At 37.1% G+C, this 72089-nt stretch overlaps 3 protein-coding genes and 1 long non-coding RNA gene across 4 annotated transcripts; 3 read left to right on the top strand and 1 right to left on the bottom strand.

Moving 5' to 3' along the window:
- Nucleotides 1-15012: 15012 nt before the first annotated feature.
- On the bottom strand, nt 15013-18074 carry LOC141592261 (uncharacterized). Its single transcript, XM_074412865.1, has 12 exons — nt 17890-18074; nt 17526-17786; nt 17232-17423; nt 17087-17137; nt 16962-16985; nt 16650-16712; nt 16339-16560; nt 16048-16255; nt 15828-15941; nt 15597-15676; nt 15461-15500; nt 15013-15364 (listed from the first exon to the last, which is right to left on the bottom strand). Exons 1-12 carry the CDS (start codon nt 17971-17973, stop codon nt 15186-15188), a joined length of 1518 nt encoding a protein of 505 aa, XP_074268966.1. The 5' UTR covers nt 17974-18074; the 3' UTR covers nt 15013-15185.
- Nucleotides 18075-23300: 5226 nt separating this feature from the next.
- On the top strand, nt 23301-31243 carry LOC141592259 (auxin-binding protein T85). The gene is made up of 5 exons (XM_074412864.1): nt 23301-23564; nt 24255-24361; nt 25409-25612; nt 30208-30275; nt 30873-31243. Exons 1-5 carry the CDS (start codon nt 23471-23473, stop codon nt 30976-30978), a joined length of 579 nt encoding a protein of 192 aa, XP_074268965.1. The 5' UTR covers nt 23301-23470; the 3' UTR covers nt 30979-31243.
- A 1742-nt stretch (nt 31244-32985) lies between these two features.
- LOC141591122 (putative cyclic nucleotide-gated ion channel 16) lies at nt 32986-39260 on the top strand. Its single transcript, XM_074411541.1, has 7 exons — nt 32986-33523; nt 33962-34174; nt 34748-35052; nt 36215-36326; nt 37243-37479; nt 37967-38361; nt 38573-39260. Exons 1-7 carry the CDS (start codon nt 33065-33067, stop codon nt 38964-38966), a joined length of 2115 nt encoding a protein of 704 aa, XP_074267642.1. The 5' UTR covers nt 32986-33064; the 3' UTR covers nt 38967-39260.
- A 20670-nt stretch (nt 39261-59930) lies between these two features.
- Nucleotides 59931-61746, top strand: LOC141591121 (uncharacterized). The gene is made up of 2 exons (XR_012520671.1): nt 59931-60013; nt 61447-61746. It is a non-coding gene; the product is annotated as an uncharacterized LOC141591121 (long non-coding RNA).
- Nucleotides 61747-72089: the final 10343 nt, after the last annotated feature.

Here is a 72089-nt window from a genome sequence, read left to right as displayed (position 1 = left end):
GATATGTTGGTAGGATACCTAATCAAGGTAACAAAATAAAGTGCATGAAATGGTGTACGACAATTTAGTAATTTTAAAAAAATTGTTAATTAATATATATTCTAAGGGTTAGGATATATAATGTAATATGTCACCAATAATTAGAGATTCATAGTACAATTTGATATTACGATACATCATAATAATAATTAAAAAAATGAAAAACCCAACAAAAAAATAAATATTCAAGTTAAAAGAAAATTGCAAAGAAGTTCCATAACCATTATTTCCCGATTTCATGCAATGTGATTGATATGTGAGTATGTCATCCTACAGCAATTTCAATACAAACACAAAAATAATAACTAAATAAAATTATAACTATTAATTAATTTAAAACATAATAAGAATAAAAAAGTTAAATAACCCATTTGGTTATATATGCATATTTTACCTACCAACTTTTTGGATAAAAATGAAAAATATAATTGTTGTAATATTTATATAACGAAATTTTTGTAATAAATTATCTAATTAATTTCAAGAATTTATTTGAGATAAGAAGAATGGATTGTGAACTAAGGGGGATATACAAAATTATGGTAAAATAAATACAAAGTATAATAATTGTGAGGAAAAACAAAAAGACAATCTATTAAATAAATGAAATAAAAGTTAAATAAATATAGTAGGTAGATTGATAAAAAATTTATGAGAGGAAAATAAAGAGTTTATATTTTTTTTTTTTTTGTGTTTGCAACTAATATTTTTTATTTTGTTTTTATTTATAAGCATGTAACACATTGTATTTAGAGATTACCTCTAGTTAGATAATCAAGTAATTAATATAAGTGAATTATTATTAACCAATAGCAAAATTACACTTGGATTAAAATTAAATGCTTTAAGTTGCCTTTTAACTATATTTCATAATAATAATTAAAAAATGAAAAACCCAACAAAAATAAAATAAATATTCAAGTTAAAAGAAAATTTCAAAGAAGTTTCATAACCATTATTTCCAGATTTCATGCAATGTGATTGATATGTGAGTATGTCATCCTCCTGCAATTTCAATACAAACACAAAAATAATAACTAAATAAAATTATAACTATTAATTAATTTAAAACATAATAAAAATAAAAAAGTTAAATAACTCATTTGGTTATATATGCATACTTTACCTACCAATTTTTTGGATAAAAATGAAAAATAGAATTGTTGTAATATTTATATAAGGAAATTTTTGTAATAAATTATCTAATTAATTTCAAGCATTTATTTGAGAGAAAGAATGGATTGTGAACTAAGGGGGAGAAACAAAATTATGGTAAAATAAATACAAAGTATAATATAATTGTGAGAAAAAACAAAAAGACAATCTATTAAATAAATGAAATAAAAGTTAAATAAATACGGTAGGTAGATTCATAGAAAATTTATGAGAGGAAAATAAAGAGTTTATATTAATTTATTTTTTGTGTTTGCAAATAATATTTTTTATTTTGTTTTTATTTATAAGCATGTAACACATTGTATTTAGAGATTACCTCTAGTTAGATAATCAAGTACTTAATATAAGTGAATTATTATTAACCAATAACAAAATTACACGTGGATTAAAATTAAATACTTTAAGTTGCCTTTTAACTATATTTCATAATAATAATAAAAAATGAAAAACCCAACAAAAAAATAAATATTCAAGTTAAAAGAAAATTTCAAAGAAGTTCCATAACCATTATTTCTAGATTTCATGCAATGTGATTGATATATGAGTATGTCATCCTCCTGCAATTTCAATACAAACACAAAAATAATAACTAAATAAAATTATAACTATTAATTAATTTAAAACATAATAAGAATAAAAAAGTTAAATAACTCATTTGGTTATATACGTATACTTTACCTACCAACTTTTTGGATAAAAATGAAAAATAGAATTGTTGTAATATTTATATAAGGAAATTTTTGTAATAAATTATCTAATTAATTTCAAGAATTTATTTGAGATAAGAAGAATGGATTGTGAACCAAGGGGGATATACAAAATTATGGTAAAATAAATACAAAGTATAATAATTGTGAGGAAAAACAAAAAGTCAATCTATTAAATAAATGAAATAAAAGTTAAATAAATACAGTAGGTAGATTGTTAGAAAATTTATGAGAGGAAAATAAAGAGTTTATATTAATTTATTTTTTGTGTTTGCAACTAAAATTTTTTATTTTGTTTTTATTTATAAGCATGTTACACATTGTATTTTGAGATTACCTAGTTAGATAATCAAGTAATTAATATAAGTGAATTATTATTAACCAATAGCAAAATTACACGTGGATTAAAATTAAATGCTTTAAGTTGTCTTTTAACTATATTGTATAGAAATAAATACAAAGTATAATAATTGTGAGGAAAAACAAAAAGACAAACTATTAAATAAATGAAATAAAAGTTAAATAAATACAGTAGGTAGATTGATAGCAAATTTATGAGAGGAAAATAAAGAGTTTATATTAATTTATTTTTTGTGTTTGCAACTAATATTTTTTTATTTTGTTTTTATTTATAAGCATGTAACACATTGTGTTTAGAGATTACTTTTAGTTAGATAATCAAGTAATTAATATAAGTAAATTATTATTAACCAATAGCAAAATTACACGTGGATTAAAATTTAATGCTTTAAGTTTCCTTTTAACTATATTGTATAGATATAGATAGAAGTGGAATGGAGAAGGTCTCATTTAAATTCACCATGAACACAAAATTATAACAAAATTATAAATATAAATATTTTAGTTTTCTTACTAAATATATTGCTAAACAATGTAATTTTTTTTTAATTTTTTTTTTACAAAACCTTATCCTTTACATGAAATAATTTAATGAACTAAATACATGGTATTACTACCCTTTTAAAATTTTATTATTAGTGTTTAATTTACTTAAGTATTTACAGAATTTATTTGTAAATTACTTAAATTAAATAAATATTTTCTTTTCCATATATTTTATATTTTCCAAAACCTTATCCTTTACGTGAAATAATTTAATGAACTAAATACACGGTATTATCACCCTTTTAAAATTCTATTATTAGTGTTTAATTTCACTTAAGTATTTACAGAATTTGTTTGTAAATTACTTAAATTAAATAAATATTTTCTTTTCCATATATTTTATATTTTCCTAAGAAAATATTTTATATGATCTTTAATACTCATTTGTCGATTAATTAGTTCTGTAAAACATCTTCTATATACAACAAAGTTATAATAACAACAATAGTGAATTAGTGCCTTTCAAAAAAAAATAGTGAATTATTGACAATACAATTTTTTTTTTTTCAACTTCATTTATTCTTCTTCATTCTTAATTTTTTATGTATTCAGGTTTTTTTATTTCGAATACATATAATACTACTCCATATGAAATATCTTGAAATTATTAACTTATATTTAATGCGTATTTTTTTATTGTAGTTTTTTTCTGAGTTAATTAAGTTTAAAGCTAATGGAATATGGATGGATTTTTAAAGGAAATAAGTTAATTAAATTAATATAATATAATAATAAATTGATAATCCATGTCATATTAGTTTGCCAAGTCACATTGTTATTGTCTACGTGGCTTTTTTTCATCTCATGTGGCATTGTCTACGTGGCATTTTTAGGCTTAGCCTTTTAATAATGTTTTATAGATTAAATAATTAACCCCCTTCTAATCAACCTAGATCCCCTTTACCCTAGATAATGTAATTAGCTACTCATATTAATGGAATTAATAACGACAACATAATTAAAAGGCATAATTAAGAGCATATGAGATGAACAAATAAGCAATTGAATAACTATAACTAGAATGATTAATAATTGAAGAATGATTAACAAAGTACCATAGTAATTATGAAGAACAAACTTGTAGATCCGAAATAATGAAAGTAGCCGACTAACTTAAGAGTTTTAGGAGTTCTAATGGTAATAGAAGCGTAACCTAATAACATAACACGAGTCTTATATTTATATTACAAGATAACGTGTTTTAGATAATATCCGAAAAACCTTCAGTAAACGGTATACTCGATCGAGTACGCAGCCACTTGATCGAGTATCCACATTCTTCAGCTCTTTCTCGTGTGGATTTATTCATTTCTCTTCTTTCATTATTCTAGATTTCCATGCCTTGCTCCGTGTATCCCGTCATGCCAATCCCGCGATGCTCAATTTCATCTTTTGCTCCATAAATGCACTATTTCTACATTAAACACCAAATAGCGGCAGTATCGACATTCTAATATAATTGACATATAAATAATGCAATTAGCACAAAAATCGTATCAAAAATAACTTAAACGAAGTCATACAAGTATATATAAATATGATTCATCAAACTCCCCCAAACCAACTCTTTACTTGTCCCTAAGCAAAGCAAACACACAATACAAAATGGTAATCATACAAATGGTAAATCAATAACTCAAAACTAATGTTGATGCACATACAAATCCCAAACTATACATATCTATAACAAAGCAGTGACCAAAATTGTGCCAATAAAACAAATTTAAAGGCGCGGGTATAGAAAAACGCAGCTCAAGTCTCAAGATGTAACATGATACAGTAATATAGACAATAACCAAATACCTTTCGATCTTGCAAGACAAATTAGTCGGATTCTCGCGGATTCACTCATGCACTCATAAGTATCGGTGATTTATGTGTAAGTTAGAAAGAAATAAGAACACTCACTCAACTTATGAAACATGCATGCAATCAAATGTGATAGAAATTTCTCCAACAAAAACGCATTCACAATAAAGACAAAAGTACATGTATCAAGGACAATAAAGGTGGCTAATAGGTGAAGGTATAGAAATGGAATGTGCCAAGGCACGTATGGATATGTGAGGCTAAGACGGTAGTCGCAACTACACTTGCTAACCAAAACCAAATCTACAACTTTAAGCATAAATTAAACCCACTAGAGAAACCACCTTGTCTTTGACAACATATGAGAGACAAAAGAACTGCTCTCCAACAATGCATTAGACTCTAGTGCCATCTTCTTGTTCCCTTAATACAAATAAATGAAGCGTATATTTCTTTATTCTCCTTCTTTTTCTCGTTTTTCATTTCTCTCCAACCACTCGAGTATTGGGTTTGTGAAATTAGAGGGGAATGAAGGTTTAAATTTAGAGAAAATACATTAGAGAGAAGTTAGAGAGGGAAAATGGGAGGAGATATGAAAGAGGTATAATTGTCAACATTGCATTGCTGATACGAATTGCGGAAGTTTAACGGACTTTTAACGACCTTTAGGATATCAAGTGTTTGGCGTGACAAACAAACAGAAAATAACGAACATAAAAAGAGGATATTTGCTCAAGTTAAAACCTATAACTTGAACAATGGTGATTGATATCCAAGATCTATTGAATAACAATCGAGTTAATGTCTGAAAACGCGTCAAACAATAACCAAGTTTGAAACGAGACTCGTCGATCCGAATTCAACAATTACAATGCAAAAGTTTCTGTTTATCGTATTAAACTTGACTCAGAAAAAAGTAACGTACAACATCGTACTTAAATCGCTACGTTCTTCCTAACTGACAAGACTCTTATATGAATTTAATAAAATACATAAAATACTAAATTTAATCATAATCTAGCAACTAACTAAATCTAATCTTATGACTAGTTTTATTTTAGCTGTACTACTGACCGGTATCCAGAATCGCATCAACTGCGATGAGTAAATCCCCAAATAATGGCTACGCCTATTAACATGTTTAGTCCAATTGGTGAAAGTCATAACCCTTTTAGTCACCGCAATCTTATCCTCGTAAATTCACGTAAGCCATCGGACGAGGTCTCATGCTCGAGTCCTAAGATGACTAATGTTAACATGTCTCCAAAGATTTTTTTCAGTGACAAATATGGGGAGAAAAAGCGGTAAAGAACGTAAGAAGAAATCGGATGTTGTCAAGGGCCAATGGACTATTGAAGAAGATAGGTATGTAAAAAAACTTGATTATTTCATTAACTGTACTATCATAAACCTCAATTTTAATGTCATTTCAATAAAATCTTAATTAAATTTTAGTTTAATATTTATTCATGTCAATGCAGACTCTTTGATTCAATTAGTTGGACGTTATGGAATAAGGAAATAGTCTCAGATTGCTCTGTTGCTTAATGGTAGAATTAGTGTGTATCCCGTGTGAATGCACGGTTTTTTAGATTGTCATGTATAAAGAATTGATAACACTTAGAGTTAATAGTATTTAAATATACTTTAAATTAAAATTTTAAAATCTATAATCGTTAGTTTGTAATATTAAGAGTTAGAATAGATTTTTTTTTACATTTTTACTTTGAATAAATTGACTGTGTAACTGAAACTATTTTTTTTCAAATAAGTTATTTACTCCCTCATATCCACTATTTTCTTTCCCTTTCCTTTTTGCACAAGAAATAAGGAAATGAATTTGGACCACACAAAACACACTAACCCACATGCAAATGAATTTGAAACACACAAATCTTCCAGAAAGGGAAATAGAGAAGAAAATCTGAATAATCCGTTTTAGGAAATTGGGAAGAAAATAGAGGATATGAGGAAGTATTAAAAAATAAAATTTATACTTTAAGTGAAAAAACTTATGATTGTTTACACATGTTTAAAGCCTCCGATGAAGCATATAGCTATTTTTGTAATTTTGTTATAATATAGTACAAAGTAACAAATATAAAGGAAAAATGTGAAAACCGCACACTAATTTAATAATATGAGTAAATTTTGCTATAAAAACGGTGGTTTTTAAATATAATATTTGTGATATTTAATATACATTTATTGAAAAAATGAGATAATAATGAATAAAATACAAAAGACCCAATTATGAAAAGTTAAGATATTTGATAAGATATTGTGACACATATAAAGATTATATATTATATGTTGATTATATATTAAGCCCAATATATGTTTAGAATATCCACCAAAAAGTAGGCCCAATTTCTAACTAAGAATGTTTAAGCGGGGAAATTTATAATTTTCTTATTCTTTTAGTAGATATGAGATTGGGAAGCAATGTAGGGAAAGATGGCACAACCATTCAAGGGCAAATATTAAGGTAAATTAAATTTCCATGTTTCAATTTCTCTTCACTAAAATTGGATAGTGGTTATTGCGTGCAATAGTCGTATGAGTGATGCAAATTGATCACTTTATGATAAACAGAAACCACGTTATGTTAAAAAATTATCATTTTTTTTTTTTATATAAAATGGTTATTTTTAAAACGGTTGTATCATATGACAGTCTTATAATATATTTGCAGAAATTGGAATTTTATCCATCCTAATTTTTTTTCCTTCTATCTTATTCCGTACATGTCATGTACAATTATACAAGTGTCTAATATGTAATAATCAGAGGAAGTAGCTAACTTGCTTCTAAGAAGCAAAATAAGGGAAAATGGAATCATTTCTATGAATTTCATGCATGCAAAGGCGTTTTGTTCCCCCTCAGATGTAACAGTCTCCGTGACTGTTGCTTGCTGGTAAGAGGATGGCTCCATATCAGTGTTTGAGGATTCTTCTGGAGTAACAGTGTCTTGGACTGTTATTCTGGAAGTTGAAGCAACAGCTTTTGGAACCGTTGTTTCACTGCTTGTTCCCCCTGAATTGTTGCTTGCATCAGTAGGTAACAGTCTCTGTGACTGTTGCATGGCGTCATTATTTTGAGCTTCCACATCCTCACACACAAAGTCTTTTCTCATAAGACCTATCTCATCATCTTCATCATCTTCTCCATCATTTTGTATCTATCCAAGAATGCTAGATTAATCAAATATGACATGGACACTTTCTTCAATTAGCATGGTTCGTTTGTTATAAACTTTATAGTTTGCTATGGTCGGAATAACCAATAAAAACCGCTTCATCACTACGTGGATCGAATTTTCCCAAGTTGTCTTTATCATTGTTGTGAACAAAACATTTGCTCCCAAAGCATCTAAAATATGAAATATTGGGTTTTCTACCACGTAAAATTTCATAGGGGTTTTATTGATTATGCTTCTTATCATGACTCGATTATGAATATAACAAGCGGTGTTTACCGCTTCGGCCCAAAAGTTTTTTTGGCAATTTACTACACAACAACATGGTTCTAGCCATACTCTCAAAGGTCCTATTCATTCGTTCGACCACTCCGTTTTGTTGTGATGTTCTAGGAGACGAAAAATTATGGTCTACACTATTGTCATTACAATAAGCACTAAATGATGAGTTTTCGAATTCGGTTCCATGATCCGTTCTTATGGAAGCAAGTTTGAAATCAAGTTTATTTTGAATCTTTTTCAACCAAATTAAAAACTCATCAAATGCCTCGCTCTTGGAGCTTAAGAAAAGTGCCCAAACAAACCTAGAATAATCATCAACAATGACACACACATAACGACTACCACCTCTACTTCTAGTTCTCATTGGTCCACATAAGTCGATATGCAAGAGTTGTAATGGACGAAGAGTACTCACAATTCTTTTGGGTTTAAAAGAACTTCTAACATGTTTACATCTAACACATTCATCACATATTTTAAGTCAAATTTCATGTTAGGAAATCCTTCAACCAAGTCAAGTCTTCTAAGAGTATTAAGAGTTTTAGCACTAACATGTCCAAACCTTTTGTGCCACAACCAATGATCGTTTTTCATTACACTCATGCATGACATGGTATAACCGGATAACGTGTTTAAGTCGGTTAAATAAACATCTTTGACACGTCTCCCTTCGAGAATAATTTCATGAGTTGTGGCATCAATTATTCGACACAAATTAGCACTAAAATCCACAATATTACTTTTATCACATAGTTGAGAAATGCTAAGGAGATTATGTTTCAAACCTTTGACAAGCCGCACATTGTCGACAAAAAGTAACGATGACTTACCAACCTTTCCCATGCCTATTATTTCACCTTTCTTATCGTCGCCAAACGTTACCTTGCCACCATCATAAGCTTCTAGTGAGAGGAGTTGGCTTCTATCTCCCGTCATGTGACGATAACATCCACTATCCAAGTACCAATTGCGGCCGCCTCTCCCCAAGCCCTACACAAGATTAGACTTTGAGTTTAGGAGCCCAAATGAATTTGGGTCCCTTCTTATCCTTCACATTTCTTAACATATCTTTTCTAATCCATATTTGTTTTACAACTTTGATGTTCTTGTTAATATCATTATGTCTCTTCTTGCAAGCATTAAGACATGACCGGTTTTACCACAATAGTTGCAAATGATATATTCTGGAAGACCAACATATTTTCTTCTTCGAAAGTCGGTTTGAGTTGGATCCGGTTTTTGAAAGCAACAGTCTGTCCGACTGTTCCATTTGAAACCAAGACCGGCGACTTTATCACACCTCTTGGATTGATTAGTGAGGAAATTTAAGACATTTTGACTTCCTTCCCAATTTTTAGAAACGTTCTTAGCCTCAACAAGTTCTTTGTTTAGTTCCTCGACTTTAAAGGTGAGATACTTGTTCCTTTCTTTAGAGTTTTCTAACTCCTTCATTAAGACATACTCAGATTTTAAATCCATAAAAGTTTCAGTTTTTTGTTGAACATTGAGCTTAAGACTCGAGATGCATCTATCTAAGTGAACAATCTTGTATCTAGACGAACTACATTCGGGAGATTCATTTTGAAATTTGATAAATTTTTCATGAAGCATTCTAATCTATCTTTTGTAGGCATCTATGTTGACTTTAAAACATTCATTCTCTTTAGCTAGGTTGGTGATTAGTTCATTTGAGACTTCTATGGTACTGTTAGAAGCAACGGTTGGAGACACTTTTGTTTTGAGTTCTTCTACCTCATCAACTAAATCATCAATTACACCCTTAAACATGGATTGTTCCTTTAAAAGCTCATCACGTTTTTTTGTTATTATGGACATTTGCATGATTAGAGTAGTATTGACATTCTCAAGATCAGAAACATCATCGGGGTTTGACTTAAGACACTCTAGTTCATTTGACAACTCTTTGTTCAACTTGTTTACTCTTTTCACCTCATTGTATGCCTCAGAAGTAACAGTCACACTGTCTGTTGCTTTAAGTTCATTTTTAAGGTGAAAATTTTCTTGAGCAATTTCCTCTATCTCATCTTGCATGAGATCCAACTTTTTAGTTTGTGAACGACACTTATCAAAGAGTTTATCAAGAAGCTTACATACTTTTTCTTTGGAGTAAGTCCTAGCCTTGGCCTTTAGAAGTTTTACCTCATTGTCGGAATCTGAGTCGGAATCATCGGGGTGAGCCATAAGACATCTAAGATGTTCAGATTTAGAGGGTTTGGAGACTTTGTCCTTGAGACGATTTGTAAGACACATTTTAGCCTCTAGTTCCTCCTCGATGATTTCATCGTCCTCGGAGTCGGACATTCCCCATATGACGGACATGACCATATTCTTGTAGTCCTTTTTAGCCTTATCTCGCTTATCCTTAGACTTGATCTCATCCCACTTAGGACATTATTTAATTTAGTGTGATTTCTCACCACACTTAAAGCATCCAATAGTAGTAGAAGATCTTTTCTTTGGAAAGCGCTTTTTCGTGTAATTATTGTTGAACTTTTTATGTCCATGACCATTCACCATTCCAACTAAGTTCCTAGAGAACAAAGCAAACTCATATTCCTCTTCATCCTCATCATCAATTGAAGAGGATGCTAGAGCAAGACTCTATCCCTTTGAAGATTCATTAGAGTGCTTATCGAGATTGAACTCGTGAGCCATTAGTGATCTCATTAGTTCATGAAGAGATAGAGTGGATAAATCTTTGGCCTCCTCTTTGGCGGTTACTTTAGGTTACCATTTAGAGGTAAGACTACGAAGAATTTTTCGAATGGTGTCCTCGACTTGAAATTTCTCCCTAGACTTTTTAGTTCATTGATAATACATGAAAAGCGAGATGAAAAACTATTTATGGAGTCATCCTTTGACATGTGAAACATCTCATATTGTTGCATGAGAAGGTCAATACGGTATTTTCTAACTTGAGACGTCCCTTCATAGGCAAGAACAAGGGAGTCCCAAATTAATTTACCCGTAGGACATCCGGAAATCCGACTCACCTCGGCCTCTCCAACACACCGTTGAAGAATCGACATCGCTTTCGAATTTTTCTCGGCCAATTTAAAATCATTTTCATTGTAATCTTTTTCGTCTTTGACCTTAGTAAAAGGATCTCGGTTTACTCAATAGCAAGAGGTCCGTTCTCGATGATTTTCCAACATTGATAATCAATACTTTTGATATAGTGCTCCATCTTGAGCTTCCACAATCCAAACTTCTCACCGGTAAAGACCGGGATCTTGGAGTGTTTTGAGGAATCCATGTCCCAAGAGTCAAACTCTAAGGCAATTAGCCTCGATCAAGAGCACGAGGCTCTGATACCAATTGAAGAGTTTAGGATTCCTAGTACCTAAGAGGGGGGAGGGGGTGAATTATGTACTATTTAAAAAAAATTCAACTTGATCTTTATTGAATTAAAGCAAGTTGATTGATGATATGAGGAACAAGTGGATACATCAAATAAATGGAGTAATTAGAAGTGTATCACGTTTGTTGAAGAAGGTTGCCGAAATGAAAAACAACGGTTGTTCTGATTGTTGCGTGTTTGTCTTATCACATAAGATTGAGGCTACAGACCAAAGCAACAGTATTCAGGACAGTTGCTAAAGAAATAAAAATACGAAAGAAACACAAGAAAATTAAATGCAGCGGAATAAAGTAACGAGAGATCAACACAATGTTTTTGAATTGGTTCGGCCAACTCTCTAAGGGCGTACGTCCAATCTTCTTTTTATTGATTATTTAAGTGATCTACTCCGGCTACTTAAACCCTTACAATAAAAATTACCAACAACCTACTCCGGTTGCGACAAGAGTTCAAAGACTACTCCGTCTAAGAACTCGACACTCTACCTTGGAATGTTTTTTTTGGGGAATATGTAAGTTCTCATTGATATCAAATTGTCCCATACATACAATTTTCACACACATCCATCAAACAAGAATAAAAACTAGACTCAATGACATCGAAGGGACTCTACCCAAGCCAAGGCAGAGTTACTACGACTTTTGATATCACATTGAGCTAATCTCATTCTAACATCAGAAATAACCTTTCCTACTAGACACTTTGGCTGAGGGACATACCCCTCAAGCCTACAACAGTTCCTACAAAGCCATAAATGATACAGCAGGCACGCCAAAATCACTGCCAGTACCTTCTTTTTACAAGCAGCAGCTTGTCTATAATTTATCCACCACCTGATGCAGTCCTGCATTGGCAACTGGACCTTGCACCAGTCAACAACCAGGGAGCGACAAAGAGCACTGTAAGGGCATAAGAAAAATAGATGATCAATGCTCTCTTCCTGCAACCCACAAAGGAAACACGTATTGCCCTGCACAATGTTCATTTTCAGTAACCTGTCAAGAGTCAAGAGTCAAGAGCCTCCTATGAGCTATCAACCAACAACAAAAGGAATGTTTTGGTATAATCCAATCATTCAGCATACCTTGGAATGTTTACACGATCAAGTTTCCTCAAATTGATTCAAACGAATTGATAAGGACAACTTATTGATCAAATGATTCTTAGGTGAGATAATATGATACTTAAAACAACGATAGTACAGACTATTGCACTTGAAGAATTAGAATATTTTGCAAACAAGAAAAGGCTTTTAAGTTCTTTAACACACTTTGCAAAACTCTTTGAAATTCTCAGAAAAAGTCTTGAGAAATGAATGAGAAGAGTGTTCCTTTTATAGAGGGATCAATTAGGGTTTCATGGTCAAGACAATTGAAAGAAAACAAATATAGTTGACCTTTCCAAGTTTTCACAAGAAAGAGTATTCTTCCAAAGGAGGAAGATGAAAAGAGGTTTTGTAACCATCCAAAAGGGTCCTTGTAAATCAGTCAAAACAAAGACGACAATCAAAACAAGACATTTCTAGAAAACCAGTTTTGGAATGAAACAAGTCAATTTTCAAAAGTTATGAGAAAAGAAATTGCCAATTTGAGTAAACCCCTTTTGAAAGATGCCTTTGGAATATTCTTTTCTTCATAAAACCCTTTCTTTATATTTGATAAATCAAGGATGAAAACTTCTCGGATAAAAGAGAACTTTTTGAAAGTAGAAGTATTTTGAAAACAAAGACTTCTTATTTCTTCAAGTAACACGGACTTTGAGCAACAGTCTCGTTTACTGTGCTTACTGTTGCATGCATCAATAAACAGACGGTTGCTTATGACTGTTGTTTAGTACCATACTCTATCACCCTTACATTAATGACTCGATTACAACACAAGTCTTGGGTAGACTTTATCAACACTTTGCCTTCAACATTGATTAATTCTTGTTTAGGGTCTTAGGGAGATGGCCTTAAACCTGAAATGGAACACTTGAGATACAATTAAAATAGGCATGTCATCATCAACAAATAGGTTCTAACACAAACAGAAAAACGCCATCAAGATATGAGCTATACTCATCAACCAGACCAACGACCTTTCAAGGACACGGGATCTTACCAGGGGTGGGGAAAGGGGCGAGGGAGAGGGGAAACACCCTTGAGTTGCATGCAACGCTTTCGATGACAGGACAGGGAACGACGGAACAGAACGACCTCAGAGCGATCACACGAAACACCAACCCAGCCCACCGGACGATCGGGACGGAAAAAAGTTCCGCTATGGTCTGATCTTGCTTCTTTGTTATATGCTAGCCTAACAACGATATAGATTATGCCATCACAAACCACAGATGTAGAAAATAGGCCAAATGATCAAAGGCAAGACAATGGAGATGGCACGGCTACTCACAAACCAAAAGTCTAGCAGAAAATGGAGATTGCCAAGTTTACACCCAAGTACAATCAATAGTTCACACTTACACACTTTAGGCCATTGAGAAAAACAAATCAATAGGTCACACTAAAACTGGTGGAAAGGGAAAATAAGCAAGCAACATGAAAACTTCAAAACAGGATGACAGGGTTGGAAGTATGTAAAAGTTATTAAGGAGCACTAAACCGTGAATAATTGTTAACATATGTGAACCGATGGAAGATGAGAGGAGGTGCAGGAATATAGCAAGAGAATAACAGTGGATAGTGGATACACAAAGATGGATCGGTTAGATGTGACAGCGGAGGAAGTATAAGAGACATGAGAGTTGCAAAGTGTGCTATACTTGTCGAAAGATACACCAATGTCCTGGATATGTGTTTTCATTTAGAGGCCGCAAAAATAAATAAATGAAAGAACATAATGCTTCTACACAGTGATACTCCTATCCGACACGATATCATATCCGACACATGTCAGAGTGTCGTGTCGTGTCGGGCAAGAGCTCCACCTTTCTATTTGTTCATGGATGAAACTAGGTGTGATAAGGAGACGAGACAGTTCGCGAGCAACTCGAGCTCGACTTGGTCAAAGCTCGGCCCGGTTCGAGAACTTAACTAGTCAAGCCGAGCTAACGTTGGCTCGACTCGAAAAGCTCATGAGCAGTTCAAAAAGCTCGTGTAATTAGATAAGATAATGCTTATATTTTATAAAGATAATTTGTCATAATTATATCTTTGTATCACACGTTTCAAATGTCCTATCAATTTTCCAAATATATTTGTATATATACCTTCGAGCCTTGTTATTGAGAATATAAAAAAAAAAACAAAATTCAATAATTATATACAGGCTGGAGTTGAGCTCGAGTTTGGCTCATGTTAATGCTCGCGAGCTTAATATTGAGCACAATTTTTTCATAAGCTCGAGAACGGTTCAGGCTCGGGCTCGAGCTCGAGTTTTGCTTTCTAAGCACAAGCCGAACGAGGCTAAGCTCGTGCTTGGCTTGTTATCACCCCTAGATGAAACAGGTTATCACTTATAATATGCCACCAAAAGCAATGTAAACGATAAACAATTCTAAATCAATGCATCTGATAAAAGCAAAGTAACAATAAAACCAAGTAATTCACAATACTATGCACCAGATAAGACTATGAGTGACGAAAACCAATTGTATTCGCAATTTCAAACAATGCGAACTATGGAAATATCCTCCTGATAACCATAACATTAAGCAAATCCTGAACAAAGGCAGGAGTGTATATCTAGGCAATCATGGAATCAGCAATGCGAACCAAGCTTTCCAGCTTGCCTGACTTGAGTGTTTTCTTCAAATCCTCAACACCTGTGGGGTTCTTAAGACCACATGAATCAAAACATGAATAATGCTCCTTGGATTCAAATTGGCTCCTTAGGACTTTAGGCCTCTCGATGCTTTTTAAATCTACGACAAATAAGATGAAAAACATTACCAAGTGCGGCCTGCTTAATGGCTATTACCGATAAACATACTTATACCTAGATGTGTGAAGGCCATTACCTTTCAGGAAATTTTTGAAGCGATTCTGCATTTTTATCACCTAAACAATGATAAAATAGCCACACTCAAGATTAGTGGTCAAAACATGTTTAACTTTGAAGTTAAAAAAAAAAAAAGGATGTTTAAACAATCTCACCTGCATCTCATCATCAATGTCAACATCCTTCATGTAAAGGATCACAAATACAAAATGCTCAAGTAGCAATTTCTTTTCTTCTGCAGTTCAGAAATGAGAACATATCACAGGATGTACAAACTCATTAAGCTTTTTCATTCTCTATAAAAAGAGTTTTTTTTCATCAAACACTACCGAACATTTACAATATGAAACAACGGGAGGGGAAACAACAGAGCATCGATAGCATACCAAATGATTCCGCCAGCTTGATAGAAGTCATATATATGTGATAAGGAGGATGATCTTCATCGTCATCATGATCAGTGTTTAGATTTATGGATTTTCTGATTTTAGGAGGAAGACCTGTCACCAAAACAGGAAATGATTACTATAGAGCAGTGGCGAATGTAAGATTCCAATAATACATTAATACTGTTATTGTATGTTTACATAAAACAAGATTTATTACCATATCCACACTCATAAAAAGCCCACATAAGATGATTTCGGCTAATAAAACGACTTCCCACAGCTTTACGCCGAAGCTCAGCAACTTCGATCAACTCATATACATTAGCCGATATAAACAAATAATTTCCTGGCTCGTCCACTGCATTTATAATAGGTCTGAGCAATGCATGTAAAGGCGTCAACACACCGCTTACCCACTCATTGACCTGTAATGCAAGACCTCAATGTATTTTAGACTATAGTTGAACAACTTCCAAAATATTTAAAAAAAAAACACAGTACGACATACATCGCTTTTCAAATCTTGGATCAAGTACTCGATGAAATACATCAACTTCACATCCAAGTCTTTGAGTGGAGACTCAGACTCTTCCTCGGGACATGAGTCGGGATAGTGGTTGTGGAGGGCTTCAGTATCAACTAGCTCCACAGCTCTGGTTAATAATATTTCTTCATACTTGATGCCATCTCTTCTAGCAAACTTGATTAGCATACGCGTATAGTCATCAACCTTCACTCGAAACACACAACATGATATGTATGTATGAAAGCAGGATGATTTAAGTCGATGGATGAAGTATTAGTTTCCAAAAGTTATACCTTGAAAGTTGGAGGATACTTCATTTGAGTGACTATCTTTTTAATGTAATCAAACGTGGGAGTCTACATGTACACCAATATAAACTCGTAAAGATGGAACAGATGGCAGGCATCAGAAAGATCGACTAATCCCGTCACAAGCTTATGACCTCTCACAAAAAGGGAGAGGGGACAAGGTGGGACACCCCTCATGTGTTTCCCACTCACATCTCAATGGGTATTTTGTGAAAGGAAACAGTATCCGTCACAAGCTTGTGACGGATCGCCTGTCTTCAATGAGATTTTGTGCAGAAAGATAGAGGCTGAATTTACCTTTCTTAGTATAAGATGGTAGGACTACACACAAAAAAAAACGAGTAAGGTCAGGTGAACTAATTTCTTAAACAAAGGTGAGAGAATAAAGAGAGAGAGCAGTTGAGTGTTTTATGAACACAAACCATAGCAGGCTCATCAAACATAGGCGGGATAGTAAGTCCAGTTGCATAAGACTGCGCATAAAATGAAGCATACTAAGACGATACTCGTTATCTGCAATGAAATAACAACATAACTGCATAAGGTAGCAAGAAGTAAGAAATGTACGCTACTCAATTGATCAAGCCAGTACTCGGTCACATAGAAAAATTTGTCCTTGGGGATCTTGTCACGGAGAAGAGATTTGAAAACGTCATCAATACGGCATTTTTGTTTCCCCGCCCTTGCAAAATAATGTTCCCATAAGATATTCAGCTGCTTAAAGCTTGAGCGCATACGACCACACTCATACAAATAATCCTGTGAACAAGGAAAAGGCATAATTTGGGTTAAGCACTAATTCATTGTCGTATTTGAATCCCGTGCCCCTATATAACGAGTTGAAAAGAGAGAAGACCTTACCTTTGTATAAAGCAAGTAGACCAAAGTAGCGGAGGCCCTTATGGCACTGTCGAAATATTGATATTGGTTAGATTGTTTAGCCAATACGTGGAGGGATTTCCAGAGATGACTGTTTTCCAAAAGTTTCCAAACAACCTGATTCTCCACAACTTTGTTAAATTTTTTAACATTAATATTGTTGTTGTGGTGGTAGTTAATGTGCTTCAGTTCATTGTAGACGATTTGTTGCAGAAATATATCATCCTCCACATCTCTTTCTACCTATCATTTCAATTTACATAAACATGAAACAATCAACAATAGGAATTTGTTGATTTTTATACAAGGGGAATATCACAATTCAATTAATAATAATAATAAAGACCTGAAAGTATTCTGAACGAGGGTCGTCGCTGACACGGTAATAGCTCATGGGCTCCAACAACCACGGGACTCTATCCTCCATCATCGCCGGTGGGTGGTGGATGACGCCGATCCGGGGTTTCAAACTGAAAAGTTGGAGTCGAGCTTAAGTTAACCTAGGGTGAAACTCACTTTTGATTTTTTTTAGGTAAAAAATAAACTAATTTATATACTCTCTCTCATTCACTCCAAAGGTAACATGGGCCCACTTTTCTCTCACAAAGAAGGGATCCATGTTACTTTGGAGTGGATGGGAGGGAATATATATCAATCAATCAATACTATATATTAAATCCAGAAACCAAGGGACTTCAATGTAATTAAAGAAAGTTATACAAATTAATTATACTATATAGTTTTAAATCACTAACACCGTGTGATGGACCTAATTAAGGGATCGCAATGCAAATATTATATAGTTTGGGTTAAAATTAAATTTAATAGAAGCTTGGTAATTTTCCTAAATATTTGTAAGAGACTAAACCATGGTCAATTTCCTTAAAATAAATTAATTAATTAACATGGACAGTTTCCGTAAAATAAAATAATTAATTAAAATGGTCAATTTCAAGGAGACTAAAAGAAAAAAAAATGCTTGGTAATTTTCCTAAATATTTATAGAAGAATATAAGATGGTCAATTTCCTTAAAATAAAATAATTAATTAGTATAAAAATCCACACTTATGGTATTAATTATCATCATCATATAATTATATATTAAATTTAAAATCTATACAATTTTATTAAACTTTATAGTTTATTAGATGTATATAGATGTTAATTATTTAACCTACAAAAATATAATATAAGTAGGTTATAATAATTCAAGTTAGATTCCATAATATATAATATTGCATAATTCTTTCGATTTGATTTAATGCATATATGTAATATATTTATATAAATATATAATCATCTTAAAATTGCATGCCTAAGTAGTAAATGTAATTTCGTCAGTAAAGAAAATAATTGTAGTAACATTGGATATAGTAATATGATAGTAATGACTCATTTGAATAGTAAAAGTAACAATATTATCAGCGAGATTAGTGAAAGTGATAGAAACAACAACGGGAGTAGTGAAATAATCAATATTAATGCGGCAATAGTGAAAGTAACAATAATTACGGCGGGAGTAGTGAAATAATCAATATTAATGCGGCAGTAGTGACAATAACAATAATTACGACGGGAGTAGTGAAAATAACAATGATTACGGGCAAGTAGTGAAATGTTATTAGGCTAAATTATCAATTACTCCCTTTTATAGTACACTTTTTCAAAATTACTCCCTTTTATAAAAAATTTTAAAAATTACTCCCAAAAAATTGCTGAAATTTTTAAATTGCTCCCAAATCCCTATTTTTGTACATTTACGACGAAAATGCCCTTGATTCGCAAAATTGGGTCATTTTGTTTGCTTCATATCTGGAGTTTTACATAGACAAAAATTACGTTCTTTATACGGATAGAATCTTGAAGAAGTCTACTTTCCAATGGCGTTGGAATCAATAAGTTTTACCGTGTGAATTTTGCCCAACAAGCCTTCAAAGACGATACGATTTTAAGACCGAAATTCCCCATGTTTTCCGTTCGTGTCTGATATTGAGGAGCCATTTCCATGGTGTTATTTTGATTTAATGTAAACGCCCTTTCACATGGTTGTAGCCCTTTGAGTCTAGTTTCCGAATTGGTAAGGTAGACTTCTGGGTGATTTGTAGTTTGTCGGGAATCGCAATTCTCGTGGAAAGACGCAAATCTGTCTTAAAATCGTATCAGTCTTTGAAGGCTTGTTGGGCAAAATTCACACGGTAAAACTTATTGATTCCAACGCCATTGGAAAGTAGACTTCTTCAAGATTCTATTCGTATAAAGAACGTAATTTTTGTTTATGTAAAACTCCAGATATGAAGCAAACAAAATGACCCAATTCTGCGAATCAAGGGCATTTTCGTCCTAAATGTACAAAAAAAAGGGATTTGGGAGCAATTTAAAAATTTCAGCAATTTTTTGGGAGTAATTTTTAAAAATTTTTATAAAAGGGAGTAATTTTGAAAAAGTGTACTATAAAAGGGAGTAATTGATGATTTAGCCATGTTATTACTAATGTTTCATTAATAAGAGTAAAATATTAATAGCGGGAGTAGTGAATTTGTCTCAAACTTTTTTTAATCGTAATTTTAGGATATGTCATAGAAAAATATATTAATGATAAATCTATGGGTTATGCAACTTTAAGTAATTTTATTTAGTGAAAAAAAATTAATGATAAGTAGAAATAACCCGGGCGAAGCCGGGCACCAATACTATTTATATAAATATATAATCCTCTTAAAATTGCATGCATAAGTAGTAAAAGTAATTTCGTTAGTAAAGAAAAGAATTGTAGTAACATGGATATAGTTATATGATAGTAATCACTCATTTGAATAGTAAAATTAACAATATTATCAGCGAAATTAGTGAAAGTGAAAGTGGTAGAAACAACAACGGGAGTAGTGAAATAATCAATATTAATGCGGCAATAGTGAAAGTAACAATAATTACGGCAGGAGTAATGAAATTATCAATATTAATGCGGTAGTTGTGACAGTAACAATAACTACGGTGGGAGTAGTAAAAGTAATAATGATTACGGGCAAGTAGTGAAATGTTATTACTATTGTTTCATTAATAAGAGTAAAATATTAATAGTTGGAGTAGTGAATTTGTCTCAAAATTTATTTCATCGTAATTTTAGGACATGTCATAGAATAATATATTAATGATAAATTTATGGGTTATGCAACTTTAAGTAATTTTATTTAATTAAAAAAATTAACGGTAAGTAGAGATAGTCCCGGCGGCCGGGCACCAATACTAGTATATATATATATATATATATATATATATATATATATATATATATATATATATATATATATATATATATATATATATATATATATATTGAATCATGTGAGGCACCCTTCTTAGGGTGAGGCGGCTGGACACCTTCTAAACCGTCAGATCTATAAATTATAGACTCACCAGATGATGCCACGTGTCCCCTTATATAACCCCAACCACCTCAACATTTCCCCTCAATAACTCTTCATTTACTCGTCCTCTTTCTCTATCTTCAACTTGTTCTTGACTCACTCTTCAACCAGTGCGTCTTCGCCATTACCGAGCTTTTCAACCGCCATTTTCATTGAGCTTTCGACCGCCATTATCAGTGAGTTGTCTACTTCCATTATCATACGCAAATTAGGTATTCTCGAATACTAATTTAAATTTCGATTCATCTTACTTTCATTCCTTATTTTTCACCCTAATTTTCAATCGACTTATTTAATCCGTTAAAATATTGTTGTTCTTCTCAGCTTTTGATCGTTGTCCGAGCATAATCGAGCACGGAGCAACACATACAATCTATTGAAGTCGATTTCTCATCTTCTTCGTATGTTCCTCTCCGTTTCTTTATAGATTTTGATTTTGTTGCTTATTTAGTTAAATTTTTAGTTATAAACTTACTTAATTAGTTTAATCACTCGATTTCGATTGATTTCTATGCGTTCCTTTTCTGCTCGATTATGCTCGGAAAATGTTAGATTAGAGAGAATAAGGTATTTGGGCTTTTTTTAGATTAGAGAGAGAAAGTGTTTTGGACCAAATGAAAAGTTTCTTGTTGACCCCTAATTTTCATCCTTGTTTTTTCAGTCCAACATTACAAAATCAGTCCATCCATGTATAATGCAAATCAGTCCAAGGTAGTAATTTGGTGAGACCGGCCGCCTCGCCATAATAAGGTGCCTCACCGGATCCGGCCTCTATATAGATATTGAATCATGTGAGGCACCCTTCTTAGGGTGAGGCGGCTGGACACCTTCTAAACCATTTGATCTAAAAATTAGAGACACACCAGATGTTGCCACGTGTCCCCTATATAATTCTAATTAACTAACGCACACATTTTAAGTTCATTTACTCAATTCATTTACTTCGTCCACTTTCTCTCTCTACAATTCATCATCTTCAACCGAGCTTCTCCGGTGAACTCCGTTCTTCCCCAATTTCTAGGGTTTTCTCCGTCGATTCACGCCGATCATCTCCATTTTCACCTCATTTCCCAATTAGGTCAGCTAATTTCACATTTTCCTCTTTTCTTATCTGTTAATCATGTATTTATCCTGTCTAAATTCGATTTTATTCGTTGAATTTATTGAATCAATTGTTAGCTCGCTTATTGATTGATCTTGAACATTCTAGGTATTATCTTTGCTTCGCCTTATCTTTGATTATATAAGTTTGTTAATGTGATTGAAGTCGGAAGATTGACTTGTTTTGAAAGGGGATTAGATTGGTGTAAGGGTTTATGGTAATATAGATTGCAGATGTTTCGTAATTAAGGTTTGAAATATGCAATTGATTTCGCTATCTAAGCTTAATTCAATTTGCAGTTTGCCTTTACGAAGAGTCGTAATTAGTCAAAGCTAAATTTAGGGAGAAGAGGAATTTGGGTGCTCATTCGTATTTCGAGGCGAAATTTTACTCGGAGAAGTAGTTGTGTAAGGTTATATAGTAGCCATCAAATTAATAAGTTTCCTAGGGATAAATCCTAGTTTGAGGAAAGTAGTGATGGTCGCTCAGGGCCGCATCGGTTTACGGAGATATATATGTCGATGGATTAATGACAGGGTGTGGGAATGTTGTGGATTTTGCGAAGCCAGCTGCCGTGTTCTTTGGTGATAGTAGTGGCTATAAGTGCAGAAGAGCCAGTGTTAGTTTGAGGAATCGAGGTGCTTTCTTTAATTGTCTAGGTAATCCTGTTGTTGTAGGTTACCAGAATTGGAACTCTATTTTGTTTAGTGGAGGGTTCTCGAAGCATTATCATGTGTCTTGTTCGCTAGTAAAGGAGCTGCTGATGATGTCCCTTTTAATATTTCGTGAGAGATGAGCACTCGAAAATCCCGTTGAATCTTCCTCGCTTTCGGTATGTTGTTTTGCCTGCTTAAAGGAACTTTGAACTTGTAGTTTTGAGTAGTTCATAATTTAGGGGTGATAATTTTTTACTGACTTCGCTGAGTATCGATACATTTGGCTTGTTTAAGTTGATAGCCAACTATTTAAAGTGGCTTGAACAACAACAAAAAAAATTATTCAACGGGCGGCAAATTTGGCCTGTTGGAGACATTTCTAAAAACACAAAATTTGATTGAAGACGGTACGTATCCGTCATTTTAGAGTGACGGATACCATTTTCTCTCACAAATGACCCAAATAGAGGAGAGAGAGAAGCACCTGGGGAGGCCCCTACCTTGTCCTCCCTATTCGTTTTATGAGTGATATTACCGTCACTTGCTCCGACCCGTCTTCAACAAGACTAACTGTTCTAAAAATAAGCCCGACTATGTCCGTCTAAGCCCGCAAACGATAACCTCTATTTGGGATTGTGGGATGCTGCTATTGTTGCATTGCTGCTCTAGTTATTGTTCCACACCGATATTACTGACCAATATATTCATTCATTGAGAGAGATTAATATAGAGATCCAACACAAATGCGGGATTTGAGTGAATACCCACTTCTCTTTCTGCTACTTCTCTGCCTCTCCCTTTCGCATACCACACTTGCTTCTAGATGCTCTATCAATGGTATCTTTTCTTTCCAATTCTTATTCTTCAGTTTATCTGGGTTTTTTATTATTATACTTGGGACTTTGTTTTCTTTGGATGATTTCAGCATTACAGTATAACACCCTTCTGTTTTCTCTCATTTACATCTTTATTTCTGAAACTTGATCATTTTAGTCATGATAGCTTCATAATAATGGAATATATATATATACTCCCTCCGTCCCGATCATTTGTTTAACTTTTATATGTTCTTTGTGAGGGGTATTTTAATCAAAGGTAAAACAAATGATTGAGGCGGAGAGTGTATATAGTTTTATCGGTTCATCAAAATTGTGGTGAAGTTTAATGAGTTGGGGTTGTTTCTTTTTTAGAATTGGCCCATTTTCGTACCGTAAAAATTTGAAATTGTGCTTCTGTATTTTGATAATTTGTCAAACTTTAACGATCGCCACCTGAATTAAGTGCCCTAAGGGTTCTTGCCATTTCCGGGGTAAGGGCCAAGGGGTCGAGTGTGCGGCCTTATCTCTGTGTTGCTAGCACTAAGGGGTTTACTTTGGCAATTTTATTTATTTATTTACATGACCCATTGCAGATGAGTAGGTCTCGAATCAAGATTGAGATTTTTCTGACGGTTTTTGGTTTCAGTGCATGATTTGTGGGTATATTTTTTTGGAAACTAAGGTGGGATTTTGTTTGGGGTAATTGCAGGGTTTCCACTTGTAAGGAATGTAAGTGAGCTTTCACAGAGTAACTATGGTAGGCCTGGCCTTTCTCATACCACTCTGGCTGGCTCTCTAATGCATGGACTGAAAGAGGTAGGAAATGTGGTTATAGCCTGCAATTTCCATTCATGTATGATTTCGCATGTCAGGATTTTTTGGGTGTTGTTTCGCTTATTAAGCTATCACGTTCATGAGTTTCATTAAATGTTTTTTCTTGTTTTTGCTACACCTAGAAGGCTATAAGGTGATATTGAATCAATCTGACAGGCTGATTGTTTTACTTCCTGCAGTTGCTGTTTGGAAACAGACTTCTTTGTTAGATATCAGTGTGAAAGTGAATTGGCTATCTGCTACTGTGGTTCAAAAAACATTTTTTTTTTTTTCAAAATTAAATGCTATGTTCCTATGGTACTCTAACTGAGATGCAAGTGTCAAGGACAACTATTTTGCTAAAATAAAGGGTCAAAGTGATGCATCATGTTATGTCAGGATGTCTGAGTGTCGGACACATAATACAGATGAGAAGTGAAGTGTCAAAGTAGCATAGTTTAGATGGTCTTTGGATATTTGATAGCACGAGTTTTGGTAACTGAAAACATTCACACTTTTGAAGTGGTATTGAAGGCTGCTTGACCTCCTTGTAACAGAAACTGAGTATTGGATACAACACCATTTTCTTATTATGAGTTCTGTGTGTGGTTCTCAATTATCAGCACTTGTGGTAGTCCTTGTATATCTTATGTTACAAAATTAGCCACCCTAGGAATTATCAGCTACACTGGACTTTAATATTAGTTCAGAGTACAATCCTTGAATTAATATCCAGTGTGTTAAGTGTATCTATGTTGTCTTGGAGCATAACTTTGTTGTGATACCTCTGATTTAGGTAAAACTCGTACGCTGTATGATTCCTGAGCGTATTTGGAAATATTTTTCATGTTGATGACTACTAGAAATAAGTATGACAGTGCACTTAGTGTTTTTTTTATCCTGATTCAACAAAAATTTATATACTTATTGCATATACCGTGTGTAATTACATTAACCTGCCATTATCATGGCATTGGGGTGATTCATGAATCCCACAACATATGGTGAATTTTAAGGCTTCATTGTGGCTCATACAAATCACCCTCGCAGGTGGAGGTGTGGCTTCAAACCTTTGCTCCAGGATCACGCACGCCGATTCATAGGCACTCATGTGAAGAAGTTTTTATTGTACTGAAGGGTAGTGGTACACTTTATCTTGCACCAGCTTCACATGGGAAATATCCAGGAAATCCTCAGGCATTTCCAATTTTCTCAAACAGCACTTTTATTGTCCCTGTTAATGATGCCCATCAGGTAAATTTTGATCTGAACTGTTGATACCGATTTCCATTACTTTATGGACATTGGAAGTTCGATATGTTTTATGGAATTGTTGATTTGCAGTACATTATAATAGGTTAATACCTATACAGTGAGAATGGAACATAAATAAAATATGGATTTTCTATGTTGTACTCTTGTGCCTTTCCAAATTCTATCATATACCCTCCATTCTTCAAAATCATCTAATATGCCCTTGAACTCCATATAAAGCTCTGAAAAACCATAGTTATCTTTTCACGAGAAAATTCTACCATTAGAAAATCTGAATTAGGGTACTTGTGTTAATTAAGGAACTATTCACTGAGTTTAAGGGTATATTAGATGATTATGAAAAATGGAAGGAATATGGTAGAATTTGAATATAGGGCTACAGTATAGCAAAATCCAATAAAATATAGACTGCCGAGTCTGTGATGAGTGTATGTCAGGTAAGAGCAAGTTACTTATTGTGGATATGTTAGCCGAGAGACAATGTTTTCAAAAAGTAGAGATTAACAAATCTTACTAACCTATTTAGGCCCATGACGCAATATGACATCTGTTGGACAGCTTTCATTAACAAGGACAACCTACTTATTGAGTTTCCCTTACCAGCATTTCAGAATGTTCAATAGCTCTCTGGGTGAGACTTGAGACTTGAGAGGGGAGAAAATGACCAATGGGCAATGGGTCACTTTTTGGTGGTGATACTTGATAGGAATATCTAGCTATATTATGGGCGATACATTGTCTAGATTATGTTTGGTTGAGCTACTTAGCCTCGTTATGCATTAGGACTATGGCTGCCGACCGTGGTTTTCATTGGCATCCCCTGTTGATAATACAATTGGAGGCTTGGAGCTATCTGTACTTTTTTTGTCGGCTCTCATCCTTTCCAGTTGAACAATGGTATATTCAATAACTAATATGGATAGTATGAAGTAAACATTAAGATATTGGCCTAAAATAAGAGAGAAACATCTTTTAGTTTGTAGTAGAGGAGGAGAAGAAAAAGACCCAAAATCGTGGAAGAACTGCATGATCCGTATGGAAGGAAGGTGACAGAAATACATATTTGTTTGGATAAAGTTGGCATGCCATTGCCTTTATCGGCTGCTTTCTCGGGATTTTCATTGATTGAAACCAACCTTATTGTTATTTGTCCTTTCCTAGCTCTTTTGTGATTACTTCATAGCAGAAATTGTTATAAATTGGGCGCCATTATTTGCCTTCCCCTTGCCCATGATAACTTTAGTTAAAAACAGAAAAATTGTAAAGTCCAGTTTACTTAGTCCTGTGATCATTCTTGAAATCAAATTATGTAGGTTTCCTATTTTTAGCGACTCCTACACTTTAAGCACTGCACTATGTCTTCACCAAGCATTTGCGTGAAACTGCAAGAATCAATTATAAGAACCTTCCTTCAGTAAAATATTTTATGCCTGGAGTGGGTATTGTCATTGATAAAGATTACATTGATGATGTGGTAGAGGTATCGAGAAAGAGTGATAGGATTATGAGTATTAAGCTTGTAGTCGGGGATGAGGTGGTGACGGTTATAAGTGCTTACGCACCCCAAGTAGGTTTGGATGCTTCTTTTAACGAGCCTTCCGGGAAGATTTGGAAGAGGTGGTAGAACGTGTCCCTATTGGAGAGAAATTGATCATTGGTGGTGACCTCAATGGGCATGTGGGTACTAGTCGAGTTGGCTTTGAGAACATTCATGGGGGTTTTGGGTTCGGGGAGAGAAATGAAGCAGGAAGTGACATATTGGATTTTGCTTTGGCATATGACTTGGGTATAATGAACACTTGGTTCGAGAAAAGACATTCTCATTTGGTGACTTATAGAAGTGGAGGTAATGCTAGTCAAATTGACTTCATTTTGGTAAGGAATGTGTGGAGGAAAGAGTACACCGATTGCAAGGTCATACCCGGGGAAAGTGCCGCAACACAACATAGACTAGTGGTTCTTGATTTTCAAGGTAAGAGAGACTTGAGGAAGAGAAAGATAATCGGTGAGGCACGGATCAAGTGGTGGAAGCTACAAGGGGGGAAACCAACAAGCGTTTTTGGATAAGGTTGGAAGTAGCGATATTTGGTCGGATTGTGAGGAGAAAGATATTGATGCAACGTGGGATAAATTGGAGCATGTTGTAAAGGAGTTGGCGAGGAGGTATTAGGGGAATCTAAAGGAATAGACCATCAAGTAAGGACACATCTTGGTGGAACGATGTGGTGAGACAAGCGATAAAGACTAAACGTGAATGCTATAAGGTTTTGGGGAAATGCATGAGTGATGAGAACTTTGAAAAGTACAAGGAAGCTAGACGAGCCGCTAAAAAGGCCGTACGGGATGCGAGGGCAAAAGTTAACCAAGAAGTGTATGCCAGGTTGGACACGAGAGAAGGAGAGAAGGATATCTATAAACTGGCTCGCATAAGAGACCGAAAGACGAGAGATATTGGGAGAGTTAGGTGTGTGAAAGATATGGACGACAAGGTTAAGGTTCGGGATAACGAGATAAAGGCTAGATGGAGTTCTTACTTTGATAATTTATTCAATGGACATCGGGAACAAGGTTTTGGGGATGTAGAGGTAACACCAAGCATGGTTAACCGGGAATTTGTGCGTAGAATACAAAAGAGTGAAGTTAGAAAGGCGTTAAGGAAGATGGGGTCAAAGAAAGCAGGACCGGATGGTATACCCATAGAAGTTTGGAGGTGCTTCGGGGAGAGAGGGATTGAATGGGTAACCATGCTCTTCAACAAGATTTGGAGGAGCAACAAGATGCCATCGGCTTGGAGGAAAAGCACTCTTGTTCCTTTGTACAAGAACAAAGGTGATGTCCAAGAGTGTTCCAATTATCGGGGAATTAAACTTATGAGTCATACAATGAAGTTATGGGAGCGGGTAATCGAGCAAAGGCTTAGGAGATATGTAGACATCTCGGAAAACCAATTTGGATTTATGCCCGGGAGATCGACTATGGATGCGATTTTTATCATGAGACAATTGATGGAATACCATCGGGACAAGAAGAAGGATTTGCATATGGTTTTTATTGACTTGGAAAAGGCATATGATAGGGTACCAAGAGAAGTACTTTGGTGGGCTTTGGCGAGAAAGGGTGTGTCGCGAAAATATATTGACCTCATAAAGGACATGTATGAGGGGCTAGTGCAAGTGTTCGCACTAATGTTGGGAGAACGGAAGAATTTCCTATTACCATTGGGGTGCATCAAGGTTCCGCACTTAGTCCTTTTCTCTTTGCTATAGTTATGGATGAGTTGACAAGGATATTCGGGACGACATCCCTTGGTGTATGATGTTTGTGACGATATTGTGTTGATTGATGAGACAAAAGAAGGGGTGGAGAGAAAGTTGGAATTGTGGAGGCGGACTTTAGAGACTCGTGGGTTCAGCCGAGCAGAGTAAGACCGAGTATTTGAGGTGTCGGTTCACTAAGGTGGCGGGGTTGAGATCGACAGAGGCGGGGAGTATTATTTTCGATGGGAATGTTGTTGAGGGTTCGGATTTCTTCAGATATCTAGGATCTATTATTCAAAAAGATGGGGAGTTAGACGGAGATGTGGCTCACAGAATTAAAGCGGGATGGTTGAAATGGAAGAGTGCTTCAAGGTTTCTATGCGATAAAGATATGCCCCAAAGATTAAAGGGAAAATTTTATCGCACGGCAATTAGGCTCGCCCCTACTTTACGCTCCGAGTGTTGGGCCGTGAAACATTGTCACATTCAAAAAATGAGTGTGGCGGAGATGCGCATGTTGAGGTGGATGTGCGGACATACAAGGAAAGATCGGTTAAGGAATGAGGTGATTAGGGAAAAGGTTAAAGTGGCGCCAATAGAGGACAAGATGATGGAAAACCGACTAAGATGGTTTGGCCATGTGAGAAGGAGACCTATGGACGCACCTGGGCCAGGAGGTCGGAGACTTGGAGAAAACAGAAAAAGGTCCCTAGAGGTCGAGGAAGACCGAGACAGACATGGTTGAGAGTGATAGAGCATGATATGAGAGTTCGGGGCTTGAGGAGAGTATGGTGACGGAGAGGGCACAATGGAGGAAAGGATACATGTGGATTTTTAGTATTTGATGTTTTTGACAGATTTAGTGCTTTTATTTATTTATTTAATTTAAAGAAATTAATTTATTTATTTTTCTCCCCTTTATTACACACTTTTTCAACAACCACTTTCTTATAGATTTTACCTGGTTCATTCCGGATCCTTAACTCTATTTCGGTTTTTAAAAATCGTTTTAATCTTTTCTCTCGATTTAAATTTTAAGTTTTTATAAAAGAAAGACGGAATTCGATTTTAAAACCCCTAAGTTCACCTTGACTTTCCATTACATTTTCGTTCTCCCTTTTGTTTTTTATCTTCCCTTTTTATTCGCATTTTGAGGCGTGCGTGCATCCATGGACGGTGCGAAAGGATGATTCATGTCAGCCGACCCCAAATCATTTTGGGATTAAGGCTCTGATGTTGTTGTTGTTGTTGTTGTTTGTCTGATGACAACAGCTAAGAATCCTAGAACAGATAACTGGATTGTTGTTTGGTGCTCAGGTCTGGAACAGTGATGATGCTGAAGATCTGCAAATGCTGGTTATTATATCTCGTCCTCCCGTAAAAATGTACCGTCTTATTTTCTCTGCTATTCTGAATTTCTAATTATTAGTTTGATATACGTGATGCTACCGTGTAGCGACAATCGTATCCTTCGTTAAACTTCACGGAAATATTCGATCAAATTCAGAACATAATGTTTTATCGAGCTAACCGCTGATGAGAGTCAAGTTATTCGAAGAAAATATCATGTCTTCACAGTTTATTCCATGAGAGTTGGTGGCCTACGCTCTGTGTGATATATTCTCATGCATTATCTATATAAAAACAGTGTAATTGTTGGCATCTTATAGGAGTAACAGATTAGTTGAACTCAACAAGCATCAATTACGACTGGCAATGAGGTCAAAGGGACATTAACATGTTACTAAACCTCGGTTTGAAACTTGATCTAGAATCAGGTCACGATTGAAGAGATTTAACGACATGGGACCTATATGTTGTGTGTTTATACTTGATTGATACTAAGTTTATACATGCAATGAGTATTGTTTTTAAATGTATGTCCTTATATTTAAGATTTGAAGTTATTTCATCAGCTCGAGTGTGTCAGATCCAGTTATATAAGCGGAGCTTTGACGTATATGTTTTCTTTTGCGTTTTAGATTCATATATGAAGACTGGCATATGCCTCATACAGCAGCCAAATTGAAGTTTCCATACTATTGGGATGAACACTGTTTTGATTTGCCACCAAAAGACGAGCTCTAAGACATCCGCAGAATACAAGTTTAGACGACTACTGTCTACGGGATGCTCATGTACAAGTTTGTTTTAACTGATGCTTAGACATAATAGGAGACTTTAGTAGAACACTGTAGCTTGACCAGATGCAAAGATGCTCTCGAGGTTGGATGCAGTCATAGTGAACACATAATTCATGTGAAATGCAACCCATGTACAAATTCATGCTTCGCAGAGTGAACACATAATTCATATTCTGTTGAAGTTTGGCTGCTGTGATTGCAGATACCTCTTGAAATTCCTCGGTAAATATCAATAACTATCGATAGCATAAGACTTGAGAGCAGTGCTTGGACAATGTTTGCAAGTATTTTCTTGCAAATTTTTCTTTGTGATTAACATTTTGCATTTGAATAAACCCTCCTAGGTCGTCAGCTTTTCGAAGAAGAAGGCTTTATCAACCATTTTTCAGTTTTTAAGTAAATCTGTCTAATTATTTGTTTACATAAGCATTGTACTCTTCCTAATACAATTTTTACAATTTCACACGTCATTCTTTTCTCATTTTCCCACTTAAAACCAATTATCCACGCCCCTCCCTTCCCATCCACCGGCCTACTCCACCCTCGACATACACTCCCTAGTTTAGCATCCTCTGTCCCGGCCTCCCATTGCGCCGGCCAAGGTGGTGCAACCAACTTAACCCAAATGTAGCCACATGCCAAGTATGACAATAGGTAGGTCACCATTTCTGACAATGCGGTTAAAAATCACTGAAATTCTAAAGAGTGCTAACTTCATTGCTTTGGTGAATGATTATCATTGATTAATGTGCGACTGTGACAAAAAGGACCATAACCAAATATTGAGAATTATGCTGCATATTTGTGTTGCTTTGTGGAGTTATTTTTTATGGTTGGGTGATATTAATTCGGTAGTGAACATTTTAATAATTTATTCGGTTAATTGAATACTTTAGGGATAAGATTGATTAATCAAATAAAACTCGCATTAGCATCACCGTCCACTGCGCAATTAATCGGAGAATAACGCTTCATTGTAAGAGTTAATTTGTTCGGGTTTAGCAAAAAGGTATGATGGGGAAAGTTAATCAAAAAGTGTATGTAAAAGATAAAGTTCGTATGTAAAAAGGTAATTCCGTAATTAAAATGTCTCACGGAAAATATAAATAATTAAATGATTCGGACGAAAAAAAAGTACATTTTTAGGACTGTTTCATTAGTTTTTTTTTTTTTTTTTTTTTTTTTTTTTTTTTTATGAAGAGTATGTGACTATTTAATCACCGCGTCGTCATAACTACTTGATTTTAGGACAAATCTATTCAAAGTAAGCTTTAGCCCCATCTAAATGTCCACAAAAATTCATTGAAGACGGCGATATCCGTCACAAGCTTGTGACGGATACTGTTTCCTCTCACAAAATATCCATTGAGAGGTAAGTGAGAAGCACATGGGGTGCTTGCCACCTCCCTCTCCTTTTTGTGAGAGTCTTGACTGTGACGGGATTAGCAAACAAAGCAAGACGCTTTGCTAAATGTCACGTATGAGTGTTCAACATTGATCATGGAGAAGAGAGTTTATTATCTTATAACGAAGGGGTTACTTCTATCACAAAAACAATTGGTTTTAAGATGTAGCCCCCTTAAACTTTGCAGGTAGACTTTATCTCCTACTTATGAGTCTGACCCGAACCATTGTGCTTTAGTTTCACAATATCGACCTTTGATTGTTAGTTTATGTAACATGCACCTTTACGACTCTTATCATATGTCATCTTAAAACTGCATTTCTTTTAAGAAGTAGATATAAATAATTTTTCTTTTATTTTTTTCTACTTTTCCAAAAAAAAAAAAAAAAAAAAATTTACCCTTCTACTCCTCTCACATTTTACATCTTTCATGATAATTTTCAAAATAAACAATTTACAAACTCGAGTGGATCTCATTAAACACCTCAAAAAGCCTCAACTTCTTCCTTCAATCACCTAAAATCTCTGTGACAACAACCATATGCATCTAACATCAAGTACTCACGAAATCAAACAAATATCAATTATTTCATAATTATTCAACCCAAAAATTAAAACCATACAAATGCATAACATTAATTTTTATGCAACATCTTCAAAATTCCCTCATTTTCCATCATCATTATATGTTCTTCGCAATAAACGAAGAGAGTCTAAACCTAGATGGTGGACACAAATTCATAACCCACGTAGTGAATTAATCGTTAAATGGAATAATCTTTTTTTCATTACATGTTTAATTACCCTTTTTCTTGACCCTCTTTATTTTTTTGTTCCTTATTCATGTGGCGAAGCTTGTGTTAAAAGTAACATAGAATTATCAATTACAATTACCTTCTTTAGAACAATTGCAGATTGTCTTTATCTCATGCATATATTTTTGAAATTTAGAACTGCATTTATTTCACATAATTCTAAAGTTTTTGGACGTAAAGAGCTTGTAACAGATTCTAGGGCAATTGCTATACGATATTTAAAGTCTACTTTTGCTATTGATGTTGCTGCAATGCTTCCTTTACCTCAGGTAAATAATCTTTCAATTATGCCCATTTTAATTGCATGGTGATGATAAATCATTCGGTTACTATCTTGATCGATCTAAAAATAAGTCGTTGCATCTTGATTTAGGTCGTATCACCATAAATACAATTTCGTAACTACAAAATCATCACATGAGGAATTGTAATCACAACAATCCGTGTATAAAACTATGATGTCAGTTTATTTTAAGATAGACAAAAAACTCAAATTAACTCATTTGGACGACTTATGCTTTGACGACAAAAATTTGGTGATTGTTCGATATATTTTTGTTTTTCTCAAATATTACTACTTCGACAAGAATTAATTTATTTATTTTTCACGTAAAAACTCAAATTATTAATTATGTGGTTTTCATCCATGTAATGTGATGGCCATTAATCAAAACAAAATTATTAATTATAACTTGTATTAAATGCAGATAATGATATGGTTTGTTGTGCCAGCTCTCAAGACCTTTTCAACGGCGCATACAAACCATACAGTGGCACTAATGGTGCTAGTTCAATTTATCCCTCGGTTGTTTGTGATGATACCATTAAACCGTAAGATTATTAATTCTACTGGAATTGCAGCACGAAATGCTTGGTCGGGTGCAGTTTATAACATGCTCTTGTTTATATTAGCTGGTCATGTAAGTTTATCCCTTTTCGTATTCTAATAGCGAATCAATTATTTACTATATAGTATACTAGTAACAGACAATACTGTTTTTCTATGGAAAATTTAAGGGGTATAATTCGAGTCATCTTTGATTTTTTAGTCTCAAATATGGGTTTGTCCGAAATAATCAAAACATTACCATTACAACTACGTTAGAAAATACTTTGTTAATCCACAATTTAAGAAAATATAAATCAAGTTCTGAAATGGAACGATTAAGAAAATAATAACTTGCTTGAGATTATTTTGGACAAACGCAAACGAACCGGGGATTAAAAAGAATAGATGACCTGAACTTGAGATTACTCCCATTAATTTTTTTCTTTTTAAATGCTAAAAATGAATTATGAAAGCGAGATATAGTTAAAAATATTTATCGTAAATGGGTCCATATAGGATTGTAGAAAATATGTTGTCCAATATTACAATGATTCACATTCTATCCCATTAAACTCTTACACTACAAATTACTTTATACTATTATGACGATTTGTAAATTATAACTCCGCGACTGATTAAAATATTACCTTGATTTGAAAAACAGGTAATAGGAGGTATATGGTATTTGTGGGCACTTCAAAGACAACATACATGTTGGACAATAGAATGTTTAGGAGAAAGATCCAAATATCCATGTAATCTATCATTTTTTGATGAGAGAACTAAAAAAAACTTAGCACGTGAAAAATGGTTAAAAGGATCAAGTGTAAGAGCCAATTGCAATCCTCGACACAAAGGTGCTCAATTTGACTTTGGAATGTTTGCTGATGCTTTCACTGATGGTGTCGCTTCTGCTGGCTTCATGCAAACTTATTTCTACTGTCTTTGGTGGGGATTGAAGAGTTTGAGGTAAATCACCCTTTTTTGGCATTAAATATTATGTATTCTTTTATTAAAATATTATTTATATTAACTAGTCGCTTGTAATAACAAGAAATAACATGTCACGTGTTATTTCAAGAAAAGAAGAAAATTTTGAAATAATTCTGGTCACCCGTCTTGATGGGAGTAGCGTAGTCAGAAATTTTGGAAATGAGTTGTAATATAAGACTCCAAGAGTTATAGGTAAAGATCAGTCGATCTTATATCGTCAAAAAAAAATGATAGTTGTTTGAATATTATGTTTGCAGTGTATAACTAATCTCCCTTCATTCGTAATACACATTTTACTATATATAGTATACATTTTTACAAAAATGCCCCTCTTATTTCACTATCGCAGATTAACTAAGAAAACATCATAAACATCATGTGCTGTGCTCTACTCTATAATATACTACGTTGAAGAAGAAAAAAAATATAATGATACAGTGCAACTAATAACCACCCTATCCCTCCCCTACCAGTCTACCACCACCCCCTAAATAAACCCACCACCCCAACCTTCAGCACCTTCGGCCACCAACCGCTGCAAAAACTATCGCGTCACTGACCACTCATTTATCGTCGACCACAACCATCCTCTCCACCACTGAACACTACCTTACAGTCTTCCACCACCTACACCAGCGACCACATCGCTCTCTTCCACACCCACACCTTCGTGCGCTACCCTTCCATCCATCCGCCGGTTCACCAGATTCGCCGCTAACAAACACCAGCCATCACCATCTAATCCTAATAACCCTAAAAACTATACTAAAATAAACAAATTAGTACTGAATGATATAAAAAAACATCAATTTGTTTACTAATATGCAAATAAAAAATCAAATACTTTTATACATTCACTCAAATTTTCATTTTTAATTGAAGCAAGTTAATTGTTTGAAAGGCTGAACGCTTAGAAGGTGAGATAATTAAGTTTGTTATTCTCTTTTAGTCAAGGGTATCAAATGGAACGTATTGCTAATAAAGTACTATAATGAGTAAAATACGTACTGTAAAAATAAACTACATTATTTATTAACTTTTGATTAAAATACCTTCACAAAAAAATATATAAAAGGTTTATATACTAAACAAATGATTGAGACAAAAAGAGTACCTAATTGATTTCTTGATGTTGCAGCTCTTATGGACAAAGTATAGATGCTAGTACCAACATTGAAGAGACATTATTTAGTAGCTTTATCTGTGTGATGGGTCTATTCTTGTTTTCACATTTGATCGGTCAAGTGCAGGTATTATTTCTATACGTAATTGACATTTTTCACCTTTGTATTGAATAATCCTCTATATACTAAGAGAATAATAGTTCCAAAAAAATTTCGCACTAAATTGCATTTTTCTAAATAAGAAAGACTATTAAGTATTAACTGAAATGATAATTTATTTCATTAAAGTATTATTTATTTCATCAAACTATTATTTATTTTATTAAAGTTAATTTTTTCATCAAATTATATTATTTTTCATTAAACTCTAAACTATAATTTTCTAATTAAAATAAAAGAAAATTGATAAACTATAAATAGCTAAATTTTTTATTGATGATATTATTAGAGAACTATTTGACTCATACTCGGTATAAAACAAAACTATAAATTGCTATTATTACTTTCGTAACAAAAAGTTGAGAAAATTTATAAATTGAAATAATTGGCTTTGTCATATAAAAATTATTTTCATTAAAACACATTTTAGCGATTAACTCTTGATTAATTATTAGTTCAAAATTAGTTTTTCTCAAACTAGAATACAATGATGAAATATGCAAATAATTAATGAGGTACCAATTCTATATAAGCAATATATTAAAAATAAAAAACTTTACATACCAATGATACCATGCATGTGTTGCACGGGGTTTAAATTAGTATGATTCATACATATAATCAATGCACCATTCTCTCTTGATAATAATCTTTCGTCACAAAAGTCAAAACATCAAACTCTTAAAGAATTGTATGCATGTTATGTGTTTAAATCGCCATTTAGGCTTCCTCAAACCAAAAAGTATGAATACACAAATTTGACAACGTTTGAAGTTTTATTGTGCTAAATGAAACCATTGTCACCATTAATATCCGTGAGCATAGAATTATCGACTATGTTCAGGCCTCTAACCGCGAGTCTTGGTTCGGGCACTGTTTGTAGAATTATCTTCAATCCATAATGGTGAGAATTGAGGAATGGAGGATAAAAAGAAGAGATACAGAGGAGTGGATGCAACATCGACAACTTCCAGAAGAACTTCGAGAGCGTATACGACGATTTGAACAATATAAGTGGCTAGCTACGAGAGGAGTTGATGAAGAATCTATTCTACAATCTCTACCTTTAGATACTCGACGTGAAATTCAAAAGCATTTATGTTTAGGCCTTGTTCGTCGAGTAAGCACCTACACTTCTCTTTACATTCTATTATACCATACGCTACGATGTCACATTTTGAGCTTAATCTAGTAAAAATATAAATAAAATACTGAGTATGTTGTAGATTAATATGTTCTCGTCTTTTTAGAGTGATTTTGTGGCTGAGTCGAAAATCGAATAAATTGGTTATAAAAATTAACTTTCGACTATGTTGAAGTAATGGTTGAAAATTTTAGTCGATAATTGACGCGTTTCTTCTGTGACCATTTTGTTTAGTCATGAGCATTCAGTTATTATCACATAATTTTTTTAAGAATGTTTTCATATAATAAAAAATGTTTGGGGAAAAAACACATAGCAAGTAAGTTTACAGATGCGAAAATTTTCAATTTTTTTCGTTGCAAATTTAAACACATACAGTAGCACTTAATTTTACATTTTTAAATTTTGTCAATTTTTCGTTATAAATCTAAACACAAACCTAATTATTACGCATTTCCTATAGGTTCCATTCTTTGCACAAATGGATGATCAACTACTAGATGCAATATGCGAGAGACTAATATCATCATTAACAACAAAAGACACATATTTAGTAAGAGAAGGAGATCCAGTTATGGAAATGTTGTTCATAATAAGAGGACAATTAGAGAGCTCAACAACATACGGAGGACGATCTGGTTTCTATAACTCCATTATTCTTCGTCAAGGCGACTTTTGTGGCGAAGAATTATTAACATGGGCTATTTTGCCTACTTCCACATTAAATCTGCCTTCTTCTACTCGAACTGTTAAAGCGATAACTGAAGTTGAAGCTTTTGCGCTTCGAGCCGATGACCTTAAGTTTGTTGCTACTCAATTTAAGCGTCTTCAGAGTAAAAAGCTTCAACATTCTTTTAGGTACCGATATCTCATTTTTCTTTTGTTGTCGTTTATCACTTTTTGAAGTCCATATGACTTTTAGTTAGACGAAAGATAGTTTGAGAGAACTTGTCACGAAACTTCTATTGCTAAATTCATAGTAAGAAATGCTTTTATAAAGTAAACTTTTAGTATTTCACATTATATGTCGTTTTTATATTTTTGATATAAGCTCTTGGATCTTTTATAGATACTATTCACATCAATGGCGAACATGGGGTGCATGTTTTATACAAGCGGCATGGAGGCGTCATAAGAAGAAGATGTTAGCCGAAGAATTAGCAAGACAAGAAGAGTATTTCTATATGATGCAAGATGATGAGCATGGAGACGAGTATTATAGAGAAGATGATTCATTATTGAAACATAGAGAAGATGGAGTTGGTAGTAGTAGCACTTCATCCTCAGTCGATAACAGTAGTGCTCTTAGTCAACAACCACTTGGAGCTACGTTTTTAGCCTCTAAATTTGCTGCAAATACTAAGCGAGGTGTCTTTCAAAAGCTCAAGATTGATACATCTACTGATTTAAAGATGCCTAAGATGTTTAAACCCGAAGATCCTGACTTCTTGAGTGACATTTAGTAATAGTATACATTTTCGGTTTTCATATAAGCTTTAGACATTAATAGGGGTCAGTTCTCCTCCCGACAAACCGACAAAACTAAGATCTTCACTTGATATTTGAGTACGAACGTAAATAATTTGGTAACTGATGACAAATGTAGATATTAAGAAATTAAGTGCGGAGATTTGACTCATTCGAGTCATAGAGTGGTAGGTTTGTTATTAATTGTATTGTAAAAGATGATTAAGGTAAGCAATGTTGCTAATGTAAAGCGGTGGCCGGTAAGAATGTGTAACTCATTTGTTTAAAAATATCAAGTGCCCCACTTACATTGATATTGTATACTCTTATGTGACATTTGTATGTGAATGGATTGAAATTTTTCCAACCCATAATTTATCTATCCAATCAATTGTCTTATAAAATGGTAAAATAACATGTAAAATAATATTTCATTCCCTAATTTTGCACAAAGGTCTAGGCATGATTATTAAACGGTAAGTTTAATTTGGTGAAATTTAGTAGTTGTCGAAGAAAACATGTTATATGTCTGAGTTTTTTTATTTAACGATCAATTGTACTCTGTACTACAAGGGGGTTACAAATGCATGTTGTAAAAAGAGACAAGCAAATAGAAAAGTAAATGAAGTCGGTAGAAATAAGAATGAGCTGTATATTTGTTTTTTAAGATATATATATATATATATATATATATATATATATATATATATATATATATATATATATATATATATATATATATATATATATATATATATATATAGATTTAGGATCGGGTGAGAACGAATACTCGGTGCAAACGGTGAGAACGACCTTTATAACCAAACTATACGCGCGTACTTGTTCTCATAACCAAACTTTATATCTCCCTATCATATCCCTCCTCACACACAGCACCCTTCAAATCCCTCCATCACCACCGACCACCCTCCCGTCACCACCTACGACATGTCGTCATCGCCGTCGATGGTCACAAACATCTCAGGCTAAATATCGCGAGCTTCCCTGATGCCGGCACAACTACCCATTTCATGCAGCACCCAAACAAGTTCGCGGTTACCGCCACCGGCCCACCGTCACACCAGCAGTACAGCAGCATCGCTACTCGACCTCCCACAAGCAAGACGCAATCGTTCAACACACATCCCCACACTTTTTTCGAATACGACAATGCCAGCTTGATCCGATCCAATTGATACCTCCTCCTAATTACAATCATTACAGTGACGATGGAGTTGGTGATTTGGCTTGCCGACGACGATAAACTGAGGTTTACACGAGTGAAGGACAAGTCGACAACGAAAACTAATCGACACTAATTTTTAATGTATGTACACTCATCTTTGATGTATCTAGCCAATATATTAATGTATCTTGACATAGATACACACAATTAGCTATTAGGTACATCAAAATTTGTTTGAGATACATTAAATTATAAATCAGATACACTAATGTTTGATAATCTGTGACAATGGTGGATCAACTGATGGTTGGATTAAGAAACAAAATGTGACAGTGGTGCTAGATAGTTCAAAATCGGAGGAAGGAGAACGGACCTTGGATTTCAGAATCCGAATTTTTGGATTTCGTGGTGTTCAATGGTATTGCCGGAGCTGCGCCGGCGTTGGGGATGCTCGTTAGTGGTTCGTTGGCGTTGTTGGTGGTAGGCGCCGGTGACGGCAGGTGATATGAGGTGACGTGGAAGATTAGATGGGATGGCTGGGAGTTTTGTTGAAATTAGGTTGATGAGATAAAGGGTTGGCAGGGAGTTGCGTTTTTTTTTTTGCGAATGGCAGTGAGTTACGTGGTATAGGATAATTTAGCTTGTTCTCACCGTTCTCACCGAGTGATCGTTCTCACCGGATCCTACCTATATATATATATATATATATATATATATATATATATATATATATATATATATATATATATATATATATATATATATATATATATATATAGAGAGAGAGAGAGAGAGAGAGAGAGAGAGAGAGAGAGAGAGAGAAAGAGAGAGAGAGAGAGAGAGAGAGAAAGAGAAGAGATCATGTAAGTCCACCTTTTTTGGTTGAGTCCATAAGTTCTAATTTAGACCTTTAGATCTAATAGATGAGTGGTGAGGATTAAAAGAAAATAAAGGGCTGAGATTAAAAGCTCCCAAATCCCACCCAAACCCTAATCACTCTCACAAATCATTTCACCCCTCTCTCTCTCTCTCTCTCTCTCTCTCTCTCTCTTTTTCTCTCTCTCTCTCTTTTTTTTTTCTCTCTCTCTCTCTCTCTCTCTCTCTCTCTCTCTCTCTCTCTTCATTCTCTCTCAATATCTCCCTATCACCGCCGCCGCCTCACCAACCACACACCACCATGCTTTTCTCTCCTCCGTCTTTCTCCTTCTCCATCGTTCTCCCCTTCACCTACCACCCACCACAAAGCAGCCACACCAACCCCTCGCCTCCACCACGCCGCCACCGCCTCACAAACCACACGATACGCCGCTGACAGGGCAGTCGTATACCTATCAAAAATAACCAACTGGCTCTAACTAATATAGCTAGGGAAGTCGGGTCGATCTCCACAGGGAGATGGGAAAAAGTCAGCTTTGTCTAAGTTCGTCACGGTAACCAAATTGGGGGGGGGGGGTTTAATTGTATTGTTCTAAACTAATGAGAGTAAGAAAGAGAATAAGGCAGAGAAAAAAAGGATTAAGCAGATAAGGAAAGCAGCTAAGACAGACGCTTCACCATGATCATTCAGTCAAGTAATCTAGGTTTCAGGTTAGTGCAAGTATAGTCTAAGGAGCAGTGAATATCTCCTTTCGGTCTCAATTCGCCCTAAAGCATAAATAGCTTAGCTTTCACCCTCACTATAATGCCCTATTGTTCGCTACGAGTCTCACCCTTTCCAATCTTTCGGTCCAGGTCAAGGTTTACTATGATTTAAATGCCTAATTGCGTCGACTCAATTAGACAGATACAGACAAATGCAGCAATTAACAACAAAGACTACACCAGCATGAACCTAATATGGCAACTACTATCCCTTCATAATCATGGATCCCTTAGTCTTAGCAGGGGAAATTAGCTATGCATCACTATTGAATCAACAACAATAACATGTAGATAATTGAAATTAAACATGCTAACAAAACTAATAGAGATTGAAAAGGGTAAAGATGATAGCAATAAAGGAAAGAAAGAAATAAAGCAACAATTAAGATTAAGGAATTAAGAAGGAATACTAATACCGATTATAAATCCGAATTTGAGTAGCAAAAGGGTAGAAAGAGAGCAAAATCCATGAAACAGTAGGAAATGATAGAGTAAAAGTGAATGAGGAAGAGTTACGCAGTCTACTGTATTTAGTAGCATACGAAAATCCCCCTCTAAACCTAATCCATAACTAAATTACAAAAGCCCATACGAAAATAGGCGGAAAAACTTTAATACAGGCAAAACCACTTGATCGAGTGGAAATAAACCACTCGATCGAGCAGAAAAGCACCAAACCCTTCGATCGAGTGGGATTAAACCACTCGATCGAGTAACTCCTTGTGTCGCCTACTTGATTGAATACTGGGACTGCTCGATCGAGTAACCTTCAGTATAAAAAGCATTCGATCGACTAGAAAAGTAGTCGATCGAGCTATCTTGGTACGTTTAGGCACTAGACACCTTCCGAAACCAGCTCGCGCGTCTCCAAAATGATACATTTCAAGGTCCGACTTCTTTTTCTCCATAAATGCATGCAAATGGGACGAGTTTAGGCTCATTTTAGCTCCTCTTTGGTTTATTCCTGCAATTTACATAAAACGAACCAAAATAGACTATTCGGGGGTAATTGTAGCTAGATGCCACATAAATAGTACAGAAATGCGTGTAAAAATAAGGTAAAAACCTTATATAAAATACACGCATCAAATCTCCCCAAACCAAACCTTTGCTTGTCCCCAAGCAAACTATGAATGCAACTAAGAAAAAATAGTGGAACGGGACCAACGCATCAGCTACAAATCACCCACCAAAACCAGTTTAATGCAACAACTAACAAAGTGGCAAATGAGAAGTGCAAACGAGTTAAATCAATGTTTCAAATTTACTGAACCGTCGACCTTGCAAGACTCAAAAGATATCGGACTCTCACGGGTCGCTCATCACTCAAAATTAGGCAAAGGGCGAGTATAAATGTGAAAGATAGAAAGAAGTAGAGACACTCACCGAACTCGACCTATAAGAACATGCATGCAGTTAACATGAATAAAGTCTCTACAACCGTACATATGCATTCCAACCATACTAATGACCAAGACACATGCCGAGGACTTACATTTGAGTAAGTGAGGTAATGGGTAAGAAGGGGCTAAGATGAATTTGGATATGTGGGGTTAATAGCCAGGCTAGCAACAACGAATCCAAATATTGAACTGCATCCCAACTTCATACTCAATATAATAAAACAAAACGGCGCAAATTCCATGCACTCAACTCACGAAACACCATTACTTGTCAACTCCCTATAAGATATAAATTAAACATGGGAGTGAAAATCATTATACAATTTCTCAATCTCTGCACATGATTTTTCTTTCTTTTTCTTTTTCATATTTCCATTTCCATTTTTTTCATTCTTTTTTTTTCTCTTTTTTTTGTTTTTTTTTTCATCCATCATTTTTTCTTCCATTTCCTTCAATTCTCCCACCATCTTCTGAAATCAGATAAAAATAACCAAACTGCAATAAAACATTCCAAACAGCTACTCATCTCTAGCTTGGCTAGGGTAGGAAAAATTATAGATAGTAGCTAATAGGACAAAAAGGCAATTTGGCTATGTGGGGCTCATGGGTAGAATGAAATAAAAGGGAACTGCCTCTCCTAACATGTGCCACCATCCACAGACCGAATGCATACAGGTATTAAGAAGACTAGACTCATGCTTATGCAAATTGATGTTACATGTCTTATAGAGAGTACTACTCACATCCTAAATGAAACCGGTCATGAATGTCACCAGTTTATAAAGCTCTAACCTCAGAATGTAATGTAGCTTGCCGATATTTGAGTCAAGTCTATTCGTTCAGATAAGAGAGAAACAAAAACTCGTAGATTATGCACATAATCACGCCAACTAAATGTCAAGAAAATGCAAGGCTAAGGTAAGGATTCAATGTAGCGTCAAAGTTCAAACGTTCCGACTCAAATTAAACGTGAAATTTTTTGAATTTTATGTGATTTTTGAATTAAAAACGGCAATGCATGCGAAGATAATGAAACGTGCAAGCAAGCGAAAATGCAAGAAAACATGCAGACACAGATATGGATGCATACCTCCCCAAACCAAACCGTACAATGTCCTCATTGTACAAAAATAGGGTAAGAACTGCAAACTGAGGAGAAAAGGATAAGTGGAGTCGGAATACTTACAAAACGTCGTGAAGAGGGACCTCCCCAAACCGAACCGTACATGGGAGGTCAAAGGAAGTCAAGAAGTAGCTCAATAGATGTAAAGTAGCAGCTGGAAGACAAAACTACTCGATCGAGTAGCTTGGAATAGCTCGATCGAGTGAACTAGTGTCTGGAAGGGCTCGATCGAGTAAAATAATCACTCGATCGAGTAAACATGATAATGCAGATTGTCGATCGAGTATATATATATCACTCGATCGAGTGAATATTATCCCAAAAATGCTCGATCGAGTAGAAAAACTACTCGATCGAGTGGATACACCTGCAAAAGGCGCGAATAATAGGCAAGGAGAATACAAAGGGAGTATAGGACAGCGTCTAAAGTTCAGCAAAAAGCTAGAGAAAAATAAAAAGTTCAACAAAAATACAATAAAACAGTCCGGGTTGCCTCCCGGAGATCGCAGGTTTAAGAGGTCCCGCACGACCTTTCTGGCATCAATTAACTGGCGCGTCAAGCTCGTCGAAGTACAAGACTTCAACACGATTGTCTGCTTCATTTGCCTCGTGATAATGCTTCACATATTGCCCATTCACCTTGAACCTACTTCCTTCGGAATCTTCAAGCTCCACGGATCCAAATTTGGTAATAGCCGTCACCGTATAAGGACCACTCCACCTGGACTTCAGCTTGCCAGGAAACAATCGCAGTCGGGCATTAAACAGCAGCACCTTTTGCCCGACATGAAACTCCCGAGGTAGAATTTTTTTTCATGCCATCTCTTCGTCTTTTCTTTATAAATGCGTGAGCTATCATAGGCATTAAGCCTAAATTCTTCCAACTCATCTAGCTGCAAAAGACGATTCTGATCACACAACTTAGGATCAAAGTTAAGCTCACGAATTGCCCACCAAGCCTTACATTCCAACTCAACAGGTAAGTGACATGATTTCCCATAAACTAACCTATAAGGTGATGCACCAATTGGTGTCTTAAAGGCAGCTCTGTAGGCCCATAATGTGTCTTCTAATTTAAGACTCCAGTCCTTCCGTGATTTAGAAACTACCTTAGACAAGATCTCTTTCAACTCGCGATTAGAAACCTCAACCTGACCACTAGTTTGGGGATGATACCCCAAACCACGCCGGTGTTGGACACCAACTTTAGACAAAATAAAAGTTAGTTTCTTTTCTTTAAAGTGCATTCCCCCATCACTAATGACGACCCTAGGGACACCAAATCGGGGAAATATGACCTTTTTAAACATTTTTATCACGGTCTTGGCATCGCAATGAGGTGAGGCAATTGCCTCAACCCATTTCGACACATAATCTACAACCATTAAAATGTACCTGTTACCTTTACTAGACGGGAACGGTCCTTGGAAATCAATGCCCAGACATCGAAAACCTCAACCTCTAAGATACCATTTTGTGGCATCTCATGTCTCTTTGAAATGTTCCCTGATCGTTGGCAAGCATCACAAGTGAAACAAAAGACTTAGCATCGCAAAACAAAGAAGGCCAAAAAAACCAGTTGAAGTACCTTAGCCACGGTGCGCGATGGACCGTGGTGACCACCATAGGAAGAGGAGTGACAGCCTTCCAGGACTACTTTGGCCTCTCACTGCGGAATACACCATCTGTAGAGACCGTCTGCACATTCCTTAAACAAATAAGGATCGTCCCAAAAATATTGCTTAGCGTTATACAGAAAACGCTTCCTCTGCTGATGAGAAAGGTCGGCGCTGACTTGCCACTGACAACGAAGTTAGCTATATCTGCATACCAAGGCTCTTGGTTAACAATAGACGATAATACAGCAAATAAAGTATCGTCAGGGAAAGAGTCATCAATAGGTAGAGAATCTTCCCCTTCCTGTCACGTCAGTCGCGACAGATGATCAGCTACAACGTTCTCAGCTCCTTTCTTATCCTTAATCTGCAAATCAAACTCCTGAAGAAGGAGTATCCATCTCAATAGCCATGGTTTAGCCTCCTTCTTAGCAAGGATATGCCTCAAAGCTGCATGGTCAGTAAAAACAGTAACTTTTGACCCAATCAAATAAGAACGAAATTTCTCTAAGGCATAAACTACAGCTAGCAGCTCTTTTTCAGTGGTAGTGTACTTCACTTGAGCCTCATCCAGAGTTCGGCTCACATAGTAGATTGCGTTTAAAGCTTTGTCTTTCCGTTGGCCTAGCACCGCTCCTAGTGCATAGTCACTGGCATCACACATTATCTCAAACGGCAAGTATGATCGGCGCAGAGACTAAAGCCTGCTTTAACCTGTGAAAAGCAGAAAGACACTCATCAGTAAACACAAAAGGGGCATCCTTAAGTAGCATCTGTGTTAGTGGTTTAGCAATTTTCGAGAAATCCTTGATAAACCGGCGATAGAAACCGGCGTGGCCAAGGAAACTCCTCACCCCCTTAACATTAACAGGAGGTGGTAATTGCTGAATCACTTCCACCTTTGCTTTATCAACCTCTATTCCCCTATCAGAAACTAAGTGCCCTAAGACAACTCCCTCGTTGACCATGAAATGACACTTCTCCCAGTTAAGCACGAGATTAACCTCAATGCAGCGCTGCAACACTTTATCAAGGTTAGACAGAAAGTTAGAAAAATCACTTCCATAAACACTGAAATCGTCCATGAAAACTTCCATAATAGACTCGATAAACTCTTAAAATATCCCCATCATACACCTTTGGAAGGTGGCAGGGGCATTACATAAACCAAAAGGCATCATGCGATAAGCAAACACGCCTTGAGGACAAGTAAATATAGTCTTAGCTTGATCGTCTGAGTGAATAGAGATCTGAAAGAACTCTGAATACCCATCTAAATAGGAGAAAAACTTATGAGAAGCTAACATTTCTACCATTTGATCAATAAAGGGAAGGGGAAAGTGATCTTTCTTGGTGGCGGCATTAAGCTGTCTGTAATCTATACACATCCGCCAACCAGTCACTACTCGAGTGGGTATTAACTCATTTTTGTCATTCTTAACCACGGTAGTCCCCCCTTTCTTCGGGACCACCTGCACTGGACTCACCCATTTAGAATGACCAACAGAATAGATAATACCTCGTGTCGAGCGACTTCATTACCTCGACCATCACAACATCTTACATCTTCTCGGTTCATCTGCATGACCCTATCTATCTGGATTGTGATCTTCCTCCAGCTCTATCCCGTGCATACAAATATCAGGACTAATCCTCTTGATATCGTCCAATGAATAACCCAAAGCTTTCCTGTTTTTCTTAAGCACATCTAACAAGGAAGTCAGCTGATCATTATCAAGCTTAGCACTAACAATGACTGGATATTGCTCAGTATCGTCTAAGAAAACATATTTTAGATGAGAAGGGAGAGGCTTACGCTCCGATACCTTTACCTCAATGGAGCAAAGAGTGCTAATCATCTGTTCCACTTGCTCTCCCTCAGCGTCGGTGAGTCCACGCTCATCTAAATCATCTATAAGCAAATCCATCACAAATATCATCGTCATCCGGGCTATCTCGCACACTCATCCAAAAGCGTAAGAGCTTCTAGTGGGTCCTTCATGAAAGAACCCGACCATAAGTCATAAATAGACTCGTCAATAATATCAACCGAATAACAAGTATCCTCTATCATTGGCCGAGCCAAATTACTAGGCAGACTGAAAGTGATCGCGTCATCCCCTACTACAAGAGTCAAACGCCCTTGTTTAACATCAATAATGGCCCCAGCTGTACAAAGGAATGGTCTTCCTAAGATAATTGGGGTCCGGGTGTCCTCAGCTATATCTAAAACAATGAAATCTCTTTGGTATAAAGAGCTTGCCTATTTTCACAGCACGTCCTCTAAGACACCTAAGGGTCTCCTAACGAGATCTATCACCATCCGTAGGGTAATGTTAGTCACTTTAAGATGACTCATATTCAATTTCTTGCGATGAGATAGGGGCATGACACGACTCTCCTAAATCGCAAAGAGCCTTATCAATAACCACATTGCCTATAACACAGGTAATAGAGAAGCTACCCGGGTCTTTCATTTTAGGTGGAGCCTTATTTAAAAGTAAATTACTAGACTCTTCCATAAATGAAACTGTCTCAAATTCACTTAGCTCTCTCTTACGCGTCACAATATCTTTCATAAATTTAGCGTAAGTAGGTACCTGTTAACAAGTTCGGTAAAAGGGACATTACACGGAGGTTCTTCACAACGTCCACAAACTTACCGTCTTGTCGCTCGATCTTCGCGTCCTTCGAGGCGACACAGGAAGGGTACTCGGTAGCAATGAGTGGACCCGCGACTTTCTCTTTACCTTTATCGATGTGTGACGCGTCTCCACAAATGGGAAGATGACACGGTAGCGGAATTAGATAGCAAAATAGGGTCTCCACTGCTTCTGGTACTCGATCGAGCACTTTTACCACTCGATCGAGTGGTTTCATATTGGCTTTTACTCGATCAACCACTTTCTTCACTCGATCGAGTGATCTCTTTTTTAGGCTTACTCGATCGATCATTTTTATCACTCGATCGAGTGATTTCTTCAGCTATTTTACTCGATCGAGTAAGAATATTACTCGATCGACCATCTGTCATTTGGGCACTACTCGATCGATCACAATTATCACTCGATCGAGTGATGGGATGAATTATTTCACTCGATCGAGTAGATTTTTCACTCGATCGAGTATCTGAAGAACACGCAGCAAGGATTTCGTCTAGAAATTCATCCAAATCATCATCCGGGGTATTATCATCTGTCACAACCCCGTCTTCTGGTACTTTTGGCCCCTCATGAACAAGGCCACTTTGGAGATTCGTTGCATTAACCGGATCGCATGTCGGTAGAAGGTTGGCTTGGTCTTTCGCGAGTGTTAACTGCGCGACTTGTTCTCTCAACTCCACTATGACGGTTTCATTCCTATTGTATTTCTCCCCAAACTGTTGTGTTAAGTTCAACATCAAAGATTTCAGTTCGGCTATTTCCTCGTTTGCAGAAGGAGAGACCGGTTGCAGCGCTGGCGTAGAAAGAGTAGAAACATTCTTCATTTCTTCATACAATTGAGAAAAAGGAACTCCTTGCTTGTATTTCTGATAAGCAAGGTAGCACTCTATACTTGCCAGACACTCAATAGGGTCATGCCCTTCCATGCCACATCTACCACATATCTCTACATGCTCAGTAATTGAACAAACCTGTGCACTCTCACTTGTAGCTTCCGTAATCTCCACATTACCTAGACTTTTGCTAGGACTTCCTACTAGGGTTGAGCAAAACCGGTTACCCGGCCCGGTTTTGCAAACCGGTTCGGTCCCCGGTTTTAAAAACCTTAAATTTCTTAAACCTCACCCGCACCTCTTTTAATCCGGGTAACCGGTTTTTGTGAAATTTTCAAACCGGATTTGAAAACCGGTTACCCGAACCGGTTTTCGAACCCGGTTTTTGGTTGAATGCTCTTGAATGGCACAATAAACATGCTGCCAATTTGACTTTTGAAGACATTGGTTGTCAAATGTTAAAATTACTTCATAAAAAAGTCATACATATTAAAGTTCAAAGAGTCATAGACATGTAAATGATGTTCAAAACTACAATTAAAGAGTCACACATCTAAAATTACTTCATAAAGAAATAGCGTTTTGATGTTTTGGGCTTAAATCTTGGCTTGGGTGTGTTTAATTCATAGATGAAATTATATTTTTGAGAAAAACGTCAATCCGGTTTTAAAAGCGGTCTCCGGTTTGATTTTATTTAGACCCGCACCCGCACCTCATTTATGCTTAAAAATTCGGTTCGGGCCCCGCACCGGAAAAAACCCGAATTTTTCGGTCTCCATTATTCGGGTTTCGGTCCGATTTCGGTTTAAAAATGCGGTTCGGTTTTTTGTGCTCAGCCCTACTTCCTACTGCAGCTGTAGCCAACTTGTTGACTTGCTCACTACCTTGGGGATTTCCATATTCTGAAACATGAATGGCCATCTCTTCAATAAGGCGCCACCCTTGGTCATCTTCAACATTCTTCGTGAATCTCCCCTTAGCTACACTATCTAGAATAGCTCTTTGGTTTCGATATAACCCGTTGTAGAACTGGGTACAAAGGAACCAACGTTTGAGACCATGGTGAGGCACAGAACGGACGAGCTTCTTGAACCTCGCCCACGCCCAATCCAAATCTTCAGTGGGTAGTTGCTCAAAAGAAGTAATCTGAGCCCTCAAGGCATTAGTGCGCTGCGGTGGAAAATATCGCCTGTAAAAGGCCAAGGCAAGGGAACTCCAGTCGGTTACACCAGCTGCTTCCCTATCTAGATCCCTCAACCATTCCCGGGCATCATCAGCTAAAGAAAAGGGAAAAAGAGCTCCCTTCACTTTGTCCTGTGTCACCCCAGCAGCAAGAGGAATGGTAGAGCAATACTCCATAAACAACTCTATATGTCTGCATGGATCTTCTTCAGGTACCCCCCTAAAGAGATTTCTATCGACCAGCTGTATGTAAGATGGTGTGGACAGCGGGCCGCCCACGGGGGCGCTTGGTGAAGGTCGAAAAACAAGCGTTTGCATTTTGTATGAAGTCGCCACCAATTTTTATGGGAAATTGGAACCGTTCGAGTACCTCGTGTCATGTCAAGACACAAAGTAGTGACATGAACACTAAGCAATCGTTACCCTTAGCATTCTATGTCTAGAATGACTCTCGTGGATGCCAATGAACACGGGTGCTCACGGAGATCTGGAGTAAGGGGTGAGGGTATGTATTAGGAAGCTCTTTTGATCGAACACCTAATCCCGCCCGCCTCGATAGCGGCCTCTACTAATGATTAGGGAAGTTATTCGTACTCGATATATCGTCGGCTATATGCATGCAATGCAACATCCATAGATTAATCCTAACATGTGAGAATTAGACTAAGTCGGTGGACAATTAATTTAGCATACAATTGGGTCGAAGTAGGATTTAATGTTGATTTATATGTGGAAACATACAAACAATAAACGAAATACAATAAAAGAAATACAATAACGAAAATTACATTAATTACAATGGATTAGGCAATTTATGTCGAAAATACCTTTAAAACGGATAATTTGAGAAAAAGAATAAAAGAATAAATTAACGAACGAGTCAGAATGCGATAATACGAATAATGGTTAGTTAATACGTAAGCTAACTAAACTAGGTCAAGGCAGAAACGGAGTTCAGGGACAGAAATCATCCTGGAAGAGGCGCAGCAGGACTGCACCCTCTGGAAGAGGCGCAGCAGTTGCTGCATCTGTTCCAAGGGTGAGTTCTGGCTGTGAAGCCGGAACTGCAAATCGTTAATGTTAATTGGTGATTTTGATGATCAATTAAATTATTAACTCGGATGAAAGTGATTAACAGGTTAATTACATGTGAATGATGGTCATAAAAGCGATAAACATGGATAGGATGAATCAAAAACGGATTAATCATATGAAATTACGATGAAAATATTAATGAGTCCTCTATTGAAATAAGTCAATTAGGCTAAATACGACGGATATACAACGAATATGTGACGAACATGCGAATAAACAGATAAAAACTATATCAATGATGAATTCCAGAAACTCAATATGACTAAATTGAATCTCTACAATCCGGAATTGAATTCAATGACGAAAACCCGCAAATATGAATTATAAGGGATTTAAATCGGATTTATGACAATTAAAACATATTAAGTACGATGATTATAATACATGTGAATTATTATGACATTAAGACAAAGAATTAACAGACGAACAAGTAAAAGAAAGATTTTGAGCACGAATTACAGAGGACGAGCGAAGAAGAAAAGAAGCAGGAACTGCGGCAGCCTCACGAAGAGGCGCAGCAGTTGCTGCGTCCTTTCTCGACGGTTATCTACTGGAAATCCGTAAAAAGAGTTTTAACAAAGGGTTTTAGAAATCGGTTTTAATGGTACTTTCGACGTAAATCTTACAATTGATGATACGAAAAGTAAATACAATAAATAAATAAGGATTATACACCCTCAGACTTACATGTTGACGAAACGAGAAGGACTAAGATATCGATTAGTGATGCTCGACGCGAATGCAAAGAGAGTGCCCTCGTAAGAGGAAAACGATTGATTAATTAAGTTGATTGAGTGTAGTTGGTCAAATTGGTCGGTCATGAAACGGAGAGGCTGGTACCCGGAAAGATCCGAGCTTATGTGGTCGAAAGTTCAAGCACGTAGGCGGCAATAAGTAAGAACAAAGTCTAGAATGCAAAGGGAGAAGAGAAGGGCGGACACTCGCGTGAGAAATATGAGGAACGAAAGCTCCTATTTATACTAATCACGCGACGGAATTAGGGTTTCGGAGACTCTTTGGAAGTGAATCTCGGAAAGATATGAAAAAGATACGTAAGACATGCAAAGAAGGGCACTGGGAAAAGGCGCGGCGACCATGCGTCTCTTGGAAGAGGCGCGACTGACTGCGTCTATTCCCAGGAGGTTTCCTCCTGCTGAAGAAAGATTTCCGCGTTTGAGTTATGGTAGGACGGAAATAATTCGATTATCTTATGAATATTACGGGATATTATTTGCCAAAAGATAAAATTTGTGAAATATGGAATAGAAACATCCTAACATTCCGAATATTCGACTCGGGATTTAACGGTTATCGAGAAAATGGAGACGGTTTTTGACTCGGACTCCGAATGTACTCTAATTACTGCCAAAACGACCGTATCGGGACGTAGATGACAACTAAGAGGTAGACATTTAATATTTGAGCAATCACTTGACGATAATCTTACGAACTATCACAAATCGTTCCGCGTATCAAACATACGGCCCAATCATCACCGGGTGGTTTGCGGGAGGTGCAGAAATGAGGTATCTCTGAGCCCCCACTTTGACCGAGGCTTGGACAAGGCGAAAGTCAAAGTATAGCCATCAGTCAATCAAGATTACAACTCGACGACTATGGCGACGCAAGGCGGCTCAAAGGGTCCGAGCCAAGGACCTGTCGTCGGGAACATTTTAGAGTCTGTCGACTATTAGGGAGGGTCGTTTAAAGTCCATTAGACTACGTAAGGAAGCTGCTTGACCATAAGAAGAGACCATACCCGAGATACCCCAGGTGGTGAAACGAATCAAGACGCTTCGGCAAAACTCTTTGGTCTGAAGATAACTTGGTGTCTGAAGACATTAGGGGTCACAGGGATTCTGAAGAAACTTCTTTCTCGAGATGCTTACGGAGAATGGCACCTTTGCCGAACTCCGTGAAGAATAAATATCGAAAGCAGCAGGACGTCGGTAGAAACTGCTGGGGAATCCGCTTGCGTCGGTCTCAAGCGAACTCTTGCAAAACTTGAGGTTGAATCTGCTTGCGTTTGTCTCAAGCGAACTCTTGTTGGGAAATATATTGACGATTAGGAACATCTTGATCGCCATGGAAGAAATCTTGAGTGAACAATACTGCAAAATACTGCTGCGCTGGGGACAAATGTTTTGACGACTAGGAACATCTTGATCGTCATGGAAGAAATCTTGAGTGAGCAATACTGCAAAATACTGCTGCGCTGGGGATAAATGTATAATAATATGCAACAGTCCGCTGCTGGCTGATAAAATGCGGGCGGACGAAAGAAAATCGTCGAATGGGCCAAAAGAGTAAAATAGCATCGAGGAAGAGGCGCACCAAAGATGGGCCCACAAATAACGAACTTATAACGAATTTTTGAAAAATCCGTGTGGAGGGAACAGAAGGAAGAGGCGTAGCAAGAGCTGCGTCTCTTGGAAGAGGCGCAGCGCCTGCTGCGTCTTTTCCCCAATTTGGCTTTCCTGCGTAAAAACGCGAAATCAGAGGGGTTTGTGTTCATTTGTATTCGAAACACCATTCACTCATTTCTCTCTCAAATCTTCACCATTTCCGCCAAGGTTTGATTCAAAAGCTTGCTTTAAACATGACTAATCGAGGTATGTGTCTTAATCTTGCATTAATCTTCTTCATTCGTTGAATTTTGAGCCGCGAAAATTAGGGTTTTCGACCCTTTTGATCGAAAATTTGGGGCTTTTCCCCCAAATGGTTTTGCCTTGCCAAATTGATGCTAGAAATGGATATTAGGTAATGTTAGGAACATAACCATGCATTTGTTTCGAATTTTGCATCAAGTTTTGAGCCTTTGAATGAATTTTGAGACGGTTTTACAGCTGAACCGTAATTTGCTTCGAAAATAGCCTTAGGATTGCCCATTGGCGATGAGATTTGATATTTGGGATCCTTGAATGATGGGTAAACTTCCTACCATCTCGGAATTTTGGTTTGTGACAACTTTTTCAGGACACTTTTCTAGGGCATAATCACCGTTATAACGAAATGCTGCCGAATTTTCGACTTGAACCCGGAACTAGGCTTTGACTTGGACTTGACTTGACCCAATTTATCACATGAGTGATCGGGTTGGTGGGGACGTGGCCAAGGATGGCACGGAAAGGGTGTTTCCAGGGCTTTGAAGGCTTGAAAACCCCTTAACAAAGGCTTGTCGTCGTACGACGCGGCCTGAATTTACTTTAACGTTGCAGGTGATGAGGCTTCTACTTCTGGGGGGACTCCCATGGAGATAGACGCCGCTACTGTTGAGGAGGCTTTAGAGCAGGCTTTCACCGCTGCGGTGATGGCCGCTGGAGACGAGGCTCACGAGGAGGAGGCCGTCGAGGAGGAGGAGGCCCCGAGACGGGCCAACGTTGGGCGAGGAGGTCGTCAGCTGAGAGGAGCTCCTGCGTGGGCTGAGACTTGGGAGAGTGGACACCTCGTGTGGGCTGCAGAGGGTCACCTGTCCTACAGAACGGTGAAGAGCTTGGTAAATAAGAATTCACTACTCATCATTCATCCTCTTTCATTTTTTGTCCAAATTTCTTTCAAATTTCATTCAAAACTAAAGATAGCTTTGTTTCAAATCATAATAGGAGGCCGGGAACATCAGGTCGTTCTCGGGTTACACGACAGCGATGGAGCACTATGAGCAGCTGTCGGCGGAGGAGAGGGCCATGATCGAGCGTGGAGCGTTCGGTCCTCTAGTTCAGGTCTGGAGGGATATCGTGAAGAGGAAGTTGCGGGCTAACCTTAGCCTGGTCCGCGCTTTCTTGGATCGATTCTGGGATACGACTTCCATGTTTCACCTACCTTTTGGTGAGGTGGGTGTCACTACGGAGGATTACGGCATGATTTACAGTCCGCAGTGTGGGACCGAGGAGATGGTGTGGCCGGAGACTACTATGAGGGCGGACTCGGCCGAGGCGAGGAGATTGATCGGTGGAACTTGTCGCCGAAGGCTGTTGCGATCTGCGGGTTTGGTACCCAATGACTTACGTTCGAGACTACTTTGCGGGAAGACCCCGGCGCCGGTGACGATCGATGGGAGGGAGACAGCTCCTCCTCCTCATGTGCACGGCCGAGCGGAGGGCTCGTGCGTGGCTTTGGTGGTTCCCCGTCTTCGATTTACCTCGGAGACAAGGGCGAGAGGCTATCGACGAAGCTTCTTCCCTTCCTTTCGACCCGAGTTCCCTAGGGCGTTGGGACCGGTCATCTGCTGGTTTTGCGGTCCTCATCCGCTTCATGAGGGCCATGGTTCGTCCCGGAGCTGATGGAGAAGGGGACTTCTCCAGTCTTTGTCGGACACAGGCTCTTGTTGAGGTATGGACCTTCCTTTAGACCAAAGTAAATTCCTTTCTTTATCAAATCACGAAAGATCGTCATTGATTATTCTGTTTTACAGGCGTGGGTGTACTCTTACTTTCCGGGTCTTGCGCCCAAGAGGACGGAGCCGTTGGAGAGGGCCTATCCCGTGGTGAGGGATTGGGTCATGTGCCGGACGAAGAGCAAGCGTTCTTCTCACAATGTCTACCGGCGGGATGTGAACGCTCTTCAGCTGAGCAGCGTGAGTATCCCATTTGTATTCATTTACTCTTCTTATACTTTGCTTTTAATTGATCATAGGAATGATTTTTGCCTTTATATTGTCGCAGTGGGTGCCCAGACCTTGGGCGGAGTACGCAGAGAGCGCCCCCTTTTGTCGCCGAGGTCCTTCGACCTAGGAGCCCGAGCCGGCTCTTTGTTGTGGACGTCGATGGGTCCTGTGTGGTACTTGGGCGAGCGGTTGGCTCGTCGGTGCTCTCGGGACGCGTTGACGGTTCCCGTCGATCCTCCCAGACGATGTTTAGGAGCCTTCGAGGCCGAGAGGAGGCGGACTTGGGCGGTGCCGATGGCGACGACCTTCTTCTGCCTGGCGAGGACTACTCGGCGTTCCTTTACGGGAGGTTGGCGTGCGACCGCGTAGTGGTGAGTATCTTTTTACTTTTGCTTGATTTGATTTCGAGAATTGCGACGAAAGATCATCGATTAACGAGAGCTATTTGTCTTTGCGGGAGGTTGAGGCGGCGGGCATCAAACCCCAGAGTACCCCGAGACCCTTGAGTACACTGACGCGACCAGGAGGACGACGATCTCCGAGTTGCGTGACTTTGACGTAGGTGACGGATCTTTGGCCTAGACGATCGGCAAGATCGATTCGGAGGGTAAGCCTCCAACTTGTATGACTTTTGTGTAAGAACACATTTGATTGAGTTTGCTCAATTTGCTTTGAGAATTTCTTTTGCTAGTGCGGTCGCGCCGTCCCCGGTTCGTGGCACTATGGAGGGTGGCCAACCGGCTGCGAGCTACTGCCATCGAGGCACTCGTCGGTGGTCGAGGTCGTCAGGTATGAACCTTATTTGATTGATTTTTTTTTATTTTGGTTTTCGATCTTGCTTGAATTGATTGACATGAGCCAATTTGTTGCTGTTTACAGGGTGACCGCGAGCTGGAGCGAGAGTTGACCCAGTCTCGGGAGGAGACGGCTCGCTTGTTGAGGGAGCTCGAGGTTCGGGACGCGAGATCGCCGTTCGTGGCGAGAGTTGCCGAGTTGGAGGGCGCCTAGTTTTGTGTAGTTTTGTAGACTTGTACATTTTGGACATTTGATTTTGAAACATTTTTGGACTCTGTTTGGGCGCAAGCCCCAGTTACTTGGACTTTTGGACTTTGTTCGGGCGCAAGCCCCGATTGCTTGTACATTTGCTCCGTTTGGTGTATATATGGTGGCCTTGAGTGCCTTTCTTTGGGGGTTGTGTTGCTTGTACCGCAGGTTAGTTCTTGAACATGTTTGGTAGACAACGGTTTATGCCGTCGTGCTGCCGAAATTACATGGAAATTACGCAAAACATACATTTTATATACATAAGGCCTTTAATCAGCGCAAAATGAGACTCAAAAGAACATGAGGAAAAGCAAAAAATTTGCCGGAAATGACCGGACGGTAGGGAGGGTTACCCCCTAAAAAAAGAAAAAAAAAGAAATCTGTAAGTTAGAGATGTGGAAATGAAATTAAGAAAATAATGATAAAGAAAGTTAAATGAATTATAATGGAAATTATGTCCTAAGATGAGGAATTGGAATTATTATTTTTAAAAATGGAAATGAAATGTATTTCCTAAAATGAAAATGTGCACATGTGGTAAAATGGCGAATTGTCGATGTCGTCTCGGAATGCGTGCCCGCGAAAATAGGAAACTTGAAACATGGTAAACTGCTCGTATTTACCAAAATAAAATCCCGTAGGAATAGGAAATTATTCGTTATAGAATTAGGAAAGATCCAAACGCGAAATCACGAGTGAGCACTGGGAAGAGGCGCGACATGTCAGCCGCGTCCTTCGAAGAGGCGCAGCGAGTGCTGCGCCTATTGTAACACCTCGTATTTTATTAAGTTGGATAAAATTCTTTTAATTGCTATTTTGAATTTAATTACATCATTTAACGATTTATATATATATGCTTAGCTAATTAATTAATTTCATCATAATTCGATACGTTAATTTTAATAATCATTAATAAGTTTATTTAAAGTTAGTTCGAGTTTATTGAAATTAGTTCGAGTTTATTTATTTAATAATTTCCGTTTCTTTACGAGTCCTTATGAAAGTTGTTTTAAGTGAACCCGAGTTGGATTTTGGGAATAAAACCATCTAATTAGCTATTTTGAGCTTATTTCACTAAATTAGCAATTTTTATTAATATCCGTTAGTTTTGTAAAAATCGCTAATAATTCCGATTTAAGCTGATATTGTATTATTTACGTTAACTAGCTGAGTTTATTTTATTTTCACTCATTAAATTTATTTATTATTGATTCCGTTTTATTACTGAAACTTTTACTTAAATCGGTTAAATTTAACTCGAAACGGTTTTAATAACGATCGAAGTTTCTTAACGACGAAGAAACGTACGTATAATAAATAGCAAGCTAGCAGGCTGCTGTCTCATTTTCACAAACTCACGCCTGTTTTCTTCTTCTCCATTCTTTTTTTTCTTCTTTTACGATTCTGTTTCAATTTTCTTTATTTTAAATTGATTTTGTCCCTCCGTTTGTCATCCGTTATCAATGATTTTCGTTCCATAGCATTCCTCTCGTCGTTTCCGTCAATCCGTTGTAAGTAAAATTCATTTTCGTTATGTATTTTTACAAACCCATTTATATTTTCAGCTTTATTTATTATAAGACGGTTGTATGTACTAAAATAGACGGTCTGGTAGAATATTTGTTAGTCATAAATGATTAGTTCAATCGGAAAAAGGTAATAATGATAGGTTACTCAGTATTACTTGTTAAATTTGTGTATTTTGAAAGCTGATTAGTCAGTTTTATAGTTGAGACGGTGTATAATTATATATAGGGATCATTATGGATGTTAATTAGTCAGTTGTATAGTTGAGACGGTGTATACTGATATGTGGAGATGATTGAGACGGTGTATACTGACCTCTAGGGATCATTTGGGATGCTAGCTAGTAAGTGATATATTTAAGACGGTGTATGCTGACATGTATGGATTGTTTTGGGTGCTAATTGTTGTCTTTTATATTTGAGACGGTGTATACTGACATGTAGGGTTTGTTTTGGGGCAGTTTGGGATGGATAAATGGTGCCTTTCGGGACTGTTTTTAGGGCGTAAGAGTGACTGATGTTGGACGGTTTCCTGTGTATTTTTGGGACCGCTATAATGTGTTGAGTAGGCTGTTTCGTGGGGTGATGAAGGACTATTTTAGGACTGTTTTGAGGTCACTTTGTGCAGGTTTTTCAGAGTTGTTCATGGACTGTGGTGGGGTTGTTTTGGGATGTTCTGTTGCAAGGTTTTGGGACTATTTTAACGTGATTGAGTGGGCTGATTTTAGAACAGTCAAGCATGGGTTTTAGTGGTGAGATGGGTAGTTGTTTAGGTGGAGTGTTGGAGACAATGTGGCTTTGGCTGTAGCTTAGCATGGCTTTGGCCGTGGCCTAGGCGGGGCCTAGCTAAGTCACGAGTTTGAGGCCATGTGTAGTTGGTGGTTAGGCCGAGTTTGAGGTTGTCATAATAACTTTTGAGCCGAGTCCATAAATTGTTTTGACGCTAGTTTGGTTTATTTAAAATATAATTAAATTAATTTCCGTCTCATATTTTATATAAAGATAATTCGTTAATATCGTCCTTTCACATAATTATTTTAGGTGGCTCATATGTGGTTGAAGATGAAGAGTAATTTTGGGTTTTAGAAGCTTTCTCAAGTTTATTGCTTGTCTCTTTGCTAGCTTAAGGTAACTATTCCGAGTTACTCGACGAATTAATGTCACATTAGTAGTAAATGTGGTGCTTGTTGTTTGTTAAGTGTTTAGGTGATTGATAATGTTTTACTTTCATTTTTCACATGATAGAAATTGGAAATAGCATGAGAATAATATAGCGATAAAATTTGTAATTTGGGCCAAAGTAGGCCAAGACTACGAGTGGGCAGTTGACCGAACGAGTTTGGTCAAGCTAGGTTTAAACCATCGACCTCGATTTGACCGATGACCCGTCGCGGGACTCGGGTCGAGGGTTTGTCTTTGAGGTGAGATTGGTTGTTTTTGGATGTTTTATGTTGATGCCTTAATAGTTGTAATTATCATTTCACATGTTGGTTGTTGGATGAATTGGTTGCCTTATACTTCAGTCTTCTTGTCTTGTTGCCATTTTAGCTTGTTCTCATGAATTATGAGATTAACGGTTAGCTGGAGTTTGGATTATTATTGATATTGAGGATATTGTTGGATTGTCTGTTGAATAGACATATATATAGCCTTTTACATGATAGAATGTTAGCATTTATGTTGGTAAGTTGGACTTTTTGCCCTCTTATGGTTAAGTGGGTGTCTTACTTGACTTGTGTGGTGAGTCTTGTGTGGTGTGGGCTAAAGTATTCAAGCTGGGACTAGCTGGGACTAGGTTCTAGGTGAGTATTTCGGCCTTCATCATAGATAGGTCTTTATAGTCTCTGACGAGTATATGTTCACTGCTTGATAGCCTTTGTGTTCCCGACTAGTGGATTTATATCCAAGTTGGGGCATGACCTCAGGTACTTATTTTGATAGTATGGGGTCAGCTTAAGTACTAGCCAACCCTTCGGTGGTGTCCTTAGGGTACTCACTTCACTTTGTTTTAAAAAAAGTTGTGGGTCTTGGGTGCGGTGGTGTGTATCCGCATGTCTAGGTCTCAGTGATTTTAGGCTAGGGTTGTGTTGTCTCTTGGCCATGTTTTCTTAATAGTAACCGCTGAGCCAAGATACCGGTTCGATTACCTTCCCTACCTCGTGGTATAGACTCGAGTTACAAAGTGACTATTGACGGTGCTAAGAACTTATGCCTGTCTTTGATATATTGCCCTTTCTTGTATGGTGATTCTATGAATCATAGAAGGTGAGATGCAAGCCGGCTATGGTTGATAGAGTTTGGATTCCTGGATGTTATGTGATTCACATGATAGTGTAGTATGAGTCGGTCTAGTTTTCACATGCTAGGACTATGTGTTGTTATATTGTTGTTCACATGATAAGCACGATTGTCTAGCATCTATATGCTAAGGCATTGTGTGATTCGTATTCATATTCTTTTGTTTACATGTTATATTAATTATGACATTTCGTGGCTGGGAGAACTCGGAGTTACTCCCCACTGACTGTGGCTTTCGTATTTGTATAAAATGCGAATGACAGGTAGGTGATGCATATATGGGGTACATGGACGAGCTAGCGAGCAAAGTAACCTTGGGACCTAGACTGGTTTTATTTCATTGTGACCCTTAAACCCTTTTTGTGTCACATACATTTTAGGGACATATGTCTCCCTCTTTTTCTTTGGTTTGTATCACTTTATTCTCGCAGCTTTAGCATAGTTATGTAAATTAGTCTGTTAGCATTTGCAGGTGTTGGCATCCTCCTTCTGGAAATGTTTGTGAATGGTTTAGAAAAGTTTTAAAAATGACAGGTTTTAATTAGTTGAACCAATTACAAACATATCCCGTCGATTTTTCTCGTAGAATTACGTGTTTACTTTTCCTCGATAAATGAGGGTGTCACAGTTGGTATCAGAGCATATTTGCTCCCGACGCACGTTTGTGCACCCCAATATAAATAACTTGACCTTAAAATAATAAACTTGAGAGATGGGTAAGATGGGTAGATTTAGGATCTTATGTTGTAGTCTCTTTGTGTTTGCTCTTTGTTAGGTACTAACCTGTTTGTTGATTGTCATTTAATAATTGTTGCGTTCTTGGATCAATGACCGTGAGCTTATCTATAGCTAATGGAGTTATTACCCTTATTATAAAAAAATTTTGAACTAAAGGTTTTGAAAATATTTTAATGTTTTTCACTGGTTTTAACGTCAATTAGTGTTAAAGCTTGTTATTGGAGACGTCTGATAATTAGTTTTATCATTTGTTGGCGTAAAAATGTATTTTTATGTCTTTGAATTGGAATATTGATGTTCTTGAGTGATCGCCAAGAGTATCTCCGTTCCATTGAAAGGACACTTATATTTTACGAAGATCAAGATTTAGTGCCGATTGCTGAGGATTGAAGATTTGTTCAACCTTTGAAGAATGCTTTTACTTCCTTGAAGATGTTTCTCATTCTTTTTGTATCTCGCCTTATTCTTAATCTCTTGGTGCTTATCCTCCTTCTAAACTCCCTTCAGTTTTACTTTAAAAGCTACGCTTGTACTCCTAACTTGTCTTTTGTTCCTTGCTTATCCTCCCTTAACGCCATTTGATAGTATTCTTTCTTGTGAGGAATGTTGACCTGGGTTGGAAAATTCGACTTTTGAGGAGATTGTTTGTGTCTGACCCTTAACCCTGGCTTTGAGAAGTCGTGATGTTAAAAAGACTTAGGTAAGGTGATGAGACATACTTAGTGATTCTTATACCTAGTTCCTTGACTAAGTAAGTCGAGTTGTGATTGGCTTCCATAATCACTTTGGACATGAGAGTTTGATAATGGGTATGACCATATGAGAAAAGCTAATGTGGGACTATTAGTTGGCTCTTGAGAGTACTTGAGTTGAGAGAGATTTAGTATTGAGAAGAATTTGTTAACCCTATAGTTGTATAGACCTTGAGGTCGCATTGAGTACTTGAGATGATGGGATGATGTCGTAGCTGAGTGTAGCTGAGTGTAGTTCCGCTTTTGGGAATCCTTGATAAGTAAAAGGATAGAGAAACTTGTGATCCTATTGATTTTTCAGATTTTGGAATTGATATGATACTACCTTGTTTTGAAATGAGAGCCTTGTGGAATATTAGAGAAACCTTCTCTTGGAGTTTAGAGCTTGGTATTGGGATTCTTGATTGAAGGTTTATTTTTTTTAAGGAACCCATAGTTGTCACTAGTTGGATACGAATATAGCTTTGTTGGAAGCCTTGACCTTAGGCTTGTGAAAGTTATTTCTGGATGTTTGAGGATTTGGAGCGATGAGATCACACTTATAGTGGAGTACCTTGTTTCAGGGAATAGATTAGGATGAGGTAACATAAGCGATTGAGGAAAACCTTGGGAGTGATGTGGTTATGAGTTTTGTTGTTAGGAAGTTTTCGGAACCGTTTTGAGTGATGTTGTTGTTTGAGATAAGAGTGTCTGGCGTTTCTTTGTTGTTTAATTTTCCATTTCTCCTCGTTCATAAGCGTTACCGTTCATACCTCATTTTCTCGCTTCATCTTGCTCCTCCTTTAAGTTTGACATTCGTATCTTGTGAAACTCTATCTTAACATACTTTGTTTTTATGCTATCTAAGTTACTTTCCTTTTTGTACAACTTCTAAACTTTCAAGCTACCAATTTCGATTCATTCTTAAAAGTTTATGTCACTTCTGCAAATCTAACCTATTTTTGAAGACTTGAAAAAGAAAATTTGATTTAGTTCCCTATTCCTTCCTTGAATATAAACTCATTTATCGTATTTTTAATTACTAAACCCGAGATTTCGTTAAGTTTTATCCAATTTCTGTTAACTTTGATCTATTTATGACTTCTTTGTCAAAGTTTAATATTATATTTCAGGAATTTAACTCCCCTTTTAGTTTAAAGGTGAAACCTTTATTTCTATTTTGGCTTTTTGCAAAAGAAAATTTGAGTAGATTACCTTTCTCTTATTTTGATTTTAACGTTGATCGGATGTTAGAACTAGTTATTGGAAACGTTTGATAACTTGTTCTACGCTTGTCGGCGAATAGTTTTTGTTTTAAATTTGTCTCTGACTTGGAAAGTTAGCGTTCTTGTGTGCACGACAAGGGCAATTTCGTTCCATGAATGAGACTTATACATTTGAAAACTTTTCATTAATGTTTCTGAAAGTATTTTGATTTTCGATTTATACAAATGATTTGCCTTTGACCTTATCTTGGATTTAGAATGTGATGTTCTTGAATGCGCAACGAGAACACTTCCGTTCCTTTGATGAGAATCTGGTTCTGTCGGAAAATTTTATTTGAAACTTTTGAAAGAATTTTGATTCTTACGATAAATAACCTTTAAAATGTTTTGGTTACCGATTCCAATTCCAGTTTTATTTTTATAACCTTTCATTTATACTTTCAAGTTTCGAGGACGAAACTTTTTAAAAGATGGGGTGAATGTAACACCCCGTATTTTATTAAGTTGGATAAAATTCTTTTAATTGCTATTTTGAATTTAATTACATCATTTAACGATTTATATATATATGCTTAGCTAATTAATTAATTTCATCATAATTCGATACGTTAATTTTAATAATCATTAATAAGTTTATTTAAAGTTAGTTCGAGTTTATTGAAATTAGTTCGAGTTTATTTATTTAATAATTTCCGTTTCTTTACGAGTCCTTATGAAAGTTGTTTTAAGTGAACCCGAGTTGGATTTTGGGAATAAAACCGTCTAATTAGCTATTTTGAGCTTATTTCACTAAATTAGCAATTTTTATTAATATCCGTTAGTTTTGTAAAAATCGCTAATAATTCCGATTTAAGCTGATATTGTATTATTTACGTTAACTAGCTGAGTTTATTTTATTTTCACTCATTAAATTTATTTATTATTGATTCCGTTTTATTACTGAAACTTTTACTTAAATCGGTTAAATTTAACTCGAAACGGTTTTAATAACGATCGAAGTTTCTTAACGACGAAGAAACGTACCTATAATAAATAGCAAGCTAGCAGGCTGCTGTCTCATTTTCACAAACTCACGCCTGTTTTCTTCTTCTCCATTCTTTTTTTTCTTCTTTTACGATTCTGTTTCAATTTTCTTTATTTTAAATTGATTTTGTCCCTCCGTTTGTCATCCGTTATCAATGATTTTCGTTCCATAGCATTCCTCTCGTCGTTTCCGTCAATCCGTTGTAAGTAAAATTCATTTTCGTTATGTATTTTTACAAACCCATTTATATTTTCAGCTTTATTTATTATAAGACGGTTGTATGTACTAAAATAGACGGTCTGGTAGAATATTTGTTAGTCATAAATGATTAGTTCAATCGGAAAAAGGTAATAATGATAGGTTACTCAGTATTACTTGTTAAATTTGTGTATTTTGAAAGCTGATTAGTCAGTTTTATAGTTGAGACGGTGTATAATTATATATAGGGATCATTATGGATGTTAATTAGTCAGTTGTATAGTTGAGACGGTGTATACTGATATGTGGAGATGATTGAGACGGTGTATACTGACCTCTAGGGATCATTTGGGATGCTAGCTAGTAAGTGATATATTTAAGACGGTGTATGCTGACATGTATGGATTGTTTTGGGTGCTAATTGTTGTCTTTTATATTTGAGACGGTGTATACCGACATGTAGGGTTTGTTTTGGGGCAGTTTGGGATGGATAAATGGTGCCTTTCGGGACTGTTTTTAGGGCGTAAGAGTGACTGATGTTGGACGGTTTCCTGTGTATTTTTGGGACCGCTATAATGTGTTGAGTAGGTCATTTCGTGGGGTGATGAAGGACTATTTTAGGACTGTTTTGAGGTCACTTTGTGCGGGTTTTTCGAGTTGTTCATGGACTGTGGTGGGGTTGTTTTGGGATGTTCTGTTGCAAGGTTTTGGGACTATTTTAACGTGATTGAGTGGGCTGATTTTAGAACAGTCAAGCATGGGTTTTAGTGGCTGAGATGGGTAGTTGTTTAGGTGGAGTGTTGGAGACAGTGTGGCTTTGTCGTAGCTTAGCAGATGGCTTTGGCCGTGCCTAGGCGGGCCTAGCTAAGTCACGAGTTTGAGGCCATGTGTAGTTGGTGGTTAGGCCGAGTTTGAGGTTGTCATAATAACTTTTGAGCCGAGTCCATAAATTGTTTTGACGCTAGTTTGGTTTATTTAAAATATAATTAAATTAATTTCCGTCTCATATTTTATATAAAGATAATTCGTTAATATCGTCCTTTCACATAATTATTTTAGGTGGCTCATATGTGGTTGAAGATGAAGAGTAATTTTGGGTTTTAGAAGCTTTCTCAAGTTTATTGCTTGTCTCTTTGCTAGCTTAAGGTAACTATTCCGAGTTACTCGACGAATTAATGTCACATTAGTAGTAAATGTGGTGCTTGTTGTTTGTTAAGTGTTTAGGTGATTGATAATGTTTTACTTTCATTTTTCACATGATAGAAATTGGAAATAGCATGAGAATAATATAGCGATAAAATTTGTAATTTGGGCCAAAGTAGGCCAAGACTCTGAGCTGGGCCAGATTGACCGAACGAGTTTGGTCAAGCTAGGTTTAAACCAGTCAGCCTCGATTTGACCGATGACCCGTCGCGGGACTCGGGTCGAGGGTTTGTCTTTGAGGTGAGATTGGTTGTTTTTGGATGTTTTATGTTGATGCCTTAATAGTTGTAATTATCATTTCACATGTTGGTTGTTGGATGAATTGGTTGCCTTATACTTCAGTCTTCTTGTCTTGTTGCCATTTTAGCTTGTTCTCATGAATTATGAGATTAACGGTTAGCTGGAGTTTGGATTATTATTGATATTGAGGATATTGTTGGATTGTCTGTTGAATAGACATATATATAGCCTTTTACATGATAGAATGTTAGCATTTATGTTGGTAAGTTGGACTTTTTGCCCTCTTATGGTTAAGTGGGTGTCTTACTTGACTTGTGTGGTGAGTCTTGTGTGGTGTGGGCTAAAGTATTCAAGGCAGGGACTAGGTGGGACTAGGTTCTAGGTGAGTATTTCGGCCTTCATCATAGATAGGTCTTTATAGTCTCTGACGAGTATATGTTCACCGCTTGATAGCCTTTGTGTTCCTGACTAGTGGATTTATATCCAAGTTGGGGCATGACCTCGGGTACTTATTTTGATAGTATGGGGTCGGCTTAAGTACTAGCCAACCCTTCGGTGGTGTCCTTAGGGTACTCACTTCACTTTGTTTTAAAAAAGTTGTGGGTCTTGGGTGCGGTGGTGTGTATCCGCATGTCTAGGTCTCTTGATTTTAGGCTAGGGTTGTGTTGTCTCTTGGCCATGTTTTCTTAATAGTAACCGCTGAGCCAAGATACCGGTTCGATTACCTTCCCTACCTCGTGGTATAGACTCGAGTTACAAAGTGACTATTGACGGTGCTAAGAACTTATGCCTGTCTTTGATATATTGCCCTTTCTTGTATGGTGATTCTATGAATCATAGAAGGTGAGATGCAAGGCGGCTATGGTTGATAGAGTTTGGATTCCTGGATGTTATGTGATTCACATGATAGTGTAGTATGAGTCGGTCTAGTTTTCACATGCTAGGACTATGTGTTGTTATATTGTTGTTCACATGATAAGCACGATTGTCTAGCATCTATATGCTAAGGCATTGTGTGATTCGTATTCATATTCTTTTGTTTACATGTTATATTAATTATGACATTTCGTGGCTGGGAGAACTCGGAGTTACTCCCCACTGACTGTGGCTTTTGTATTTGTATAAAATGCGAATGACAGGTAGGTGATGCATATATGGGGTACATGGACGAGCTAGCGAGCAAAGTAACCTTGGGACCTAGACTGGTTTTATTTCATTGTGACCCTTAAACCCTTTTTGTGTCACATACATTTTAGGGACATATGTCTCCCTCTTTTTCTTTGGTTTGTATCACTTTATTCTCATGACTTTAGCATAGTTATGTAAATTAGTCTGTTAGCATTTGCAGGTGTTGGCATCCTCCTTCTGGAAATGTTTGTGAATGGTTTAGAAAAGTTTTAAAAATGACAGGTTTTAATTAGTTGAACCAATTACAAACATATCCTGTCAGTTTTTCTGTAGAATTACGTGTTTACTTTTCCGCAATAAATGAGGGTGTCACACCTATTCCCAAGCTTGTCCGTTCTGGCGGATTTTTGGAAACAACAATTAGTATAAATAGAAGCGTCGACGAGGCGTTAATTCACACAAATCTTCCGTCTCCTCCTCGTCTATTCATATAAAACTCTCAAAATAAATCCTCAAGAGAAAATTTGTCATCATGAATACTTTGGAGATCCGCTTGAAGGAATGGACCAACGAGTTTTCGAATATGGAGAAACACGACATGGGTGCTTATAACCTTGGGTCTTTGTTGAGTTTGAAACTCATTAAGGTAGTAAAACCGTTCTTGGATGCTTGCCTTGACTATTGGGACCCGAATTATCATGTTTTCGCGTTCCCGGGAGGTGATATTTGCCCGTTTCCTGAAGAAATTGCTGCTATTGGTGGGTGGGACCCCGAACATTTACCTGCCATTCCTTCCACTTCACAAGGGTACAAGAGCAAATTCAGAGACTTGCTTGGACTCACTAGACTTGAGGTGGATCGCTTAGTTACCCCGAAAGGCGTGAGAATGTTGGACTTTGTAGACCGATTCATTAACAGGGCCGACCCTACTGTTTCCCATGTTGCTAGGAGGAGGGCATTTGGCTTTTGTTTGTTGCATGTGTATGTCTTCCAAGGTCACGTTGATGAAGACTTGAGAGGTGATCCCCGTCTTTTGGGTCTTATTGAGCAAATGGAGTCGCGCGGAGCCCGACTTGTTTATGCTAGGGAGATTATCTTGGGTTTGGATAATATGAAATCCAACCGCGATCTGCCGTTCTTGGGGAGTCCCGTCATTCTGCAGGTAAAAGACATCATCTTTTTTTTTTTTTTTTTTTTTTTTTTTTTTTTTTTTTTTTTTTTTTTTTTTTTTTTTTTTTTTTTTTTTTTTCTAATACCTGCTCTTGGTAGGTTTGGCTTATGGAACGGCTCCGATTGATCGAGCCCCCAGTTCATGCACTTTTCTATCATTCCCGTTCGATTGCGATGAGGACGCGGTTGTACATGGTGGACTTCACCCGGGTCTGTGACTATTGGAAGAACAAGTTGAAGAATGATGATGGTCCGCTGATTAGGTGGGTCGTACCGTGGTGGCACCTCAAGTCTGTCACTGGAGTATCTTCTTTGGATCCCACTAGGTCCGTGCGCATTCCTGGATTGGAGTTTATGGTATGCATCTTTCCGGAAAGATTGATGAGGCAAGTTGGGTTGAAGCAGATGATCCCTAGGCTTGACACCGTCCCGCAGACTGCTATGGCGCTTACTACAGAGAGCCGAAGGGAGTGGGCCATTAAATGGGCCCAAAGAAACATGTGGTTCTTGAGCTTCTCCGCCAATGCTTTGTGGGTGTCGGACTCTTATCTGAGGTGGAGAAAGGCTGCAACTCCGGAAGAGCGCGAGGGACTGAGGAAACGCGAGCCTGTTGATTACAAGGTGCGCGAGGGAGAGAAAGAGAAGGAGAAGCATCGACGAGGGAGAGAAGAAGAAGCCGGATTTCGGTCATTCATCCTTCAAAGAAATCAAAGACTACTCCTGTCGCAGAGCTGGTGGTTGGCAAGAACGGAAGAGTCAGGCCTCGAGAAAGACCGTTGGTGATTAGGTCTGAAGTGGTGCAAGAGCGCCCAGCTCGAGGTCGTGACGGGAAATATGACAAGAATGACAAGGGCAAGGGGAAGATGGAGGAATAGCCTGAGTCTTTATTTATTATTTGATTATTATTATTATTGTTGTCGTAATAAAAAGGAGGGATTTTTAGAATCCTAGCCTATTCTATTTTTATTATGTAACGTACTATTATTATTAGAAAGTGAATGAAATAAAAAGGTTAAATGGTTATGAAACCGTTGAGATTTTCCACTTATTATTCTTGTCGAATTTCAAATGCAATGCAAATGTCCTTCTATTTACATTTTTTAGATATAATGGGTTGAATCCCGTGAAGGATTGCCTACGTATTCACTTAAAAAGCGAAATCAAACCCTTGCGCGTAGTTCGAGTAAATGTAAAAGAATAATTGTTCGAAGCAAGAGCTTGTAATGAACATAGAAAATAAGCCTGAGCTTTTGCTTACTGCGGAGGTGCGAATTTAGTTTGTTTGATGATATGAGGATGACAAATTTGTCAAAATGCAGGAGCACAGTGACATTTAGCTTATTTCAGCTTGGCCAGGGGCTGTTTATTTAGTGCCACAAGAGCGACACATGGGTTTACGCGAGGCGCGTTTTTGTCCTATTCTAGGCATAGTAACGTTTCAATTGGTCAAGGTTTGTGGGGTTTGAAAATTCATTCCCATCTAGGTCTGTGATTCTAACCGCACCCCCTGGGAGTATGGATTTGACTAGAAATGGTCCGGCCCAATTAGGTTTGAATTTTCCCCTTGGGTCGACAGGTAAAAGAGCTCTAACCGATTTGAGTACTAAGTCTCCTTCTTTGATGTTTCTTGGCCTATCCCTTTTGTTGAAAGCTCGTTTGATACGTGCTTGATATGTTTGGACTTTATGTAAGGCGCGTAGCCTACGTTCATCCAGGAGGATGAGTTCTTCATACCTATCCCTCTTCCAATCGGCCTCCGGGATTTGACTTTCTAGTAGAATACGCAAGGATGGTATCTCTAGCTCGACTGGTTGTACAGCTTCCATGCCGTAGGTCAAATAGAAAGGAGTAGCCCCAGTGGGCGTTCTAACAGATGTACGATACCCTCATAAAGCAAAGGGTATCTTGCTTGGCCAATCTCTGTAGTTGTCAGTCATTTTCTTGAGAATTGTGACAACATTCTTGTTTGCTGCCTCTACCGCTCCGTTAGTCTGTGGTCTATAGGGCGAAGAGTGGTGATGCTTAATCTTGTATTTGGCTAGCAATTTCTCGGTTTCAGCTTGGAAGTGTGACCCATTATCGCTAATGATCTCGTGTGGGCAACCATATCGACAGATGATGTTGTTTTGTATGAATTTGGCCACATTTTTAGCCGTAAGACCAGTGTAGGAAGCCGCTTCTACCCATTTGGTGAAATAGTCAATCGCCACTAGAATGAAACAAAGACCTCCTGTTCCTACCGGGGTTATTTTCCGATTATGTCGATTCCCCATGCGAGAGAATGGCCAAGGAGATGTCATCGTGTAGAAACAAAGAAGGAGGGACATGTTGTATATTCCCGAAGATTTGACAATTGTGGCAGTGTCTCACGTATTTGATGCAATCGGATTCCATTGTGGTCCAATAATATCCCAAACGTGTGATTTTCTTTGCCATCATGGGCCCACTCATGTGAGGACCGCATTCTCCATCGTGGACTTCTTCCATCACCTTTCGTGCCTGTGAATGATCAAGGCATCGCAGGACTACACCAAGAGGTGTTCTTTTGTATAATTCTCCTTGCATCAGAATGTATTGGGAAGCTAATAGGCGTATAGCACGTTGTCCCCTCTTGTCCATATCCGGCGGATAGGTACCATTAAGCTTGAAATTCAGGATTGCTTGAAACCAGGGTTCCTGTGCGATTTCTTCTTCATCGGTGATTTGATGGACATAAGCCGGCTCTGACCGTCGTTCGATACACAAGGGCATTTCCACCATGTGATCTGGCATATTTATCAGAGATGCAAGTTTCGTAAGAGCGTCTTCAAATTTATTTTCCTCCCGAGGTAGGTGTAGGTATGTTACATGATCAAAGAATTGAGCGACTTGGTCTATCCTAGCCTGATAGGGTGCGAGGCTTTCGCTTCGGATTTTCCAGGATCCTGTAACTTGGTTGATGATCAGTGATGAGTCCCCATGTACTCGGAGGTTTTTGATGCCTAAGCTTACTGCCGCTTGTAGTCCAATGAGACAAGCTTCGTATTCGGCAGCATTGTTTGTCACCTCGAAGTCGAGTTTGACAGCAATCGGTGTATGCTCACCTTCAGGAGAAATGAGCAACACTCCTATCCCAAACCCTCTTAAGTTTGATGCTCCGTCAAAGTATAGGTCCCAGGAGTCTACGTCTGTTTGAAGTATATCCTCGTCGGGAAATGACCAAGTATCTATGGTTTGTGCGTCGTTGATGGGATTTTCTGCGAAGAATT

The sequence above is a fragment of the Silene latifolia genome, chromosome 7 (assembly GCF_048544455.1).
Source record: "Silene latifolia isolate original U9 population chromosome 7, ASM4854445v1, whole genome shotgun sequence".
Lineage (NCBI taxonomy): Eukaryota > Viridiplantae > Streptophyta > Magnoliopsida > Caryophyllales > Caryophyllaceae > Silene > Silene latifolia.
This window is presented reverse-complemented; position numbering and strand designations above follow the sequence as displayed.

Excerpts from the sequence above, each read along its gene's own strand:
- LOC141592261 (XM_074412865.1), bottom strand. The coding sequence starts at position 17,973 with ATGATGGAGGATAGAGTCCCGTGGTTGTTGGAGCCCATGAGCTATTAC. Across the intron at positions 16,986-17,086 it reads TGTTTGATGAGCCTGCTATG|TCCTACCATCTTATACTAAG; the intron begins GTTTGTGTTCAT and ends TTTTGTGTGTAG. Across the intron at positions 16,256-16,338 it reads TCCAAGATTTGAAAAGCGAT|GTCAATGAGTGGGTAAGCGG; the intron begins GTATGTCGTACT and ends CTTGCATTACAG.
- LOC141592259 (XM_074412864.1), top strand. The coding sequence starts at position 23,471 with ATGCGGGATTTGAGTGAATACCCACTTCTCTTTCTGCTACTTCTCTGC. Across the intron at positions 23,565-24,254 it reads TTCTAGATGCTCTATCAATG|GGTTTCCACTTGTAAGGAAT; the intron begins GTATCTTTTCTT and ends GGGTAATTGCAG. Across the intron at positions 30,276-30,872 it reads TCTCGTCCTCCCGTAAAAAT|ATTCATATATGAAGACTGGC; the intron begins GTACCGTCTTAT and ends TTTGCGTTTTAG.
- LOC141591122 (XM_074411541.1), top strand. The coding sequence starts at position 33,065 with ATGCATAACATTAATTTTTATGCAACATCTTCAAAATTCCCTCATTTT. Across the intron at positions 36,327-37,242 it reads ATTTGATCGGTCAAGTGCAG|AATTATCTTCAATCCATAAT; the intron begins GTATTATTTCTA and ends CACTGTTTGTAG. Across the intron at positions 37,480-37,966 it reads GTTTAGGCCTTGTTCGTCGA|GTTCCATTCTTTGCACAAAT; the intron begins GTAAGCACCTAC and ends CATTTCCTATAG.